The 72089-nt window shown below is 35.9% G+C and overlaps 5 protein-coding genes, 1 non-coding gene and 1 pseudogene across 7 annotated transcripts in view; 4 read left to right on the top strand and 3 right to left on the bottom strand.

The window, feature by feature from the left end:
* The first annotated feature begins 12663 nt into the window (after positions 1-12663).
* On the top strand, positions 12664-17252 carry LOC125221036 (putative wall-associated receptor kinase-like 16). Its single transcript, XM_048123161.2, has 3 exons — positions 12664-13582; positions 13941-14111; positions 15849-17252. The coding sequence occupies exons 1-3, from the start codon at positions 12664-12666 to the stop codon at positions 17111-17113; spliced, it is 2355 nt and encodes a 784-aa protein (XP_047979118.2). The 3' UTR covers positions 17114-17252.
* Positions 17253-20454: 3202 nt separating this feature from the next.
* On the bottom strand, positions 20455-26033 carry LOC148933437 (uncharacterized; annotated as a pseudogene).
* On the top strand, positions 25367-25473 carry LOC148933438 (small nucleolar RNA R71). The gene has a single exon (XR_016134820.1). It is a non-coding gene; the product is annotated as a small nucleolar RNA R71 (small nucleolar RNA).
* Positions 26034-29352: 3319 nt separating the features above from the next.
* On the top strand, positions 29353-32774 carry LOC125219826 (metallopeptidase M24 family protein). 2 transcript variants are annotated; one of them, XM_048121900.2, is made up of 10 exons: positions 29353-29506; positions 29617-29722; positions 29804-29888; positions 29977-30126; positions 30211-30364; positions 31567-31782; positions 31881-32017; positions 32096-32187; positions 32256-32435; positions 32518-32774. In XM_048121900.2, the coding sequence occupies exons 2-10, from the start codon at positions 29632-29634 to the stop codon at positions 32595-32597; spliced, it is 1185 nt and encodes a 394-aa protein (XP_047977857.1). In that variant the 5' UTR covers positions 29353-29506; positions 29617-29631; the 3' UTR covers positions 32598-32774. The 2 variants fall into 2 exon arrangements, with proteins under 2 accessions (XP_047977857.1, XP_088921047.1); XM_089064921.1 differs by lacking the exon at positions 29353-29506 and having other exon boundaries at positions 29587-29722.
* Positions 32775-33795: 1021 nt separating this feature from the next.
* Positions 33796-43448, bottom strand: LOC125219825 (uncharacterized). Its single transcript, XM_048121899.2, has 24 exons — positions 43039-43448; positions 42847-42956; positions 42408-42480; positions 42150-42211; positions 41888-42029; positions 41009-41215; positions 40745-40811; positions 40108-40507; positions 39635-39782; positions 39389-39549; positions 38086-38185; positions 37316-37390; positions 37105-37239; positions 36651-36740; positions 36177-36353; positions 35978-36082; positions 35735-35893; positions 35607-35651; positions 35298-35519; positions 34945-35051; positions 34803-34859; positions 34644-34704; positions 34327-34572; positions 33796-34224 (listed from the first exon to the last, which is right to left on the bottom strand). Exons 1-23 carry the CDS (start codon positions 43177-43179, stop codon positions 34411-34413), a joined length of 3006 nt encoding a protein of 1001 aa, XP_047977856.1. The 5' UTR covers positions 43180-43448; the 3' UTR covers positions 33796-34224; positions 34327-34410.
* Positions 43449-45690: 2242 nt separating this feature from the next.
* On the top strand, positions 45691-61593 carry LOC148933436 (uncharacterized). The gene is made up of 9 exons (XM_089060075.1): positions 45691-45790; positions 46797-47542; positions 47716-48306; positions 48382-48862; positions 48949-49136; positions 49267-49452; positions 49633-49746; positions 60216-60272; positions 61429-61593. Exons 1-9 carry the CDS (start codon positions 45691-45693, stop codon positions 61591-61593), a joined length of 2628 nt encoding a protein of 875 aa, XP_088916201.1.
* A 10143-nt stretch (positions 61594-71736) lies between these two features.
* LOC148933435 (uncharacterized) overlaps positions 71737-72089 on the bottom strand; it is a 1421-nt gene continuing 1068 nt past the window's right edge. The window contains exons 1-2 of the mRNA XM_089060070.1: positions 72011-72089; positions 71737-71750 (exon numbers count right to left, since the gene is read on the bottom strand). The exon at positions 72011-72089 is cut by the window's right edge and continues 1068 nt beyond it. Coding sequence (XP_088916196.1) covers positions 71737-71750; positions 72011-72089 — 93 coding nt within the window. The remainder of the gene's footprint in view (positions 71751-72010) is intronic.

Genomic DNA, 72089 nt, shown 5'->3' with positions numbered 1-72089 from the left:
ATCGCTTATGATCTTTGTCAACCATAGCATGATTGTGTTCCTCAACGAATTGATGCACAAGGTAATACTTAACACCAAAATCAGAAAAAAAAAAAAAAAAAAAAAAAAAAAACTTATAACTAATCCTCGCTCCACACCCACCCCTTTTGGTGCCACGTCTACGTCTCTTCTTTGAAGATACTTCATCATCATCAGACACATTACCATCCTCAGATATACTTACATCAACATCCAACGAATCTACTGTATGAAATCATTGTCTATTGCAAACAACATACTGAAAAATAACAACACCACCACTAGACCTATTTCCAAATCTTCGACAATCAAAACAAGCATCCTGAGCATACTTTTCATAAAAGGAAATCCCTTCCTCAAGGGAAGAAAATTTTTGACCTTCATAAGGCCTCAACTCAGGCTTGCAAATTGGAATAATATATCCTACAACACAGAATATTTAACAGGTAACATAAATCATGTCAACAGATTTTCAAGTCATGTCAACAGAGCATAAATCACCAACATAACACAACAAAATAATGTTAATGAAACAGAATGTCAACCAAGAGCTCATAACCTATACTTCTCCCTTGAAAGCTCATAACTAATTAAGAAAAAAGGGTTTTACAGTCTGCACCTAAAGTATCCATAGATTCCAAACTCAACTATGTTTCTAAACCTTCTCAGGCTTTATGGTCTTTTGCTTAGCCAATAACTAACCGATTTTTTTATGTCAAGTTAATGACTCTCATTATGGTTATATCATATGAACTTTTACATTCAAGAAAATACAACCAAACATTGATCCACTTAGACTAACGTTTATTTCCTCGGTCAAGAATTATTGAGCTGATTTCTCAAGTAGCTTCACTTAAAGCAGAAAATTACCCTATAGTTATATCTAAAGAGGTGGCTGCACTCTTGTAAAATTCTTAAACAGTTGTTATAAGTTATGTAAGCCAAAATATCAGAACATGCTTCAAATTACCAGGATCAAAATGTCCAGTTTAATTAAAATACACTAATTCAAACACATGATGTCAACAGAATATTTAACAGGTAACATAAATCATGTCAACAGATTTTCAAGTCATGTCAACAGAGCATAAATCACCAACATAACACAACAAAATAATGTTAATGAAACAGAATGTCAACAAAGAGCTCATAACCCATACTTCTCCCTTAAAAGCTCATAACTGATTAAGAAAAAAGGGTTTAATAGTCGTAACCTAAAGTATCCATAGATTCCAAACTCAACCATGTTTCTCAACCTTCTCAGGCTTTATGGTCTTTTGCTTAGCCAATAACTAACCAATTTTTTTTATGTCAAGTTAAGGACTCTCATTATGGTTATATCATATGGACTTTTACATTCAAGAAAATCCAACCAAACATTGATCCACTTAGACTAACGTTTATTTCCTCGGTCAAGAATTATTGAGCTGATTTCTCAAGTAACTTCACTTAAAGCAGAAACTTACCCCTATAGTTATATCTAAAGAGGTGGTTGCACTCTTGTAAAACTCTTAGACAATTGTTATAAGTTATGTAAGCCAAATTATCAGAACATGCTTCAAATTACCAGGATCAAAATGTCCAGTTTAATTAGAATACACCAATTCAAACACACGATGTCAACAGAATATTTAACAAGTAACATAAATCATGTCAACAGAGCATAATTCACCAACATAACACAACAAAATAATGTTAATGAAACAAAATGTCAACAAAGAGCATAACAACAACACAGAATATTTACCAAGTAACATAAATCATGTCAACAGATTTTCAAGTCATGTCAACAGAGCATAAATCACCAACATAACACAAAAAAATCATGTTAATGAAAATCAAACCAAACTACCTCCACCATTCGACGACGTAGACTCGGAATAAGATGAAGAATCCATCAAATAACACTTAGCTGTTGATTACGAACTGAAATCGAACCTAAAGATGAGAAAATAAAAAAAAAATTGATTAGGAACAAATTTGACTGGAGATAAACAAATAAAACATATAAACAGAATCAAAGTCGGTAAAATCGACCGAAAAACTTCAAAATCAACACAGAAATCCGTCGAACTGGTCGTCTGTTGTTTGAAAATTGAATCGCAAATCAGATATCATTGAAATCGTCTGAGTCTAAATTTTGTGAATCAATTGAATCATAAATCGTTATAATAGATTCAATCAGTGATATGATTGAATAGTTAAATTATCACCAGAATCGCCAATATCAATGGAATATGATGAAGAACCCTATATTAAAATGCGCGAAAAGACAGTTTTACCCTTTCATATTAAATTAATCTAATAATATTTATTGTGTGGCAAAATCTGGACCACTCATTTAATAAAAATGAGTAGATGATATTGCATCTCATTTCTCAATTATCCTAAATAATCTCAATTAATCATGATCATATATATATATATATAACATAACATAATTTAATATATTAAATTAATAGAATATATAGTATTATATTTAAAATAAAATTCTGTTTTTCGGTTTTTTTGCCTGAACCGAACCAAACTGGAAAACCGAAAATTTTATATTTTCAAAACCGAACAGAACCGAAAATTTGAAAAAACCGAACCGAATTTCAACATTTTGGTTTAGTTCAGTTCGAATATTCGGTTTTTGGTTTTTTTTCTCACCCCTATTACGGGGAGATTACAATTTACAAATACTCCCTCCGTTCCACAGTAGTTGAGTCATTTTGCTGTTTTGGTACGTTCCATAGTAGTAGAGACATTTCTCCGTTTAGTAGTAAAAGTCAACACATTTCTTCTTACTTACTTTTTCTCTCTTATTTTATTCTCTCTATTTTTCTTCTCTCTTACTTTATTATCTTTTTATTTCATTATACATCATTTTCTTAATCTCTGTGACGGGAAAAAATGCTTCCACTATTATGGAACAGAGGGAGTATTAGTTAGATACTTTCTTTTCGGAGGAAGATTGTTTACGAGGTGGGCCATTAATTAATTAGAATTAGTTATTTAAGTAAAACACAATTGTAGAGTTTATTTTGTTCTTGAACCAGATGAAATGACAACTTCGTACTCAATTAATTTGGTTGGTGATTTACTCTGTTAGATAATTAATGCAGTTATTAAATATGCCCTGAGAGCATCTTCAATGGGGACGGATGTCCCATAGCCTTCCCGACGGACTTCCCAAAACCACCTCCTGCCACGTCATAAGGACCTCCCACAGCATTGCAACGTCATAAGGACTTCCCACTGCACGGCGGACATCCCACCGCCTTCCCGCGCGGACTTACCGCAATAAAAAAAATTCACAAATTCACCAAATTAAACAATTTACGGAATTGAACAATGTATGGAATTAAAATTTCGACACGAATATGGAGAAAATGTAACCACTTTATTTTTTTAAAAAAAGTACATAATTATTTTAAAAAAATTAACCAACAAAAAAAACAAGTGGAAGCTTCGACAAGTGGCGCCCCCCGTCTCATTCCCCGTCGTCAGAGTCGTCGTCCTCATCGCCGGTGGCGGCGTCAACATCGGGCAGGGGTGGCAGCCTCAACTGTCTCCCATCCTTCAACATCCGCTTGTATAAGGGATCCGTCGCTGCATGTCACTTTTCCGTTGTTTCGATCATGAACTGCGTCATCTACAGTTCGGCGAGATTGCTGAGCTCGGGTGTGATCAGAGGAGCTTCCGATTGGACCTCTTAAGACCTGCTGGCACTTCCCCTAGCCATCCGCATCGCGGCCTTTTGCCCAATCGGGCGACGGCGGCGGGAAGACGATTGAGGTGTCGGGATCTCTGCCTCGGCTTCGGGGAGTTCGTGGGAACCGGCACTGCTGTTGTACTCGCCGGAGGCGTTGATCTTCGTCCGCTTCGGCCACCCAGATTCAACCCCCGCCATAAACTTGGGGGAATTCTCCACCTCAAGATAAACCTCCCAATATTTGAACTCCCTGAACCCCTTTTCACTGTCGGGGAATTGCTGGTGAGACAGAAGCTTCACATCCTCGGGGTCATGCCGCTGGTTGCCGAGCGGATATTTTTTTGGTGGAGGCCGGCAAATCGGCTGAGTTGTCTCCTCAGCCGCTCCCACTGTTTCCGACATTGCTCTGCATCGTGAGGCTTCCCGCCGGCCGGTTTCCATTCGAGGTAGTTTTGGCTAATGCGCCACCACATTCTCTCGATGTGCTGGTTGGCCAAGACGTATGGATCCTCGACTACACTAATCCATGCCTTTGCCAGGGCGACGCATTCCTGAACGCTCCAAACGGTCCTCTTTCTCTTGCTGCCTTCCTCCTCCCCCGCCCCACCATCGGTCGCCGCACGCGAGCTAGTGGCCTTGCTCTTACCCGCCCTCCGCGTCGTCGTCGGTGGCTCTGCTGGCTGCGTGGCTGGCGACGTCCGCGGAATTATCCCCAACTCCTCAAAAGAGAACATCTCGACGCCAGGGAACTGAGTCTCCAGGGCAGTACGAGTCTCCAGCGAAGTACGCTAGGGAGAATCACTGCACAATAAATCTATATACGGACGATAGACATTGTCCACAGGTGATTGGGAGACACCTTGCCTGCTCCCTCCCGCAGCGGTAGTGGATCCATGTTGCATCTGGGGCATCATCATCCCCAATTGCATTTGGGGAATCATCCTTGGCATTTGTTGCATTTGGGACATCGATCCCGGCATCGCGGCAGACATCCCCGGCATCTGTTGCATCCCCGACATCTGTTGCATCTGGGGCATCATCATCCCATGCATATTGTAGTACCCGGGCATCATCCCGGACATATTGTAGTACCCAGGCATCATCCCCGTCATTTGGGGTTGCTGCATCATCGTCGTCATTCCGGGAATCATCCCGGACATCGGTGCACTTCCGCCGGTATTTCCCCCGACTTGAGAGGGAATATACGACGAGGGAATATTATGCGTTTGTGACTCGCTCGTGGCGGGGGAATCACTATCGTAGTGCTCCATTTATCGTCAAAAGAAATGAATGTAGAGAGAGAAACTCGTTAAAACAAGTGGTGCGAATGAAATGAAATTCAAGGAGCCGTATATATAGAGTTTGTAAAAATAAAATAAAATAAAATAAAAAATAAAAATCGCATCGGACGTCCGCCCGCCATCGCGACGGACGTCCCGGCAACACCGCGGGGCGCGGATCTCCCGTGTCCGCACCGGACGTCCGTGTCCGCCTCCCTCCCGCGTAATGGCGGACGTACGCGACGGACGTCGGGCACGCTGGTCCGATGCCCGCCGGGACATCCGCAGCTGGAGATGCTCTGAAGGTAGCTATTTATGGGAGTGGATCCCCTGTTGAAAACACAGGGGCAGCTGTGCTGCAATACGACAGACAGCGTTTTGTATCAAACTCTACAAATTTTATTGAAACACTTAGTTAGGAGTATTCAAATATTCCACCGTCCACACCCGCCGCCGCCGCCGCCGTTGAAATAAAACAATTCTATAAAGTAATTTGCTATAAATTGTTTTTCCATCTTACGTGTAATAATTCATGGAATGTTTATTTTACTAATTAGATTTCAATGTTTTTTAATACAGTTGCATCAGCATCATTTAAATTCTAGTACTATTTAACTGTTAATATTAATTATTATTTAAAATTACAGTTACAGCTAATCAGTTGTAGAGTTATTAATTTCTAGTTATAATTCATTTTAACTAAAAAATCAACAAATTGAAAAGTCATTTTGAATTTAAATTTAAATTTACTAACTCTCAATTATAATATAATCATATTACACTAAAAATAATTTTAAAGAATAACTGAAACTCCCTTTGTAAAATTTTATGGTAAAATTTTTTGTAGTAGTGTAAATTGTAAGTACTCTTACAATGGAGAGTTAATAAATTAAAGGAATAATGATTATAGTATTACTTAAATTATAATTTTTTGTTGACTTTTTATTAATATCATAACTTTTGAAATTGAAATATAATATGATAAAATCTAATATGACAAGAAAATAATTTAATGGGGAGTTTTGATAAAAAAAAAAAAGTACCATTATATTTAGAGTGTTAATTAAAATATGTCGATGTATAGAAAACGGCATTATTTTGTTATTATATCATATTTTTTATTTCACCATATTAGTTTCAATTTTGTCAAATCATGAGATAATTGAAATATTATATTTGAGTTTCAAAATTATGGAATTAGCTAAAATCGATGAAAAGTTATGATTTAATAACAATTATCCCTAAATAAATAAATAAAAAAAAAACTGGGCTTACAAATTTATTATAATTTTTAGTTAAAATAAATTAGAATTGGAATTATTACTCCTGATCGAAACATTAAGCTCTAGTTAATACTTTAAATAATAATTATTGATATTTACATTAGTTTATAATAATAGTTAAAATAATTTTTAAATAAGAAAAAAAAATTAGCAAAATTAATAATGAACAAAATATTATATAAGTAAAATCACTACGATAAATTATTAAATAAGTTTGTATTTTATCAATATGGACGGTGTAGTAGTGCAAACATAAATAAATTGTTTTTAACTTAAACGATTGTTTAAATTAATTTACTAGCCTAGCACTAGCACATCATGATCATGAGTAACCTTAATTGAAAGTGATGGCTGTAGGAGTTGATACAAAACGCTGTCTTATTGTAGCACAGTTGCCCCGGCTTGTTTTCACTATAGCAGGGGACCTCCACAAGAGGGGACCACTCCCAGCTAACTTATAACTACACTTGGTCCAACCTCATAGTTAAGACCATCTCCCATCATTTACACCAAACTCAAACTCATTTTTGAGTATACGTCACGCTAAAAAGTAGTTTTACTCCAACCATTTACACCAAATTCAAAATTTACACTATTTTTGGGGTTTTGTCTCACAAAATTTTTGCAGTAACACCATATTTGGTGTTGTTTCACAAAAAACACCAAAAATAGATTTGAGTTTGGTGTATGGTTGGAGAGAATTTCTACACAAAAATTCATTTATGGAGTATGGTTGGAGATGGTATAAGAATAATATGCTATCCAATACAATTCCCATTTAAGAGAACTACTATTGTCTCGATCTGAATTGGATTCTTAATTTATATTATTTGCGACAATTTAATTTTTGGGACAAAGTATTTTGCAATAATTTAATTTATTGACTTCACAATTCGATAGGTACATTCTACACATGAATGTAAGAGCATCCCCGTCGGTGCTCGTCGCAACGAGTAGCTGTCGTGCCGTCGGCGCGGCGAGTACCGTGCTTGCCCCTGTGCTTTTGCCGACGGCACCGACGTGCTCTTGCCAACGAGCACCGCCGTGCCGAAGAGCATACCGACATGGCACAATGTAATTCGCCAAGGGCAATGCCGTTGGCATTTTTCATTCTTTTTTAAATTGAAAATCTGATTTTTTCGGATTTAAATAAAAAAAATATTTTCTCACTTCCCAATATTAATTTGATTTTTCAGATTAAATAAAAAATCAAAATTTTGTTTTTTTAGTATTTTAATTATGTAATTTTTAATTTTTAGGATTTTAATTATGTAATTTTTAATTTTTTAGTCATTTGTAATAGTATTTCGGAAATTTTGAATGCATTTTAATATTGTGGAAATGTTTTTAGTAATTGAAGTATTTAAATTAAATAACAAAATAGTGGGACTTTTGAATAATGTAAGAGCATGCTCTTGCGGAAGAGTATAGATGTAGGTGTTGTGTTCTTGCGAAAGAGTAGAGAATTAAAAATAAATAATTATGGATTATAATCCGTTCTTAGTCTTCCCTCAAAGTCTTCTACCATACGACAAAAATGGTTCTCAGTCTTCAGCTGGGGGCTAGTCCACTATTGCAACCGGCTAGCGGCAAGGACGAGAGCAAGGCGGACGCCTATAATTGATTTTGTTTTAATATTTCAACTCTATATATATGACTCGTTGCACTTCATTTTATGCACACCACTTGTTTTAACGAGTATCTTTTGCTCCTCTCTCATTCCACCTATATAAAATGGCTCATGATGGTGATGATGATCCAATGCAGCGAATCGACGACAAGTTATGGGAGCGGACATCTGCGGAGATAGATCGGTTGCTGGAACCACACATGCAGCAACAGAGTCAACCGGTGGTCCCTCGCCCGATACAGCATCAACGTACAGTCGCCCGGGACCACGTCAGTGCCCACCAACGGTTGTTTGATGATTACTTTGTTGAGGAGCCGCGGTGGGGAGAGCCGTTTTTCCGTCGACATTTTAGAATGCACCGACCGCTCTTTCTGCATATCGTGTCAGTGCTAGAGGCCTGGTACAAGTATTTCCAATTAAGAGAGGATGCGAGCGGCAGACCCGGGCTATCGCCAAAAGTGCACCGCTACAATTAGGCAGTTGGCTTATGGAGGCGTGACCAATATGTTCGACGAGTACCTTCGCATCGGCGAAACGACTGCCCTCGAATGTCTGATTAATTTTTTTCGGGACATCATGTTGGGGTTTGTATACTAAAAGATGCTTCGAGCGTACATGCCTTTGTACAGTCAGCTTGTGCATGTATACGAGAAATGCCACGTCCTCTTGTTTACCTAATTATGAGAATAAATAATATAATATAATGGTTTATTATTTCTGATTTATTGTTGAAATATGATAAACAAGTCTAAGGCTTTTTACTAAGAAGGTCAAGTAAGGAAATTCGATGAATCTCCTCATGAGTTTTTCAGTAGGGGACTTGGCCAGATCTAGTAAGAAGAAAAACGTATTCACAACCTAGATAGGCTTTGGCTACCTATTGGTATGGTTGCGGTGTTTTTGATAATTTTCTCTTACCTAAGAAGAGATTAATAACACCGGTGTGGTAAAGCACTGAAAGGATCTAATACGAAATGTATTCTTTTGCTATCTACTGTAAGAATATATATTTCAGAAAATTTAGTATTTTCTAGTCTATGAAATTAATATCAATATTGTTTATTTAATCAAACGCCATTTTCACTTATCAATATGGGAGAGAGTTTGTACGTAACTCAAACATGATATCTTGGGTGGTAGTAATTGAATAACATGAAGGTATTGGAATATTATTTCATAGAATTCGCGTGCCCAGTGTGATATGATTAAATTCCTAAAAGGGTGATCCCCAATGAGGTGTTTGAAAAAGAAATTTATTATTCAGAAATCTTCGCAGTTGGAATTTATTCCACGAATAGTAAATAAAGTTTCAAACTAGAAAACTCTTTGGAGAATTAATTTAATTCTAGTCACATAGCAGACAAAAGAATTAAATTGACGGATCAAGATAATCTTAAACGCGGGAAGTATTATAAAATAAAATTGACCCAAGTTATTTGTAATTTGGTGATTTAAGTGGGAGTGCAATATTATTCTTTAGTGGAACAAAATAATATTCCATTGATAATATATTAAATCATGGGTCATTTGATTTAATTAGTAATTTATCTAATGGGTGAGTCCAACACCTAAATCATTCCATGGATCCCCTTACTAGCCCATTAATTCTACACCACACATTACACAACACACTTCTAACCCTAACACTAGGAGGCAAAATCGGCGCCTCCCTCCTTCTCTCTCTTGGTCTCGATTTTCATGCCTAGCACGTGGGAGAATTAGGGTTTTGATTATTGTTCTTGATCTATCCTAATTCATAAGATTAGATCGAGACAATCTCGTATTTTGTGATTGGTATTCCTAGATCTCTTCAAAGCTATTTGTTGATTATCCAAGATCCGCACACACGGATGATTGATCAATGACAAGGGAATAGTACAGAAGATTCATGGTCGATAAACCAAGGATCTCCGGGTGGTGCAGCTAGCAACGTCAATCCAATAATGGATAAAGAGGTAACAAATTAATACATGTCAAATATGCATGGTTATGTAATTATTTGATGTGTAATCTATACATCTATGTTTATTGCATGAAATTGGAATCGAATGCATAATCATCTAAATAGATCCGTTAAGGACCTATTTGTTTTCCGTGTCTTCCACTGCGGTAGTCCCAACACATCATCCACATATTCAGGGATACGTATCTTTAAAAGCCTGCCCCTCTCGACTGCCAAGGTTTGATGAATTTACATGGGAGAGTGCACGACTTTCCTGGAATGTTGGGCATCATAGATTGTATGCATTGTGAGTGCAAGAACTACCTTGTCGCTGAAAGGGATGTACATGACCGGGTTCAAAGGCAAGAATCCCACAATGATCCTCGAAGCTATTGCTGACTATCGGCTGTGGATTTGGCATGCGTATTTAGGGGTTACCGGGTCGAATAACGACATCAATGTCCCACAGTCATCGCCCCTTTTTCAATGAGTGATACGCTCGCATTTTGCAGTATTTTAAGGCCATTATTTGGTCCGTTTTTAATGTCAAAGTTGCATTACATGTCCATTATTTGCATATTTTATCTATTTTGGTATTTTGACATGTTTTGTGAGAAATGTGCATATTTGAGCCTAAAAAGGGAGTTAAAACACGAAGCAGGAAATCTGGAGAACTTCAGGTGGCATCCGGCGACCGCCAGTGCTTAGCGGAGACAAAGACACGCCCGGCGACTGCCGGGAATTGCGTGGCGACCGCCACAAGGAGTCAAAAGCTTCTGGACTGCACGCGGCGACCGCCGGCCAAGGTGCGGCGGCCCGCCACAAAAATGCGGCGCGCTATAGCTGTCTCCAAACTCAATTTGCCGGCGATCCTGAAGTCCGATCAGAGCGTTCTACACACCATTCTCTTCTTCTTGAAAAGAGATTCAAGATGGTACAAGAATCACCTCAATCGGAGTTCTGTGGAGAGAGTTTTGTCCGTTTTACCAAAGTCACGCAAAGCTGCCAGCTGCAGCCTAGGTGGAAATTTAAAGAAGGAAAGAAGATATTACCTTGTGAAGCCAAATCTTTTCCTTCTAGTATGGCGAACGAAATTTACATCTTTCCTCATGCTTGGAGGAAACTTAAATCCAAATTTAAATCCTTCGCAAGCCTATGTATACCCCATAACCCCATTCATAGATTTCAACCCTTCCATAGCCCCCAAAAGGGGAGCCTTCATGCTCCCCCTCCATTCTCCAACCCTAATTCTTTCATCCATCATTGCATCACCATTCTTGGAGATTGAAGCAAGGCAAGAGGAGCATGGAGACTTCAAGATTCATCCTTGGGTTTTGTTTGTTTATTTCATATCTCGTACTTTAATTATTGTTTTAGTTCATCTGTCTATGGATTGCTAAACAATAGAATTTTGAGGTTTGATAGTAATTGACTTTTATGTAGTTCTTTTTATGTTTAATGTTCAGAACTCGTTTCCACTTGATTTTTCTTGAACTTTTGTTCGACTAATTGGCCGACCTTGATTATTGTCAATCTTTGATCGGTGATAGCTTTGATTGGTTTATCTTATATGTTCATACAATAATTGTGACATGAGTATTGATGCATGATAGGGAGAGATCGTGGTAAAACTTGAGTCGGATGAACGTAGAACTAATTAAAATAACTAAAGAGTTAGTGAAATCATTATCCTTGAAATTCCTCTATTTGCCTAATTCTATCTTCTTTGCTTTTATTGTTTTACTTTATCTCTAGTTTTATATATTTTAATCTCAAATCTATGTTTCTCTAGATAGTATTTGACGCTTAGTACATAATAGTCAGTTGCAATTATATTCCCCGTATTCAATATCCTGGTACTGACCTTTAGCTATACTAGATCTACCCTGTATACTTGCAGGTATTTTTAATGCTAATAAAAAGTGCATCAATGAGCAGTGCCTTGGCGTGGGTCAGCCATTAGTTTTGTAGGTAACGACAACCAGCATGATATGGGTTACTATATGGCTGATGGGATATACCCTAGAGGCCCGTATTTGTGAAGACGATCAGATGCCCAACAGATCCAAAGAAGATTTACTTTGCGCAATGACAAGAGGCTGCGTGCAATGATGTGGAGCGGACATTTGGTGTGCTCCACTCGTGATGGGTTGCGATAAAGGGTCATTCACGCCAGTGATATGCTGACTGCATCGCTGATATCATGTACGCATGTATCATCATGCATAACATGATAGTCGACAATGAAGGTCCAAAACCCACTGATTGGGCCAATGAAGATGGTGTCGGACCAAGCCACGGTGTGGCCACTGTCCCTGTACAAATGGGGATTTCCGCGATGACGCTAAAAGGGTCCAAGCATTTGTTTCTATGCACCAGCAAGAAGCCTGTACTCGACTCCAGACGATATTATTGAAAAGTTATGGGCACGTAGGATTGCACATTGATAACGTTTGTATTTTTTTTTTATGTTTGTTTCATCGTTGTATTTTTTTTCCAAAATCGTAATACAATGAAGGTTTTCAAATTAGTTAAACTATGTTTTTTTTCCCCAATTTATATTTTGTTTTGTTGTTTTTTGTGTTATTTAAAGAAAAAAATTATTTTGGCTAGGGCAATGGGTAAGATGTGAAAATGGCATGATAATGTGACATGGGTAGTTTTTAGCTGGGCTAGAGCGATCCTATCATGGATGCTCTTATCGCATGACTCGCACGTTCTACCTACTTGCTCAAAGTCAACTTACGACTTTATATATTATCATTAACTATACTTCAAAATTAACAATTTGAATTTGAAGCATAGTAGCAAAAATGCTCACACTCCTCCTCGTCAGCTGGCTTCTCTTGAGCGGCCTAACCTCAACAACAGCAGCAACACACGCCGCCACCATCGTAGACACACACAACATCACCAATGCCGCGACTATCACGAAACCCGGCTGCTCCAGCAAGTGCGGCAACCTGATCGTCCCCTACCCTTTCCGCATCGGCATGGACTCCGGCTGCGGCCTCAACAGAGACTTCGAGCTCAACTGCACCACCGACTTCGGCGCCCCACAGCTCCTCTACGGCAACATCCGCGTCTTCGACATCTCCGACGACCGCTGGCGCATCTCCAACGTGGTCGCCCGCAAATGCTACGACAAAGCAGGAGCACCAACTCAAGAAAACAGCGCCTCCTCCGACATCAGGGGGACCCCATTGAGCTACTCCCCACTGAACAAGTTCACGGTGATTGGGTGCGACGACTTCGCCCTGGTGGACGGGGAAGGCAGCCGCAGCTTCAACAGCATCACGCTCTGTATGACGCTCTGCTCCAGAGCGGAGGAATTGATCGGAGGCATGTGCTCCGGCATCGGCTGCTGCCAGACTTCGCTGCCGAATGGGCTCCTGTACTATGAGACCAAACTCGCCAGCTTGAACAACCACACTAATATCTCTGATTTCGGGCCGTGCAGCTATGCCTTCTTCGGGGAGGAGAACCACTTCGAGTTTCGCGGCGCAGCGGACCTTTCTGATCCCAATTTCGTGCAGCGGGTCGAGGAGACGGTCCCCATCGTCTTGGATTGGGCCATTGGGAATAGCACGTGCGACCAAGCTGCAGCGGCGGCTGATTACGCTTGCAAGGCTAACAGTGCTTGCGTTGATTCCACCACCGGCTTGGGAGGTTACCGTTGCCTGTGTGATCCCGGCTATGAAGGAAGCCCCTATTTAGATCCAGGCTGTATAGGTATGTCTTTTTTTATTATTATGAAGAAATAGGGTAAATCATAATTTTATTATTTAGATCCAGGCTGTATAGGCTATGAAGAAATAGTACTGATTTGTTCTATATTTTTATAAATCTAAAATGATAAAATCATCAAAGTTTTCCATTTCTTAATTATTCGAGGAGACATTTTTCTGATGAAACCTATGATCATGTGACAAACTGTCACCCATACAAACGATAGATTTACTATTTCAGTTTTGAAAAGTATAGGGTAAATCATAATTTGACTATTCTTAGTGATTTATTTGGAAATTAATATGCCCTTTAAAGTGGGTTAATTATTAAATTTTGTGGTTTGTATTTATTCAATTTGTAGATGTTGATGAATGCGCAATGGGGCTCGACGATTGTGTTAAAAAAGGTTGCTTGAACAAACCAGGGGGTTACGATTGTTTTTGTCCTAAAGGGCATATTGGGGATGGTCGAAAGAATGGTAAAGGTTGCATTGGTAACAACTCATCAAATCGAAGCATCAAAATTGTCTTAGGTAATTCTCACGATTTCACATCTCGTATTTTACTATAATTATTGATGAAGTATCTGTCGATTTTAGAGATGATTGCTAGTGTTTTGTAGATCTCTCTATTTTTTTTTAATTTCAACTTTTTTCTTTCTAATTCAAGAATCATTTTTTTTTTTTGTATTTTTCAGTTGTTATTTCAAATTTATGTCTTTTTTACTTAAGTATTTTGTATTTAAATTATATATTTTCAGCTATATACATTTAAAATTTAAATTATGCATTTTTCGTAATATATTTACATTAGGATATTTTTTATTATGTTGATGAACTATGTGTCGATTTTAGATATGATTGCCAGTGTCTTATAGATCTAGTATTATATTTATACTACTATAACGGTTGAAGAAGTACGTACTAGTTTAGGCATTTGGATCCCGATGATAGGCAAGCACACCGCAAAGTGCTTAGTGCTTAAGTACGGTACTGCGATTACCCTAAGCACGCTTTCGTATGCATTTAGTGCGTGCACAAGCACAAATAAGACAAGCAATGGTTGCATACCAGTTTTAATTTCAACTTTTTTTCCTTTTAATTCTAGAATCAGTTTTTTCTGTCTTTTTTCGATTGTTATTTTAAATTTATGTCTTTTTTACGTAAGTATTTTGTACTATTTAAATAAGTATACATTTTAAATTTAAATTATGTATATTTTGTAATGTGTTTACATTAGTATATTTTTAATTATGTGCTTATTAAATTAAAATCATAATCTCCCTCGTCCCTAAAATTTGTCACTTATTTCTATTTTCGTTCGTCCCTAAAAATTTATCACATTTTATTATTATCATTTTTTTAGTAGACCTCACATTATTTTATTATAAAACTAATGTATAAAAGTATGATACACATTCTACTAACTTTTTCAACTCAATTTCTATTACATATCTTAAAATTCTGCTCGGTCAAAACATGACAAAATTTAAGGGACGGGGGAGTACATTTTTTTCAAAGTATTTAGATTTATATATTTGTATTATGTATTTCATTTGATTTGATTTATGAATTTTACCTAATGTGTATTTTTCTAATTTAATTATGTAATTTTAGTTTTTAGTAACAGAGTCCTAACATTTTTGTAATCTCATATTTAAAATAGAAATTATAAATAATAAAGAAATAAAAATAAATGTGAAAGATTTTAAATGCTTTAAATAAAGGGCAATTTGATAAGGTAGATAACTTCTCCATATTAGATTTATCTTAATTAAAATGATTTAAAATGTATTTTCGTCATGTCTTAACTATCTTCTTCTATGACTATGATGCATAAAATTCAAATTACCACTCTGGATAATTAAGTATATTTACATAAAGGAAATACTCTCTTCGTCCCACAAAAGATGTCACACTTGTGGGATAACACGAGAAGGTTTTGTTTTGTGTGTTAGATGGAGAGAAAAAATATAATTTTTATATTAATATGAGAGAGAACTTTTTTCAAAAATGAAAATGTGATATCTTTTATGGGACAAATTAAAAAGAAAATTGTGACATCTATGGGACGGAGGTAGTAATGATTAAGATATAGTCGACAGAAACATGTTTTTTATAAAATTGAACCATTGCTCAGGCTGCCCAAAATTAAAATTATGTAAGAATTTGCTCGTTATTTGTTATGTTTTGGATGAAAATTATTTTGATGATTACTTGTATTTTTTTTTCATCATATTATGATCTTATTGGAGTTGTTTAATAATGCAGGTTCCGGATTGAGTTTCTTAGCCTTAATTATTGTCGCAACATTGATATATTTCAGCCTCAAAAAAAGAAAATTGATAAAACTAAGAGAGAAATTTTTCCAACAAAACGGCGGTATGCTTCTGAAACAACAATTCTCCTCCACCGAAGAAGGTAACTCCATGGAATCCACAAAGATATTCACGGCGGAGCAGCTCGAGAAAGCCACCAACAACTACGCCGATGACCGAATCCTAGGCCGAGGAGGCTACGGCACGGTCTACAAAGGCATCATGCCCAACAACACCATCGTCGCAATCAAAAAGTCGCGAGTGATGGACGCTAGCCAAATCGAGCAGTTCATCAATGAAGTCGTGATACTGACGCAAATCAATCACAGGAATGTGGTCAAACTGTTGGGATGTTGTCTGGAGGCTGAGGTGCCACTGTTGGTCTATGAGTATGTCTCCCACGGCACGCTCTACGAACACTTCAACAAGGCCGGGGCCGCCTGGCTGTCCTGGGAGAGCCGCCTAAGGATCGCGTCAGAGGCTGCAGGCGCCCTGTCGTACCTCCACTCGGCGGCCAACATCCCGATCATCCATAGGGATGTCAAGTCCGCCAACATCTTGCTTGACGAGCATTTCACTGCCAAGATCTCGGATTTTGGGGCCTCAAGGCTTATTTCCTTGGACCAGACAAAAGTGACAACACTGGTCCAGGGAACTTTAGGCTACCTAGACCCTGAGTATTTCCACTCGAGCCAGCTAACAGAAAAGAGCGATGTTTATAGTTTTGGAGTCGTTCTGGCAGAGCTGATGACGGGGAAGAAGCCCATTGACATGGAGAGGAGCCTCGAGACGCGCAATTTAACAATGTATTTCTGCATGTCGGTGAAGGAGAACAAACTATTTCCGATACTGGAGCCGAGAGTGGTGAGGGAAGGATCGTTGGAGCAGCTGCAGGCTATGGCGCAGCTGGTGAAGCGGTGCCTGAACTTGAACGGCGAAGACAGGCCGACGATGAAGGAGGTGGCGATGGAGCTCGAAGGATTGAGGAAGTTCAACAAACATCCATGGGCGAATCAAGGTGCAGACGAGGAGGAATCGGTCGGGTTGATGAATCAGAACGACGTCGCAGCTGCTGCCGATCTCTATAGTGTTCGGATTGAATCGGGGGAAGATCTCTACACTGCGCCGATCAGCTCTGGGGATTTAACCGGCCAATACAGTTTGAACAGCGATCAGAGTCCCAACATTTTCCCTCACAAGAAGAATAACCCCTATTGATCAAGTGCTTTCGGTTCGTCAATGCACATTCGAACTCCACATTTGTATGATATGTCGATACATCACATTTTCTAATTCCGCAATTTGGGATGATTTGAACCCCAACAGAATCAATGCAATATTGTTGGATAAATTACAATATAAATCACCCAATCTCCAGTTTCCAAGTCCAATCTTAGTTTCAATTTTTTGCATGTGACTGATAAATTCAGTTGTCTAATGCTCTAATTTTTTACTATTGGGGCTTCTCCCATTTTTCTAGTAATCGATAAAATAACATGGACATCCGCATTAATTGAGTAGTATAAATTATTGCGATAGGAGTACTATATAAGAGTAAAGGCCAAAACTGGTCTTGAACATATGTTCATTTTACGATTTTGGTCCTAGACATTATCTTTTGAATTTTTGGATCCCAAACATTTCAAGATCACAATCGGTCCAAAGTTAACTATTCCATCAAATTTTAACGGTCAAAGTTTTTAATCCCAATTTTGACCAAATTAAGTTGCTAAATAACACAACAAAATTTAGCAGCGGAACAAATCCGTCACTGATGCGTATTTTAGAGTATCTGCTTCAGTGCACACAGGATATCAAGTTTAATTAATTAACTCTAATAATACTACGATACTGCAAGATTACAGCGTCGTTAGTAATATTTCAAGTGTCGATCCACAGGGAGGTAGAAGATTGTTTAAAACTTAAAAACTTAAAAAGATGTAGCATAAAGATTTGATTTTTGGTTTTGAAAGATGTTGACGAAATAAAACTACAAGTTAACTAAAGAAAGACTATTCAAATGAGAAAATATGCCACTCCAAGTTACTCACTAGGCTTGTATTGTTCTACACCTATACAACGAAACATATGAAGGGATTAAAACATCAACCTAATCACATGCACTGAACATGTACACGATGAATAGTTCACAATTAGCTGAACACATAACCTATGAACCAATCTTCAATGTTTATAAACTCCTGCGGAAGCGCTAGAGAAATAAACATCTACTATGATCACCTACTTAATCCACTATCAAATTATCCTCTGAACAAATCTAATTCGATAGCATACCAACAATCTAACATTCCTAAACTATGTTAAAGAGACAATAGCGAAGGAAAGAACAACACTACATTATTAGCCAAAAACATAGTGTATAAACATTAAGCACATTGTTGGTAACAAACACATGAGTTCAAAGGTGTAGAAACATCCATACAAAGCCTAGATTACAACTTGGAGCAACATAGAGAGTTTAGCCTAAACACATGGTAGAATTTGCAACAAAAACCATAGGAACCATGCTCTCGTTGAGTGGAATTGGGATTTGGAGATGGATCGTCGGAATGTTGGCCGGAATTTCTTCCTTTTCTTCTTCCTCCTCTCTTACTCTCTTTTCCTCTCCCTTTTCTCGTGTCTGAATATGTCTGAATGTCTTGCTAAACCGCCCCGGAAACCAATTTGAAACCTAAAATTCGGCAGTTTTCGAGAAAAACGCCCGACCGGGCAAAATGATGCCAACCCGGGCGTTTTTTATGCCAACCCGGGCGTTTCCACTGTCCCCGGGCGTTTTTAATGCTGAAAACGCCCGACCCGGGCGTTTTTGCCGGTTTTGACTGTTTCGCGCAACCTTCGTCAAATGGTCATAACTTCTTCATCCGAGCTCCGATTGAGGCGTGCAATATACCCACGCGAAGCTATTTCAAAGACGAAGATAATAGTGGTAAGATAAAAGAATTTGGACACCATCTTAATAGGCAACGAACAGTTTCAATCAGACCCTACTCAACATGTACATCTATCAACTAATATATAATAATCAAACCTTAATGATCAATTGATAGATGATTTAAATATACAAAATAGGAGAAAACTTGGAGTATAATTAGTATCATTTGATTCACATCAAATACCCCCAAACTTATTTACTTGCTCGTCCTCGAGCAAGATCACTCAAAGCATTATATTTCAGAGTTCAACTCACAAAGGTTTTTCATCACAAAGAATCATGTAAGGACATGAATGACAAAATCTAAACCCCCAACATTTCCAATCAAAATCTCCCACTCTCATGAACCATCACTCATCCACCTAAAACTTCAAGTCAAGGTGCACTTCAAAGTAAGTCCAAACATTAGATCCTACAACTCAAACCATCGCCATTGACTCGTCAAGCATTACTTATCACATAGACTCGCGGATTTCAAATCAAAATTCTTTAACTCTACCAAGCTATTTACAAAACATCCACAATGTATCAACAATAAGGTCCAAGGTCTTAAATTATAGGTTGTAATGGGGCTAGGGATTAGGTAGGATAAATATGGATAGTAGCTCAAAAACTACATATTTGAGTGCCAAATTCTTCACTCCTACAACTTCCTGCTAAAGAACCAAACAATATTAAACTTTGATCGAACACCACCCAACACTCACAACACAATCAACAAAGCTCAAACGTGTATTTAGCACCCAAATAGTAGTAAGGTTTATTGATGAGGCTAAAATGAGGCTTATTTTAGTAGCTAAGTAATTGGCTAAGTATTTGTACAAAACAATGGGGATTAAGCTCAAAGTGGCTTCTAGGGGATCATTTGTTGGACTAGGCATGTGAATATTTGGCCATGAAGTTCATCCTAGTGCTTTATCATCCCATATCATTGACACATATGAATGCAAGCACCCAACTCAATAAAGCAAATCAATCCAAGATAATTTCCGCAAGACATATGACTTTCATACTCTCCTCAACTCAAGAAATCAGTTGTAGTCACAAAATGCTCTTTCAAATAAATCAATGCACAGATTCCATCCATCCTAAGCTTCAAAGATCAAGTAAAATCAAACAAGATTTTCCAACCAGAAAGCCGAAGATAAAGCATGCATCCGTCAGTTACATTGATTCAAAACACCTTTAGCATACAATACACCCAAGAAAACATGCATCATGCATAAAATTCATTCAAACTCAAACAACCCCCCCAAACTTGAATGCTTCATTGTCCTCAATGCAAGCAAAGAAGAACATAAAAAGTAAAAGGATAGAAGACTCCCCCAAACTTGGCATGAAATCCGTAGCATATGGGTGGGAGGGTGGGTGTATCTTCCATTGTAGGTGTGCTCTCTCATAAGCTCCAATATGCTCCTACAAAACAAAACAAAACAAAACATAAAGAAACACCCAATTCAAAATAAATGCTAGAGGAAAGAATTGAGCAAACAAAACCTCCAACATATGAAAATAAAAATAAAAATAAAAGAAATAAAAACTTGGGTTGCCTCCCAATCAGCGCTTTTGTTTATAGTCGTTGGCTCGACCTTCTTCATCCTTGGGTCTACACTTGTGAATCTTGTAGTGCGACCGCCTCTCTTTCTTCCTTCAACAGGTCACCGCCTAGATAAACCTTCAACCTCTGACCATTCACCTTCCATACATCATTGGACTTAGGATCACGAATATCCACTGCACCATAAGGATACACCTTGTGCACAACAAACGGACCCCACCATCTTGACTTGAGTTTTCCCGGGAAAAGTTTCAACCGAGAATTGTACAATAGGACCAACTGTCCTTCATGGAATCGACGAGGTTTGATGGCTGCATCATGAATCTTCTTTGCCCGCTCCTTGTAGAGATCAACGCTCTCATAAGCATTCAGCCTAAACTCATAATCCAAATTCAACATTTGCAAGGCCCAAAACGCCTTATGCTCAAGCTCAACCGGCAAATGACATGCCTTTCCAAACACCATCTTGTAAGGGGAAGTTCCAATAGGAGTTTTATAAGTCGTTCGATATGCCCACAAGGCATCATCTAGTTTTTGAGACCAATCTTTTCGGGACGGCTTCACCACCTTTTCAAGAATTCTTTTAATCTCACGATTGGAGACTTCCACTTGGCCACTTGTTTGGGGATGATAAGGGGTAGCAACTTTATGCTGAACACCATACTTTCCAAGGAGGTTTGCAAACAACTTATTGCAAAAATGAGTACCTCCATCACTAATGATGGCTCGAGGTGTTCCAAAGCGGTTGAAGATATTAGACTTGATGAATCTCAACACCACTTTAGCATCATTGGTAGGTAATGCCTCAGCCTCTACCCACTTAGAAACGTAGTCCACTGCAACTAAGATATATTGCTTCCCATTAGGCTTGGGAAAAGGCCCCATGAAATCTAATCCCCAAACATCAAAGAGCTCCACCTCATGGATATTATTCATCGGCATTTCATTCCTCCAAGAGATATTCCCGGTTCTTTGACAACTGTCACATCTCTCTACATAGGCTTTAGCATCCTTGAAGATAGATGGCCAAAAGAATCCGGATTGTAGCACTTTAAATGCAGTTCTACGTGCTCCAAAGTGACCGCCATATTCTGAATCATGACATGCAGATATAATCTGAAGGTGTTCATGTTCTCCCACACACCTTCGAATCAATCCATCACTACCAAGACGGAAGAGAAAAGGGTCTTCCCAAACATACATGCGAGTGTCACTCAAAAACTTCTTCTTTTGGTTAGAAGACAATCCTTCCGGCATCAAACCCTTGACAAGGTAGTTTGCCAAATCGGCAAACCATGGCACATATGTTTCCCGAGCACTCACTTGAAACACTTGCTCATCGGGAAATTTCTCATTGATTTTTCTCCTTTTCTCATCTTCTGTCTCCTCCACGCCATCAAGTCTAGAAAGATGATCAGCAACCAAGTTCTCGGATCCTTTCTTGTCTTTAATTTCAACATCAAATTCTTGCAAAAGTAGGATCCATCTCACCAATCGTGGCTTTGCATCTTTCTTGTTCATTAAATACTTAATAGCGGAATGGTCTGTGAATACGACCACCTTCGTACCTAGTAGATAAGCACGAAACTTCTCAAAAGCAAAGATGACAGCTAGCATTTCCTTCTCTGTTGTAGTGTAATTCAATTGATTCTCATTGAGTACTTTGCTAGCATAGTAGATGGCATGTAGGACCTTCTCTCTTCTTTGACCTAGAACGGCCCCCACGGCATAGTCTGAAGCATCACACATCAACTCAAATGGCTTCGACCAATCAGGTGTGATAATAATAGGAGCTTCAACTAACTTTTTCTTGAGAATCTCAAATGCCTCAAGGCATTTATCATCAAAAACAAACTTGGCATCCTTTTCAAGTAAGTTGCAAAGTGGCTTTGCAATCTTTGAAAAATCTCTTATGAATCTTCGGTAGAATCCCGCATGTCCAAGGAAACTACGGATGCCCTTCACATTTGTTGGAGGTGGCAATTTTGAAATCACATCAATCTTTGCCTTATCCATCTCCAAACCATTTTCTGATACTTTATGACCCAACACAATGCCTTCATTCACCATAAATTGACATTTCTTCCAATTCAAAACAAGATTTGACTCCTCACATCTTTGCAAGACTCGGCCTAAATTGTGTAAGCACCGATCAAAAGAAGATCCAAACACGGAGAAATCATCCATGAATATTTCCATTATATCCTCATTCATATCCGTGAAAATAGCCATCATGCACCGCTGAAAAGTAGCCGGCGCATTACAAAGACCAAAGGGCATCCTACGGAATGCATAGGTGCCAATGGGACAAGTGAAGGTAGTCTTGTGTTGATCTTCTGGGGCAATTGTGATTTGGTTGTACCCCGAGTATCCATCAAGGAAGCAATAATGAGAATAACCCGAAATCCTATCCAACAGTTGATCCATAAAGGGTAATGGAAAATGGTCCTTCCTTGTGGCCTTATTCAATTTTCGGTAATCCATGCAAACTCGCCATGAATTTACTAACCTCGTCGCCATGACCTCATTCTTCTCATTTATCTTCACAGTTATCCCCCCTTTCTTTGGTACACATTGAACAGGACTCACCCATTGACTGTCAGAAATTGCATAGATCATACCAAAATCTAACAACTTCTTCACCTCCTTCTCAACAACCTCTTGCATAATAGGGTTTAGCCTCCTTTGCTTGTCTCTCACCGGTGTAGCTTCATCTTCCATGAGAATTTTGTGCATACAAACTGCAGGGCTAATTCCTTTGATGTCGGCAATTGACCATCCTAGAGCTTGCTTATGAAGCTTCAAAAGCTCTATCAATTTTGACTCTCCTTCATTATTCAACAAAGCCGACACGATAACCGGGAGTGTCTCATTCTCACCTAAAAATGCATACTTGAGATTTGATGGGAGAGCTTTCAATTCAAGCTTAGGTGGGACTTCAATAGAAGGTCTCAAATCTGCCACACAAGCATCAACTACCTTGCTTATTTCCTGTTCATAATTCTCCTCTTCATTGAAGTCAACTTTCATTGGGAAACCAAAATCTTGTTCCAAACTCCCTTCATCAAACACACTATCTTCCTTTTGCACCGAACAACAACTCTTCTTGAAAATACATCGATCAAGAACATCAACTCAAAAGCATGCCTTAGCATCACTTGGATGCTTCATCACTTTATCTACATTGATAGTCACTTGTTCACCATTGATTCTAAAAGTGACGGAGTTATCTTTTGTGCCAAGAAGCACATCTCCAGTGGCTAGAAAAGGCCGCCCAAAGAGAATAGGCACTTCCTTATCTTCTGGCATGTCTAAGACAATAAAGTCAACGGGAATGATGAACTTGTCCACTTTCACTAGCACATCCTCTACAATCCCAGTTGGCTTCACAATTGAGTGATCAGCCAATTGAAGAGCAATATCTATAGGTTCAATTCTCTTCTCCAATCCTATGGCTCGAGCAGTTTTCAAAGCCATGAGAGATATTCCCGATCCTTGATCTAAAAGGCATTTTGTGAATATGGTATCCCCAATCTCACAAGGAATCACACATCCCCCCGGATCACTCTTCTTTCTTGGCATCATTCCCGAAATTAATTGTGAGCAATTCATGCTCAACGGGACAATTCCCTCATCTTGAAGCTTCTCCTTGTTTGCCATCATGTCTTTGAAGAACTTGGAGAATTTAGGGAAATTGGTGAAGAGATCAACTAAAGAGACATCCACATTTACCTTTCTGATCACATTCATCATCCATTCGAAGCTCTTCTCTTTAGGGACTCTTTTCCTCCTCTTTGATGGATATGGTGGAGGTGGAATATGATCGGGAAAATTGAACATGCTCTTGGGATCTTGTGCTGGGCTTAAAGTAACCTTCTTCTCTGAACTCATGTCTGCTTCTTCTATCTTCTTTCCTTTTTCTTCAACCGATAGTCTTCCATGAGATTCAGATTCCATACCAATTATCTTGCCGCCGGATGCAGCCCCATCTTGACCATGTTGTGCCTTCTGCACTAACTCGGGACTTCCCTTACACACCTCGTCCGCCCCTGCGTGCGAGGAGTGCAAGCCTAACACCTCATCCGCCCCTGCGTGTGAGATGCCGGAAGACCCTTGGCCGTCCATTATTGGCATAGAATCTAAATTCTTTCCACTTCTAAGAGTAACCGCTTTACATTGTTCATTAACATTCGGGTTTGTGACTGTGGTGCTCGGCATAGATCCTTGAGTCCTTGTTTGCGCAGCTGAAGCAATTTGGCCTATCATTCTCTCTAAATTCTTCATTGTAGCATCAATATGGCCAAACTTCTCATTCACTTTTTCCTTGAATTGATCATTCTCCTTTTGATTCTTGGTCATAAAGGAGTAGATCTGCGCAACTTGATCATCATTGGATGGCTTCTTCTCAAATCCCGGAGGTTGGATATTGCTCCTCCATTGATTTCCTGCAGTGTTGCTATAACCAGCTTGATTCCAGTTTCCTTGTTGAGGCCTCCAGTTTTGTTGATTGGTATATTGAGCTCCTTGGTTGAAACCTTGACGATTGTTGCCAATGTAGTTCACATCCTCCACTGGTGCTCCTTGCAAACTTGGACATTGATCTGTATAATGTCCTCCTTGGCACACTCCACACTTCATCATAGGCGCAGCTTGGGGTTGAGGAGTCAACTGCATAGATTTGACAGCATTCGTCATCGACGAAATTTGAGTACTAAAGTCAGCCATTTGAGCTTCTATAGCTGACACTCTTTCCGACTCCTTAGTAGCACCAAATGTATCTCCCGCGGCCATCTTCCTTGGATTATGCCAATTCCTCTGATTGTTCGCTAATCTTTGAAATAGCGCTCTCACCTCATCATGGGTCAAATCGTCCAAGTTCCCACTCGAACCTGCAGTAACCAACCCTGTGCCTTCATGATTAAGTCCCTTGTAGAACTTCAAAAGATCATGCCCCGGAGCTAGTCCGTGACTTGGGCATTTCCTTAGCAAGTCTGTAAATCTCTTCCAAGCTTCGGCAAATGACTCATCATACTTTTGCCGGAATGAAGTGATCTCCTCTCTCAACTTCTCTATCTTCATTGGAGAATTGTACTCTAAGAGAAACTTCGACTTCAACTCCTCAAATGTTGCTATGTTGTAGCCCGGTAATGAGTCATACCATTCCCTTGCTTTCTCTCTCAATGAGAAAGGGAATAAAGCTCTCTTGATCCGGTGATGCTCCACATTTGGCGGTCGGTGAGAATTTGTCAACTCATAGAAGGCATTCAAATGACTCATCGGATCTTCTTCATCTCGACCATGGAAAAGATTTCCACCATTCACCAAACTAATGTAGTGAGGTGGGATGTTGACATTGTCATGTGCATAGGCAAACTCCCCCGGGTAATCAACTCCCGATCTAAGGATGTCGCCAAACCTTCCATGGGTGGAGCATTGTTATCGTCTTCAGCCATTTCGGTGCCTGACTCTGTCCCACAATTACTTTCTGAACTGGACTCGAAGAGTGGGTTACTTCTAACTGGACTCTGATAGTCCGGATAAATCTCAATCTCTGAACCTCTCGGCCCTCTCTTTCTTTGATAACAGAGTAATCCAAACGGTGGTGTACCCTGTGATCTTGTGTGCATCCACAACTTTCTTTTTTTTTTTTTTTAATTACCTAAACCTGCACAACAGAAAAGAAACCAAGCACATACACAAAATATATTTCACTACTACCGAAAGCGAGACCTTTCGACAACTTCGGGGTAAGTTCCTATAAAACGTGTGTGCTTTAGTGAAAACTAAATAATCATAATCACTAAACTAAGAATTAAAAAGATATCACCTAATATAAACACTCCTTCGTCTTCAAGTCCCGACGTGGTAGATGGCTATCACCCCCAAGAACACGAAGTGTTTGCCTAAACAAAACAAAACAAAAGATCAAATAAAATAAAACAAAAATAAAACTACTAAGTATTAAACAACCTATTGCCTCCCCGGCAACGGCGCCAAAACTTGATGCGTATTTTAGAGTATCTGCTTCAGTGCACACAGGATATCAAGTTTAATTAATTAACTCTAATAATACTACGATACTGCAAGATTACAGCGTCGTTAGTAATATTTCAAGTGTCGATCCATAGGGAGGTAGAAGATTGTTTAAAACTTAAAAACTTAAAAAGATGTAGCATAAAGATTTGATTTTTGGTTTTGAAAGATGTTGACGAAATAAAACTACAAGTTAACTAAAGAAAGACTATTCAAATGAGAAAATATGCCACTCCAAGTTACTCACTAGGCTTGTATTGTTCTACACCTATACAACGAAACATATGAAGGGATTAAAACATCAACCTAATCACATACACTGAACATGTACACGATGAATAGTTCACAATTAGCTGAACACATAACCTATGAACCAATCTTCAATGTTTATAAACTCCTGCGGAAGCGCTAGAGAAGTAAACATCTACTATGATCACCTACTTAATCCACTATCAAATTATCCTCTGAACAAATCTAATTCGATAGCATACCAACAATCTAACATTCCTAAACTATGTTAAAGAGACAATAGCGAAGGAAAGAACAACACTACATTATTAGCCAAAAACATAGTGTATAAACATTAAGCACATTGTTGGTAACAAACATATGAGTTCAAAGGTGTAGAAACATCCATACAAAGCCTAGATTACAACTTGGAGCAACATAGAGAGTTTAGCCTAAACACATGGTAGAATTTGCAACAAAAACCATAGGAACCATGCTCTCGTTGAGTGGAATTGGGATTTGGAGACGGATCGTCGGAATGTTGGCCGGAATTTCTTCCTTTTCTTCTTCCTCCTCTCTTACTCTCTTTTCCTCTCCCTTTTCTCGTGTCTGAATATGTCTGAATGTCTTGCTAAACCGCCCCGGAAACCAATTTGAAACCTAAAATTCGGCAGTTTTCGAGAAAAACGCCCGACCGGGCAAAATGGTGCCAACCCGGGCGTTTTTTATGCCAACCCGGGCGTTTCCACTGTCCCCGGGCGTTTTTAATGCTGAAAACGCCCGACCCGGGCGTTTTTGCCGGTTTTGACTGCTTCGCGCAACCTTCGTCAAATGGTCATAACTTCTTCATCCGAGCTCCGATTGAGGCGTGCAATATACCCACGCGAAGCTATTTCAAAGACGAAGATAATGGTGGTAAGATAAAAGAATTTGGACACCATCTTGATAGGCAACGAACAGTTTCAATCAGACCCTACTCAACATGTACATCTATCAACTAATATATAATAATCAAACCTTAATGATCAATTGATAGATGATTTAAATATACAAAATAGGAGAAAACTTGGAGTATAATTAGTATCATTTGATTCACATCAGTCACTAATTAAGTTGTTCAACCTTTTTTTTTGCATTTTTATTTCAGATGTAGTCCTTAAACGAAGGCCGATGAGCAGAAGGCCAATTAGACAAGAAGCTGAACCCGAGATCTGGAAAAACCACATGTAGGCAGAAATCGGTGACGCTGCTGCCGGGTGAACGGACGGTAGCGGCGGCAGAAGCATCAACGGCTGCTAGACGCCGCTAATTGTAACTGGAACATTTTTGAAAGATGTGGTAAGGGAGAGAATTTTGCTGAATGCTAAAGGGTTGAGACATATGGTGACGGTGGGTATAAGGTAGTCGGTTGTGGAGGATTTATTCAATTTTACAGCTGATATTAACCGGTTTAGTTAGCTTTTGACAATTGTCGAATTTGGAGAATGACGACATGTATATCATTGCAAGGAAGATATCTGATGTTATCGTTGTTGGAAAATTTTTGCAAGTATGATGTAGATAATGCAGAGATTTCTCAATGTTCTTATTGTTAGCCAATTCGAACCAATATTTGGCTGTGTTTTTTTGTTAGGTTTTGAAGGGGATGTCGATTGTGTAATGGTACCCATTAATACTTATGCGTTTAGGTCAACATGTTTTGGAATATTGGTATTAAGTCTCGATTCCAAGAATGTCTTTAAAACTCTCTAATCAAAGATTGTCATTCAATTTTCAATAGCGCAATTATCATAAACAAAAGTGAAAATCTATCGCTTACTCGTATTGGATTATTTTTAAAATACTTACCTTCGTCCACATACAATTAAATGTTTATGTATCGAGAATCAAGAGTAACAATTTTTTTTTGAAGATTTAGTTTATAATAATAATATTGATAGCGCTTGTGATTTTAGTGTTATTATTTATAAGGGTATTTTTCAAACTTATGAATTATTATTTTGTTGTTATCATGTGAAGTTGTATTCTTATTCATGTGTATTTTGTTCTTTTGTTTTTCATTTATGAACTTTTATTTTGTTGAATATTATAAGTTGTGTACTATTTAATTTGAATTGATTGTGTTTTGGTATGCCATTGAAGTATGATTATTCTGTTTGTATCATATACGTTAAAGTGTTTTTAATCAATAGTGTGTTTAATAAATATTTATTTTTATTTATTGAATTTACATTAATTAATTGAAATATGTTTTATTAATCTAATAAAATATTATTGTACATTTTCAAATTTCTAAACTTTACGCAACGATATCCGTTCTTATTTTCATTGACTTTACAATGATATAGTAGTTGCATATTAGATGCAAAAGGGAGAAAATTTAAAATCGTGGGATTAAAATTAAAAATATTCAAAAAATATTATTTCAAAATTAAAAAATGTGTGAATAACTTTTAAAAAAATGGCTATATAAAAGATTATGGCAATTAAGAATAAAAAACGAAGTTCTCTTTTATCAATTCTTACTAGAATTATTTACATTTCGCTTAATGTGTCTGGTGTAAATATTGATAATTAATTACTAGGAGTCTAGGACTACACTTTTTCTACTGAAAAAAGAAAAAGAAAAGAGAAGGTAATGTTTCACCTTCAAAGAGCAAAATGAATAAAACAAAAAGTTGTACAGTTCAATTGTAACGCCGAAATCGATTTCATATAAATTAGATAATTTCACAAAGCTCAGTGCCGCCTTCAAACCCTACCCCTCTCCTCTCCCCTCCCACTCTCACTAATTAAACCCTAATTCTCTACCTTTATAGCTTCCGAGAAATCTCAATTGGTAAACTTTCTATTTCAAATTTTGTCAAATTGCTCGACGATTGTATCTTTTTCATCGCGTTTTTCCTTGAAACCGTTCCATTATTATGTTGTTGCATGTTGTCTTTGAAGCGGAAGTGCGAAACAATGTCGGATGAAGAAAGAGAGGAGCAGGAGTTGGATCTCACCAATTCTGAAGTAGTCACAAAATACAAAGCCGCTGCTGAAATTGTTAACAGTAATTCATCTCTCTCATTTCACTGTTGTGTTTAATTTAATTTCGCGATGAATGAGTGGAATGTCGATTGAATAAATGCAGAGGCGTTGCAGCTTGTGTTGCCTGAATGCAAGCCCAAGGCTAAGATTGTTGACCTTTGTGAAAAAGCAGACTCGTTCATCAGAGAGTGAGTAATTTATGGTTTTTTTCTTCGATTAGAATAGAAGGATTTCAGCTGTGCTGTGAATTTTGTCTAAAATTGTATGGTGGGATAGGCAAACAGGGAACATGTACAAGAAAGTGAAGAAGAAGATTGAAAGGGGAGTTGCATTCCCAACGTGCATTTCTGTGAACAATACAGTTTGCCATTTTTCTCCATTGAATGGAGACGAGACTGTATTGGAAGATGGGGATATTGTGAAAATGTAATGCTTTTTCTAGCTTTATGAAATGGATTTTATTGGCATCATCTTGGATACTTTGAGTAATGTGTTTTTCATTATCTACAGTGATATGGGGTGTCACATAGATGGCTTTATTGCTGTAGTTGCACACACCCATGTACTTCAGCAGGGGCCGGTCACTGGGAGGGCAGCTGATGTTATTGCTGCTGCGAATACGGCTGCTGAGGTTGCGCTGAGGCTTGTGAGGCCTGGTAAAAAGGTAGTAATTCTTCTCCTGGGATTTTCTTTGTGCCTTTTATGTACTCTCTTTGTCAATTTTGGTTGTTGGGGGACCGGATTAGGGGAACGAATCCTCTGCTTTGATTAAAACACAAGGGAGGCTACTGTGATACGCTGTCGATCACTCTCCAAATCTTCCTTTAATAAATTTCTATCTTTTTACAAATATTTCTTTTCCCTCCTATTTCTCTTCACGTGATAAGGGAATCTTAATAATCTCTTCACCTAATTATGGTTTTTTATTATAGCAGCAAATTTTCAATTTTCTGTCTCAATCCCAAATAAATCTCCTCTCTTATTCTTTTCATCGAGCAAGTGATAGGTGTTCTTTGCCAGGAATTCTGGAAGTAATTTTTTTGATTATGAAGTCTATCCTTGTTTTATGAAGAAACATAGATAGGGAATGCAATAATATATGCGTACAGTTTCTATGTCCATAAGGAGAAAGAAGGAATGATAGGGATAAGGAACAAAAAGATAGGGAATGGAAAAAATGTATCTGCGATTTTTATTTGGCAGAAGATTTGGAGAGTGATCAAAACAGCTGTTGTATCCACCACAGCAGCCTATGCTGAGTTTTAATCACAGCAGAGGATCCGACCCCCCGAATTAGTGCTTGTGAATGCTATATTTCTTGAATGTATTTAAAGGGTTTTAATTGCAGTCAAAATGCTTCCACTTGCTCATCTAATTGAGATATGATAATAAATGCTTCTTTCCCTGTCATCCATATTGAAAATTGGTTCTTACTTCCCGCCCATTCTAATCAGTTAGCGATGCGCTTGGTAACATGATGGATTGAGTTCCCAATAACCATTTCTTTTGTTGTGCATTTATTTTTGTCAACCCATTTAAGTTGTGTGGCTTTTGTTACTGACCTCCCTGCTCCCCCAAAATAAAACAAAAGAGGTGTCTATAGCTTTAGTATTAGTTATTGTAAAAGGGTAAACATGATTCTCTACATGATGATCAAAACCATGAGTGATGGATCTTTGCATCCAGTGAAGTTCTTTATAGTCATAGTTACACTGATAGAGACATCATGTTTCCCTTTCTCTACAGAGTAAAATAGCATGTTGTAATTAGGATTATCAATAATTTCAAAAGTTTTAGGCCACCATTTGTATAGCTGTGATGGGTAAAGGTTCTGAGATTTAACTCTTCACCTCTTTCTGTTTGTAGAATAAAGATGTCAGCGAGGCCATTCAAAAAGTTGCTGCTGCTTATGACTGCAAGATTGTTGAAGGAGTACTAAGTCATCAAATGAAACAATTCGTGATTGATGGTAATAAGGTTGTACTAAGTGCCACCGGCCCTGATACCAGAGTTGATGATGCTGAATTCGAGGAAAATGAGGTGTATGCCATTGACATTGTTACAAGTACTGGTGAAGGCAAGGTATACATGTTGCTATTTGTTTGTTTCACATATCATTTCACCTTTATTCTTTCTTTTCGAGTTGAAGCTTATCATGCAATCTTGTTTTAAACTTAAAGCCTAAATTGCTGGATGAGAAACAAACAACTATATATAAAAGGGCTGTTGACAAGAACTATCTCCTAAAGATGAAAGCATCTAGGTTCATATTCAGTGAAATAAGCCAGAAGTTCCCGATCATGCCATTCTCTGCAAGGTTTGTTGTTTAGTGTAAATTGTTGCAAGTCTTGAGGTTCCTAAGTGAGGATAATGAGTGGGATGAATTGTCACACAGGGCCTTGGAAGAGAAGCGTGTTCGATTGGGTATAGTAGAATGTGTCAACCATGATCTGTTACAACCATATCCTGTACTTCACGAGAAGCCTGGTACGAACTAATTTACTCGATGTTGCCATAATTTATCTTATGTGCTCATATCATAATGTGTATTACAGGTGACCTGGTTGCACACATCAAGTTCACTGTTTTGCTTCTGCCAAATGGGTCAGATCGAGTCACCTCACATGCTCTACAGGAGCTGCAACCCACAAAAACAGTCGATGATCCTGAGATCAAAGCCTGGTTAGCATTGGGCACAAAATCAAAAAAGAAAGGTGGAGGGAAAAAGAAGAAAGGTTAGTTTGCATTCACTTGGCTTCTGTAAATTCAAATTCTTCACTGAAGATTCATTTCTTCATACAAACAATATTCTTGCAGGTAAGAAAGGTGATACAGCAGAGAACACCGAAGCTGAGCCAATGGACGAGGCTCCAAGTAGCGCAACCAGTCAAGAATGAGGAAACCCCCGCTTGTGCTATGTACTTTGTCAATGAAATTTTGCCCCTTGCGTTGTAATGGTTGTTTTTTTGGTGAAATGTTGCTCGTTGTTACTGAGACTTGCGGTTGTCCATTTTTCTATTTTTGGACTAGTTGATACTGCAATAATTTATTTAAAAAAGAAAAACTTTGCGCAATTTCTTACCGTTATAGAATCTAATTAGCTCGTCATATTTTATTGTTCTCAAGTGGCAGGTGTTGTTTGATTGGGTTTGGATATTTCTAGTATTTTAGATATATACTAAGTGAAAAATGGCAAAGTATACTACTACAGTTTAGGTTTCCGTTTAATTGTGGTTCCTCTTTTTCATAAAAATAAGCATATTTTAAGTTGCCATGAGTTTGTAATGCACTATTTGTAAAGTAGAAAAATTTGCAAAATACATATATAGAGTTCTTTGTACTTGTATAATTTGTTTAGTTAGGTCTATACTAATATATTTTGATTTAAGATGTTTTTATATTTTTATATTAATTTAGTTACTCCCTTATTTAATGGTCTTCAAAATTTAATACACTTTTCCTGTGTTAGAATTTACTCTCTTTTTTCTCTCGTATTAATTTTAGAATTAATTCAATTGTAATATTGACTCCAAAATTACTGGGAAATGAAAAATTTATGTTATTAATTTATAAATTTATTATTTTTCCAATAATTATTGAATCGGTATTGAAATTAAATTAGTTTCACTATAAATAAAAGAAAAAAAAATCTAACATACATAAGAAATTTTAATTAAATTATGAAATCTATTAAATAAATATTCAACCAAAGAACCTCTTAAATTAAAATGTATTAGTATAATGAGCTAATGAAACAAAAAACTATACAATGAGCTAATGAAACAAAATACATTAATATAAGAATCTAATGAAGCTAAAACTTTGTAGGACTGAATAAAATAAAATGTACAAAGACTACTAGATTGTTTTGCCTAGAAAAAAAAGATAGTAATAAAGTGATTGAAATATTCTTAGTTGAGAATGAATATTTCATTACATAGAAAAAAGTTACCAAAAATAAAATGAGACTAAACCATAATAACAAAAGTAGTCTATTTTTATATAGGAGTTATGAAGTATTTTGGTAAAAATTAATGATTGACATTCAACACTTGAGATCATATTACGATAGTGACTTATTGTTCACTCTAATACTGAAAATATTCCATAAATATGGCATCGATGATGAGACACAGCGTTGAGTAAAATAAGCGTGTTGAAAGAATTACACAAGCCAAGCCTCTCAAAATTTCATATATCGTCACAAATATGTTAGGCCACCAAACAAACCCTGGAAATGGGGACAGTTTGGAGTAAAAATTGCACACAAATGCTCAGTTTCGGAAGCATGGAAGAAACCTGACCTCAAACTCTCACCCTTATGTCCCCAAAAACCATGACATGAAGGGATCACACTATTTACAGTGTGCTTGTATATGATTAACCGCCATTTACTTCCAACTTGCGGAGATGAAACAAATTGGAACAAGATCAAGACCGAAACCGAAACCGAAACCGAAACCGAAACCGAAATCAGAAGAATTCGTCAGCACCCCTTCACAAACCCAAAGCATTCAATTTTACCTGTCAAAAGAGAGACTTATTTCAGTAATTGAGTGAGATTTGTATATAAGAATGGTGATTTCCGATGCAAGTTTATCTTATGGTTGACTGGATGTATGTTACCTTTCAAAGATTTCCACGAATATAATGGAACCATAAAGATCACAAAATTGCATCTGCACTGCATCTTGGAAAGCCACGCCTAGTTTATGGCATATTTAATGCGCGTTTCAGTTGAGCGAATGAGGAAGGATGGATTTTCGACATAGCTGCATTAAACAATTCTCCATGGAGGGCTGAGCATGTCTGGAGATTGTCCTTGAGCGAATTCTCCAGCAGAATTTGGTTAATGGGGTTCGAGAACTTGATCTGGAAATGGGAATACTAGGTTATTTATATGTGCATGATTCTAGAGCTTCCGTTAAAATTCTAAAAAGTACCTGTCTCCTCCGTAATTCTTTGCTTGGGACCTCGATCTTGCTAGAATGCATATTGTCGCTACTATTATGGCACAATGATATCATCGCCAAAACAACAAAGTCATTATATGAAGACATTTCAAGCAAATCAACCAAGGAGAATGAGTAGAGATAACCTACCTTGACTCCTCTTCTGTAAACTCCTCGGTACCACCCAATATAACGCTCGTGCATACACTATTTATGAACAAAATACAACAGAAAATGGGATGAAAACAGATATTGGGAGAGATAAATCAAACATCGAGTGGATGAAAATTACCTAAGGATCTGCTCAAGTTTATCCAGAACTTGAGACATTCTCAACGTTAGAATTATAGAAAGGGCTAGGGCAAATGTCTTTCTTTGTGTGGAAATCACATTGTCGACCTATGACACCAGATAAAGAACAAGCTTTAATCACACATGGCTAAAATTAAGACAAAAGGTTGAGCCATGGCCGAAACAGACTTCGATTAGTCGGAGTAGCATGATTGAGAGACCATGCTACCCAGGCTTGACAAGAGACCGACAAGGAGAGACTGATAATACACTTAAACTTTAGTGAAAACATTGATAGTTTTCTCAGGTGCAGACAAGAAAAGATCAAACTTATTATATAAACCTCTTGCTGACCTTGTCAAGCCATACATCAACCAGGCAAAGAAGTATGCTTTCTTCATTTGAGAACCCTGCTTTTTGAAGATGTGCTAACAATGACGGATCTGATGTGAGTTGCGCAAGATAATTAGTATTCATGACCAAAATCATTGCAAGTATGGCAGCCGATGACGTTTTCACTGCTGTCTTTGAAGGATCATGATCATCTCCCCCACTCAGGCATATGACAATTAGTTTCTAGAAAATACAGCAGTAAATCATATAAAAACACATAAATAAACCTTAAATGAAACTGTACAGTGCTGTAACGGTAGAGAGAAATACCTGCACACTGGTGCTCAGTAATTGAGGCACTTCAGCAGGAAAACACTGCATTAAAAGTAGTCAAGTGAAAATCATATTGCTTTCTCAAATGAAGCTCTGCTGTTGCAGCATCAAAGCAGGAGACATACCTGAACTAAAACATCCACGAGGGGAAGAATTGAAAGCAGCCCTCTATCATTGACATTGCCAATGACCAGATCAAGCAATTTTGCTAGTGTCTGTGCATGCATATTGAGGAACTCTAGACCACCAAGAACTATGTAGCCTTCAATTATGCTGGCAGACACCTATATGTAAAGTTTGAAATAAAACCACTGTATTTTGGCAATGCAAGAGAATACACAGCCACCAAAAAGCGATTTTATCTGTACCTTTAAATAGTCAAAACTCCTATCCAAGATTTCTACCAAACATGGGAAGAAACTCAAAAGATGAGGCACCATTGTGGTGGCATGGGTAAGAGTAGCCTCCCATAACTGTACGACAGGAATTAAGGATACATAAGAAATAATGATTTTGAATGTTACAGGGTTAATTTGAAGCTTGATTCGTGCTTATTGAACTACTGACCAGCATGCTGTCTTCCAGAAGTTCATCTGGGCTATTAGCATTAAGCACACTCTGTAATATGGGCATCAACAAGTTGTAACAGATGGATGACTGAGAACCTAGTGAAGCAACAAAGTTCTTTAGGGCTGTGAGAAGCTGAATCTGCAGAAGGCTTTCACCAGAAGATTCTTCCCAAGCCTAAGAAGATAATCAATATAAAGAATATAACTTATTAGGCAAATCAGGAATATGTACAGAGCTCTCTTCTAATGTCTAACATCATATATTTCAAGTTAATGATTTATATAATACACTCACTTTAGAACCCTTATGATATGCATATAAGATAGGAAGCCCTAACTTAACCCAAAACCATGGTCAAAGGTAAAGGGTTGACTCCCTCTTATATGCTATTCCACACTTTTGTGTGCAACTGACGTGGGATCGTATTATTTACTGATTATGCCTACAGGAAAAAATAAACAAGTAATGTACCTTCTGGAAAAACTGCACCAACTTGTTTGCATAAGGACTAATTTCAGTGATGCGTCCAATGAGAGAAGAAATTGTATTTAATACTTGAACCTGGACATAAGATTTAAATTAGAATTTAATAAACAACTATTGCATTCAACCAACAATGAGCAAATTCTTTTTATATATATTAAGAAAGGAAAAAAGTACTGATGAATTCCTCCTGCTTATATTAAAACTTCCCAAGGATGACAAAAGAGTTGAAACTGAACAGGGTGATATAGAGATACTTAAAAAGGAAAGCAATTGATAGACAAAATCAGATGATAATAACTGCAAATAAAGAACAGAAAGGATAGGACTTAATAAAGAAATTATTGGTGAGGTTTTTATAGTTTGACAACACAAGAGGAAGCCCAATCAAGGATTTCATATCACAGGGTAGAAAAATGGTAAATAAGAGCCCATCACTTACTTTTGAGTCAAACTCGTGTACATCTTCCACCAGTTTAAAACATGAATCCCAACATACTGGAAGAAGATCTGAAAAGTCCTGCTCTGAGAAATTTGCATCTTCAATATGGAAATACAGAGATCGTGATGCAGACAGCTGATACAACAGGTTAAATGTTAATAAAAAAAAGGGTAATTCACTCACAAGCTAGTTACATATATACGCATCATACCCTGACACACAAGTCATCCTCCTGGAGCAATTTTATTAAAGCACAATATACTGGTCGTCTGGTATCATCCTTAATCTGTACAGGAAAAGAAACAAGGGACAAATGTCAAGAAACTAGCTACACTGAAAGGAGTGCATCACAAAATGATACAAACAAAACTTCACTCAGTAAGATACAAAAATATTCCTGCCCAACCAATCCCTCAACACTTCAGTCAGTTAGCTCACCAATCATGAAAGTTCCAGCCTAAGCAGACTCCTGCCAGCAGTGCCTTAACATGGGAGCTTTATCACATATCCCTCTTCCCACCAATCTAAATTAAACATTGTTCAAGCTAAGTTCTTTAATAAAAAGCAACACTTATGGAGTTGCATTTCAATATCCATTCTTTATATCACATGAACTCTGATATAGATATATGATTTGAGCTTTGACAGTTTGACTGAGATCACAGTCACTCTTAGAAGGCACTAACTCCCAATGCCATCATATACCAAATTTGACATATGTTACAGAAAATTGCTCAATATTAGCTATATTCATAAGGAACCAAGACAGCAAGCTGAAAAGAAATAGATAAAATAGAATATCAGATCTGCAATCATTTGTCTTCAGATATCACTACCTTGTACCTATGAATACTTAGGATCGGGCATGTTGTGGTTAGATGAACCATAAGAGATCATAAAAATACAGTAATACAGATACAAATTGTAAGAATATAAAATAATGTAACAATGGTTATGCAATGTAGCTTGGGAGTAATTTACCTCGGAGACCCACTGCCCTAGGATCAATGCAACTTTCCTATGGGTGATCCGCATGTTTGGATTATCATTTGTGAGTTCAAAAGAGAGAGCGCCATTGAACCTGCATAAGAGCGTCAGAGAATATCCAAGATGAACTCACCACAAAGTAAAATAGAAGGTATACGAATAAAGATTATGATACAGATCCCACATCGATTCGAGATGAAGTGTGGAATAACATATAAGAGGGAGTAAACCCTTCACCACTGACTATGGTTTTGAATTAAGTTAGGGCTCGCTAGCTTTTATGCTTATCATATGAATCCCACATTGGTTACAGGTGAAAGTGTGGAATGACATACTAGTGGGAGTCAATCCTTTACCTTTGAGTCTTTGACCATGGTTTTGGTAAATTAGGGTATAAAGCTTATATGCTTATCAATTTGGTGCGGTGAGCATACATCGGGACAGCCTAAGGAAAGGGGCTAGCTAGATTATATGCTTATCAATTTGCTTTGCTTTGCCGAGCCGGGTGGTCTTGCAGCTCTCCGACAGACATAACTATACCAGTGGGGTACCACCGAAGATCTGGACCCAATAGGCAAAAAATGGATGGTGAGCCTTGTATTTGGGTTTTCCACCCAGCGTGTGCCGTCCGTAGACGTCCGGTTTGAAGGGGGTGGATTGATACCGATCACACATCATATAAGTGGGAGTTAACCCTTTACCTTTGACCATGGTTTTAGGTTAAGTTAGGTTCCCTAGCTTATATGCTTATTAGATTATGTTCTGAATATCCAAGAGACACACTAAGCAAAGAAACAAAGATGAATATGAAGAGGTAGTAATAACAGACCCTGCATCATACAGGTAGGCAACTAGAACAACATGCTTTGTCAACTAGGTCTAGGCACACTAACAAATTACACACATGAATAAGACAGGCTGTGTCAAAAACCAAAGTAGACCGTGCTCCACTCATATCAATATTGAGAAATAGTAAAACAGAAACCAATTTCAACTGAGTTCAGCTAGCACACTGTCATCTCTTAATAGCAATTAAAAATGACAAAAATCTCCGTTAAGTTTCTCTTAAGAGCTTGCCTGGACCTACACTTTATTTTTGCAATTGGGATCAAATCAAATAAGCACTGAGGTTTCCATTGTCAAGAAATAACAGAACAAAGAACAGGAAGACTAGTCTTTCAATTTTATTTTTTGCAATTGGGATCATATCAAATCACCAGGTTTCAATTGGATTATAATTATCATTTTAAATGACAAAGGGCTCACATTCTTGCTGACAAAGAGAGAAAGGGCTTACCAGTCTTTAAAGCTCAGATAATTTGAGAGTTCATAATAGACATATGCCGCTGCACCATAAGCAGCATCTTTGAGAAGCAACTGTGGATTTATTTCACCAACAGAAGAAGGACATCCATTCATTGCCTCCTGAAGAATTGAAACCACAACTGGACCTAGCAACTTCAACAACAGATATCAACCAGACACAGTCAATTACAGACAATGCTATCAGAGATAAGTCAAGATTTACATCCAAAAGACCTACTTGGCTGTTATTCTCAAATAAGACTATGTACAATGCTTCAGCACATGGCCTTAATCTCTCTGACCACAAAATAGAGTCCTGCTCATGATAAAAGGACTCTGGATTATGGTACCATTCTTCCACATCCGAAGCTGTTAAAACAAAATACCTGCTTAAAAGAAATAGCAGTGATCAGAGGAATACAAAAAAAAGTGTCAATAGGTAAAGGTAGAAAAAGTAGGAGACAAGGACAGAGAAATCTGTTCCCTACTCGCGTACTAAAACATAGCAATGCCATTAGGCCTATGACAACCAGAGTGATAATTTATTTTTGTGAAAATATTAAAATTGAAAACGTAGATTTCAAATGCACTTGAGAATGCAATTTTTATGTACCTCATTACTGCCTTTTTATTCCTGGAGATACACTTAAATCTCATCTACATCAATATAGTCAGGATAAACCAAACAGAGTCCAGATAATCAAGACTTACCTCCGTATCAATATGTTACAAAGTAGCACCACTCGCTCACTAGGCAGCATAGAAGCTAAGAAGCCAGCAACTACACTTGATACATTTTTCTTCACATCCTGAAGTGAGACCCGGTTGTCATCCTTAACACGACCAGTCAAGAATGGCTTGTATTCTTTACATTCTAGGACAGACTTCATCATCGCCATACACTGGATCAAGAATCCTTCAAATAACAGTACATCTGGCTCGGGATTTGTTATCTTATTCAAGCAGAAATCAACAACAGGCCCAATGACATTTTGGTCACCAAATGAGTAAGGATGCCGTTGCTGAAATGCTATTAAAATCTTCATCAATTTGGTACATGATTTCTTCAGGAAATCTAAGAATTTAGGATGTTTATCTTGAAAAGAAGAATCTGCAAAAATTTCATATCAAAAGTAAGTTTACAAACCAGATAACTTTGTAGCAGTAACAAGGTCAAAGCCCAAAATTAATTCCCTTCAAGGTGAAATAGACAAAAAAAAAACATGTGTGGCCGCAGTCGAAGATAACAAGATCAGTTCATATGCAAGAGGTAAAGCACATGAGGAAAAAAAAAGATGTTAGGGTAAACTACAAAACAAAAAACTAAAGGAGATGAGAGAAAACTTACAGTATGGCAAGAATGACTGGATGGCATTCAGCATAATCGGGCAGACCTTCTTGACAGGTTGTACCTCCTAAAGGAAATACAATTAAGTCTATACCCACAAATTCATGACAAACATCAGAGTGAAAAGGAAAGGGATGCAGAAATGCAGATGATCAAGGCGTGAAATGCAACAACATATGCTCAAGGAAAAGACAACTCAAGGAAAAGACAACGTAAAAGACAGGACAGGAGAGGGGATTAAATAAAAAGAAGCAGCAGCTTTACCTGTAAAGACTTTGCATCACTTTGGAAACCAGAAACTATAAGTTGGCGTATGATCTTTGAACATAGAAACCATCTTTCACAGATCAAGTACAGATCATCCTGATGCAACTCAGGATTATTTTGAGCTAGCACCAAAAAACCAGGCAATATTTTCTGCATGTCAGTCTGCCAAAGGTTCCAGCTGTAATCAAAGAATTGAGATGCTATCTGCCAAATGAGCAAGCATAAAAAGTCTAGTGAAAAAACAATATATTCTATTATAGTATTATAAAAGATGGAGCCAAAAGCACAACAGGGACATGAAATCAACCCAATGCAAGAGAAGCTCAGTAAATCTACTAAGTGAAAAATCAACATTCTGGTCGCAATGGTGACAAAGAATAAACAATACTACAATCTAGTTATAGAAAAATGAATCCGTTACCGAAATAGTGGTTTTGATTTGACTCACAAATTTTAGCTAAATACCCAGACCATATATACTTCTCCCATAACAATAATAATTATGTACTTGACTGGGATGCAGGTAAGGGATTGATTAGCTAATCATAAGTCGTAGACTCATTAGAACCAACAGCAACATTCGAGCACCCCAAATCTTGATGACAAAATTATAATACTAAAAATGAGAATAACAAATCAGACAAACATAAATAAATTTAACAGCTTATTTCGATCACATGGAATAAATACATAAATGACTCGTTAGCATTCTTCAATCACGAACAGGTAAGACCATTTCTGACAATGTTATGTTTATGTTTTCAACATGAGACTTCAATGCGAGATCGGACATTAAAGCTTAGTGAAACGGATCACAAACTACAAACATACAGGAGGAAGTTTCAAAGAAAAATAAACAAAAATGATAACATGCACCTCAGAGAAGGTCCTCTGGTCGGAAGTAAGACGTTTGGTTGACAACTCCTTCAAAATCCGGAAAAGAATCAAGAATATTCTATGTGAAGTTAATGTATCATCTGACCGAAGCTGTTGTGCTAACACAGAAAGCAAGTCTGGCCTGTAAGTAGGAAAAAGGAAAAAAGTAAAACCACTGACAAATGGAAATGTGTAAGATGCCACAGATAATCTTGACTAGATTTAGTAGCTTCTTCCACATAGATGAAGCAGAGAGGCACACCATTCTTTTGGGTAGTCTATGCGAGCAATTTTTGAGATCAATACAGCCAAAGTATGAGCTATCTGCAAAACAATCACATTTTATAGCCATGATAATCAAGATAAAACTAAAAATAAAGGAAAGTTATAGATGGCAATGGATATAGAAACAACACAAGTAAAATGCAGCAGTACAGCTCAGCAGGGATGAATTATAAATAGTTCATGTAGACTATAAGGCAACAGGGAGACTACTAATAGATGTACATGCAAGCATTACCTGGTGATTTTCTTCTCTCAAGTGTGACAATAACTTTTGCCGTAAATGCAATTTCTCTTCATTGCCCAGTCCCCTGCAAAGGCATTTCTACAATCAGATTCTAGAAGAGAACACCGGTACCAAACAACCAGCTAAAAGGTAGCTGCTAAGCTATATTATTCATATGAATGTGAAGGTAAATGCTCTCAAAATCTTTCTCCACTTAAAGAATGTTAAACACACATTCTAGTTACACAACACATCTATCTCCACTTAAAGAATGACTCTATTAGAAGCTCAGGGTCGCGAGGCATATTTCACATCGACAAAATCCTGGCCACACTTATGATGCTGAATATTAATGGCAAGAGAAATGCTGATAATCACACTTAATTACTCACAAATTACTGGCAGTTCCTAATGTACGAGAACGAAACAAAAACAGCATGAAATCACTTACGTTGAGTCCCGCCTGCTCCTCCAATACCGATTGACGCTGTTCTTAAAATAAACTGATGCCATCAATCTCACGTCAGTCTGTGACGCTAAATCCGTCGCCGCTATCACCTCCTGCGCACGATAAAAACCCTCGTCAAACAAATCCAACAGCTTCACACTCATAAATAAACACAAGAAAAATCACTTCAAATACCATTAAACAAGAGCAGAAGCCAGGCCTACTCTCCAATTGCGCGAGAGCATCTTCCGCCGGCTTCAGCACATTTATGTCGCTGCTCACTGAATTCGCGAGCAGTCCGTATATCATCGGCAAGTCCGAGACGGTTAGCGCCATTTCCGCTTCTAGTAGAATCTAGAGCAAACGTATTCGGAAACGGAGCTCTTTTCGCGTCAGGCGTATAAATGGATCGAGCGGTTGACTGGAGAATGTGAAACCGGCGAAACAGGAGAATCGAGCGCGTAAGAATTTGAAATTCGGAGGCAGCGGATGACGGCGGAGCGAAGGGTTAGAATTTTCCGGCGGTGGTGGGGGCGGAGGAAGGGCTAAATGAAACTGCTGCTGAAGTTTACGAGCTGGAAGGAGGTGAGCTGTAATCATTGTCAGCGCTTTCTCTTCGCCCTTTTTATACTTACCGTCACGTTTTGAAATGTCTTCAGTGGTTTTTAGTTAGCCTGCTTTATAAAATCGCCCCCTAAAACCTTGATATTTGACAATGCCCCCTAACTGTCCATGGGCTTTGATTTGAGTAAAATAAATCAAATACTGTATCCGTTTATTAAAAGGAAGAACTTTTGAAATTTAGACATATATCTAGAATAGAAAAATACTGAAATACTGGAATATTCTCTTCGTCCCACTTTAAATGATTGACCGGTTTTTGGCACATGTTTTGAGAAAAATGATACTCTTTCCGTTCATGAATAGGAGTCTCATTATTTTTTCGATACGAATTTTAAGAGATGTTAATAAAAGTTTGTGGAATATGAGTCGTTTGTATATATTTTAAATGAAATGTGAGTGGATTGAGTTAGTGGAATGTGGGGTCTATTTACAATTTATAATACTCAATCCGTCTCCAAAGAGTGTGAACATTTGGTTCAACACAGGTTTTAATGCATAATTGGAAATGTAAGGGGGAGATAGAACGGAAAGGTTTTTAAGTAATGGCAATGGAGAATGGGTCTCACCTTATTAGAGAGAAAAGACTTTCCAAATTAGAAAGTTCATATTTTTCAGGGCTGGACTAAAAATGAAATTTACTTTTCAGGGACGAAGGAAGTAATTATGGACAGGGACTCCTATTCGCGAACGAACCAAAATGGAAAAACGAGACTCCTATTTGCGGACTGAGGGAGTAATAAATAGTCAAAGTAGGGAGAAAATAAAATAAGAGAGAGATTTATATAGAGGAAATCATCTTCTACATTACTATTTCTCTTACTTTACTTTATATTCACTTTAACTATTTATTAGTATCATTTTTCCAAAACAACGGCCAAAAAGAAATCAATCACTTAAGCTGGGACAGAGGGAGTATCAGTTTCTCGTATTAAAAAAATAATGAAAACATATATCGTAATGTTCAGTACGATTTAATACCTTACCAAATGTTTTGAGTAAGATAACGATATAAATTTCATATACTGAAGTAGGGTTGTGATCAAATGAAAAATCTAAATATTGTACAAACTCAAAACTATGATCTGAACCATTGAAAAATGTCAACAGATCAAAAAAAAACATCAACAGGAAAATGTCAACAGAATTTCAACGGTAGTAAATTATTGATGTTGTGTTGATATTATGTTGATACTATACTGTGTTGACATTAAAATCTTAAAATTTACATTGTGTTGATATTGTATTGAAACTGTGTTGAGGAGTTTTGAGTTTGTACAATATAAAAGTTTGCATTTTATCACTACCCTACTGAAATATATATCTCAACATAGTGAAACTCATAAAATATCAAAACATAGAGAAACTCATAAAATATCAAAAGTTACTGTATATACCGAAAATATAGATATATCACAATACAGTAATGTATAAATATAATTATAGAGGGGTGCATTAAGGTTCTAATAGCTCCTTAGTGTTAAGCATCAAACAGATCAAAACCCTTGGATACTTGGATTGAATGGTTGTGATAAGCTACATTATTAGACTAAGATGTTACATTATTAACCAAGTTATATTATTAGACTAATAATCTACATTATTAGCCAAACTACATTATTAGATTGATAATCTACATTATTATTTTACTAAAATAGTATATTAACTAAGTTACATTATTAGATAACACGTGACATTAATTTAACCGTTTGATCAAAAGATCTAATGGACTATTGAACAATATTTACATGTTGAAAATGAATATGTCCATATATGGGGCATAAAGTATCCTCCATATATTTTTAAGTTATAAATCTACTGTGAAATAGTATAAAAACTTTAGCTTCTAGATCATTATAAATAAAAATGATTGTACGGTGCATGCTCAAACGTATTTTGGACAATCATCAATATTTACTTATAGAGTACTTGGGTCTTGTTAGGTTGAGATTATTTAGCTAAATTGAGAAATGAGATGCAATATGGGCCACTAATCCACAAGCTAAACAAAATGTCAACAAATACAACATTATGTCAACAAGGGGGTAAAATTGTAATTTCATAAATAGAAAAAGCATGAAACATCCAAACTGATTTCAAACTCTAAAATCTCTCGTCAAAAATCTCTCTCGCTGATCTTCATCCACTTCGAATCCTTTAAAATCTGCAACAACTCGGTGATTTTCAAAATTCAAACCAAAAACATTGAAAATCTCGCTGATCTAAATGACGAACGAAGAGGAAAATCGGAAAGAATCGATTGAAAAATCGATTGAAGCTGAGGAACAGCAGTCAAAATCGGCGACGCATGAAGCTACTTCTTCAGGTTAAGAAATTGATTCATATTTTAAGTATATTGCTTTGATTTTGGTATTTTAATAAACATCTCGATTTCGTTTTTTATGAATTCGATACTTGCTGAATTTTTTTGTTGATTTGCGATTGTAGAATCAGAAAAAATGCCAACGAAAATTGCTGCTGTAGAAAAAGGAAGAGAAGAATCTTCATCTTCCAGTTAAGGATTTGTTTAAATTTTTAAGATTATTGACATTTTATATACTAGCTATTGACATAGCTATAATAATATACTGTTCACAGTAATGAAAGTAGTGTATGCTTGTTTGAATAGGTATTGACATAATAATATTGACATATTGTATGCTTGTTATAGTGGTTGTAGAAAACTTACAAATGTATGGCTGTAGTAGTATGTCAACAACTATTGACATAGGGTATGCTTGTTTCAATGGCTGTTAGGATGGCTGTTAGTAGTATGTCAACAACTATTGACATAGGGTATGCTTGTTTCAATGGCTGTTAGGATGGCTGTTAGTAGTATGTCAACAACTATTGACATAGGGTATGCTTGTTTCAATGGCTGTTAGGATGGCTGTTAGTAGTATGTCAACAACTATTGACATAGGGTATGCTTGTTTCAATGGCTGTTAGGATGGCTGTAGAAAACATATGTATGGTTGTAGTAGTATGTCAATAGCTATTGACATATTCTAAGCTTGTTTAAATAATAGTTGACATAGTCATATTTATATAAACAGAGTATAATTGCCATAAACTTTATAAGATAATCAACAGGTTATGTCAACTTTAATTGTTGACATAATAGTAATAATATAATTGTTCTAACTATATATGGAAAATACCTTTTAATGATAGAGCATACTTAATGCCTGAAATTCTGTTAATTGTGATTGGTATATCTAATGAAATAATTTTAGTAATATACACACACTTGATGTCAACAGAGTACACTTGTTATTGTCATGATACTTTGTATAATTGATATAGATTTATTATGTTTGATTTTAAAACAGAAAACAGAAGAACATCCAAGCGAAAAAGGAGTACCTCAGTATCTCAGAAAGAGTTAATTATTGTTAAGAAAAAGCAAAAGAAAAGTGTAGAAGATGGAAAACAGATTGTTATTGCTGAAAATCTATCTCAAAGGCTTCTAGTGAAAAGGAAGCCAATGTATTTTGTTGATGCAATAAGCAGACTGAATGAGGAACAGATTAATTCTGTGAAGGAGTTGGGTTTCGAGAGTGTCCTACATTTCAAGATTAATTACATTCCTAGCAGATTAGCATTAGTATTATTAAAATTTTTTGAAGAGAATAAGTGCAAGATAAATCTTAACAATGGTAAACAAATTCATATCACTGAAGAGGATGTGGAGCTTGTATATGGGTTCCCAAGAGGTGACATTACTTATTCTAGAGATAAGTGTAAAAGTAATGCAGCTTTCATGAGGAAGATAGCAAAGAAATGTGGTACGAAAAAAGAAAGTGTGAACCATAACGATGTTTTAAAAGTTATGTTGAATGATCTTCAAGGAGGAAGGCAGTTTAAGACAATGTTTTTGTTATTGCTAGAATCAACATTGATTGAGCAATCAACATGTGGAATGGTAAAATCTAAGATCGGAGAGATAATTGATGATCTGGATAACGTGAGAAATGTAAATTGGTGTTCGTATGTAATATCTGTTCTCAAATTTGCAAAACAAAATTGGTCAATCACAGAGAAGAATGCATTTGCTGGACCTCTTCCCTTCCTTATGGTATGTTTTACATTTTGCATTGTTGATTATTAACATAATTACATTATGTTGTGTGTGTTGTTGATATAGCTCGTACTATAATTAACATAAGTTGTATTAGTTATTTTAAGTGGCTTTTGTATTTAGTTGACACGACACAATAGTAATTGACATGCATTTTTTAACATATGCAGCTCTGCTACTTAGACAGAGTTATACAAGACAAGCGTCCTGTTCCTCGGACATTTCCATTAATGAAAGGATGGAATAGTGAGCATCTTCAGGCTAGAGAAGATAGAGAGATTAGTGCAGGAGTTTTTGGTTTAGGAAATGTAAAGAAGAGATACATTCGAAATGAAGAGCAGCAGCAAGAGAATGAAGAACAAAGAGTTGATGTAGATGACAGTGGAGTGGGGTCTTCTTCTCAGAACATACTCCCATCAGATATGGTGAAAAATGTTTTAAAATACATCAATCAGATAAATGATGGAAGGACCAATCTTGTTAGAGTCCTCAAAGAAGCTTCTTCACAGATCAAGAATAATGATTTATTTGGATTTGTTTGTGACATTGCTAGAAGCGCAATTGGAAGCCAGAAATCTCTGGTTGTATCTGAGAGAGACACTTTTCTGCATTTGTCCCAGTCATTTCATATAGACGACAATGTTGCTGTTGATAACTGGAAAGCGATATTTGACTCAATACGGAATGCTGAAAAAGAAAACGAAACACTTGAAGATTTGAATGAATTTCCAACTTTCAGATTGGGAGATTTCTTCGATAAAGTAAGCACATAATCAACCTATATTTAAATTAATACATAATTTTATAGATACATTGTTGAAATAATTTTTGAACAGGCTGTAGAAGAAAGAAATAGAGAAAATTTACCTACATCACCAGTTGATAATCCTGAAGAGGTCAGACAAACTGTTGAAGGAGATGAACAAAGCAAGGAGAACATGATGTGTGATGGTGATAATGAATCAAACTCTCCTATCTTGACAGCCGTATTAGGATCTCCACACACAGCATACCCATCTCTCCAACAACAAGAAGCCAATACTTCAGAGCATTTCAACAAGCAAGCATCAGTTTTAGCATCTGAGAACAGAGGAAGTGAGATGGAAATTCAAGTACAAGTTCAAGCTGATAGGTCATCACCAAATACTGAATATGGTGGACATGTCAATACTCAAGAATCAATTATGGAATCTGAGAACAGTGAAACTAAGTTGGAAATGCAAGAAGAAGTTGAAGCTGATAGGGCATCACCAACAACTAAATCTCCTGGACAAGTCAATAATCAATCATCACTTATAGAATTTGAAAACAGGAGTAGTGAGTTGGAAATTCAAGCAGAAGAGAAGATGAAGCTGATAGGACATCACCAACAAATGAATCTCCTGCACATGTCAATATTGAAGCATCAATTGTAGGATTTGAGAATAGGAAAAGTGAGTTTGAAATTCAAGCAGAAGATGAAGCTGATATAGACTTAAGAACACAAAATGCCTTGCATCTATTATCAAAAGCATGTATTGACTTTGAAATCAGCAACAATGAAGAAGCAATCAAGGCAACAAATGTTATTGTTGATATCATAAATGAACAGGTACAGTTTATAATAATTGTATTAAACTCTTGAATATTTTTATATGATTTTATATTAGTTATTGACATTGTGGATATCATAGTTGACATAGATTAAAATATAATTGACATTTTATAGCATGGAGTTTCAGGAAGACAGGGAGGATGCAGCTGCATGCTCAATTGTTGAGTATATGATGAGAGAGGGTATTGAAACACTGGATGACACTCCTCCTGAATCCAACATACAAATACAAGAACATAAAGGGAAAGATAAGATGCGTGAGGAAAAAGAAAAAACTCCTGAAAACACGGAAAGAATAATGATTGTTTACAAGGTAAAAAAATGAATGAATTATTGTTTACATTGCTTGTAATAGTTGTTAAAATGTAATTGACACAGTTATTGACATGATATGTAGTGTAGTTGACATAATCATATTAGTTGTTGAAACAGTTAGTGTAATATAGTTGACATGATTTGTAATTGCAACTAATATTAAATTCAATGACAACAGCATCTGAACCCTGTTCCGATCTCTGAGATTCCACTGGCTGAAGCTAGAGAGAAACGGACTCGTGCTGAAATACGTCCTAGCCCAGTGCTACGCTCACCATTTGAAATACGAGCTGTACATATGAAAACAACCCTGAACCCAGACGAAAGAGATATGTACTACTACATAGTAGAAACTGAAGGAACAAAAGAGTATGCATAATTTAATTCTTTGAATAATCTCTACAATCCTTTTATATTTACATACAGTTGACATAATTTATGAATGATATTTAAATGTTCTCTACACGCTTTCATTTCAGTGATTTATGTGTCTACACTAATGGCTTTGTTTGGGCAAGCAAAGGAGTGTTTTCATCTCTGAAACCCCATTCAGAAATCAGTACAGGTGTAATTGATGTATGGGCAGCACACCTGAACTACAAGGAAAGAGAAAGGGCAAAATCATCACCTCCGCGCCTGTTTCTGACAACATCCCCATGCGTGAGTAATCTAAATTTCTGTGTCAACTATTTGGATGACAAATTTCACTAACAAAAAAATGTTAAATGCAGTATTTGAATATAACAAATCGGCAGCCTCATTGGGATCCATTACAATCCCAGAATAACTTTGTGTCGCGAATTGAACAGGAGATTAGAACAATAGAAGATTTCGACTGGAGAAAGATTGATTTGGTAACAAATTTATTTTTGTTCAAAGATCTCACAGTTTCACCTACATAGTTTTCTACAAGAGTTGTCAAATTCTTTTCTTTAATTTTATCTAACATACAATACAGGTATTCTTCCCTGTTTTTAAAAGTGGCTATTACTTCTTGTGGTATTCTGGATGAGGATGAACAAAATTGAGATAATTGATAGTGCCAAACCACCTAGAGACAAGAATCCCTTGGAAAAGTATAGCTTTGATGTTGCAATACTGGTATGCTTTTTTAAATATAGCTAACATTATGTTTATATTTTTGTTGACATAATTTATGTATCTTGCTAAAATGCTTTGTATGCAAATTTTAATTTAGTTGTTTATATATTTGCAGAAAGATATGTTTGAGGCATACTTTGTAGAGAATAACATGACAGATCTATCACAGAATATAAAGAAGTCTCCTTACAAGGTTATTCCTTTAGATTGGGCCACAAGCAACAATAAAGAAGACAGTGGTGTTTATACGATGAGACATATGGAGACATACTTTGGCAGGAAGGGAAGGGATTGAGATATTGGCTTTACTCCACGCGGCTTGAAAATTCTACAGGTACTCAGAGGAAGATATTGCGAAGCAATGCTTACATCAGAGAGCAACAAGAAGTGTATGGATATGAATATGCCATGCTAACATCTGGATGAATGCAAACAGGCAAAGATTATCTGCGTTACAGAACAAGTACAAGGAATGGTTTAGCCGTAGAACCAATAAGTAAACAGCTGTTTTATTTTGATTTGAACAAAGACTCGTTTGAATATTTGATATTATCATGTTTTTTAGATGGATGTGTAAAACAATTATTATATATCGATTTGAACTACGCAGCCTATAATAATATATCAACTATGAAATGAGTTAAGCAACTTGAATTTTATGTCAACAGCTCAAAAACAATTGTTTTAACTAAAAAAAATGTACAGCTATTTTTCTTCATTTTTTAATTTTAAATATGTATTGGCATCATTATCATAAAAAACATGTTAATAGTTTCCATATAAAAACTAAATAAATGTGAACAGTTTTTCAATAGGCTTCATATAAAATTTTAGATAACTCAATATTTTGAAGATATTGATGAATTATGGTCATACAATACATTTCAGTATAAAGCAAATTAAACGTGAAAAATAAAAAAGAAAATATAAATAAACTCTATGTAATGCCAATAACTAAATAATTGTCATGTCAATTGCCTTTTTTTCAAATATTAACAATGTCAACTGCCTTTTTTTCTAATAAAACGGATGAAAAGAAACCATGTACTCTACGAACTATTCCGCTAAGGCATAAAAAAGCAGAATAATAAATATTTCTCTAACACCTACTCTCTCACACATAGATTACCGCTCAAAGAAATTTCTGCTTCTCTCTAGTATTCAAACCCTTCGTTTAACAGATTTCATCTCTTGTCTAGGTTTCTAAATCGATTTAGAGTATTAGGAATGTCAACAGAAGAAAGAAACACAAGTGATTCAGTGTCTTCGACTGTTGCTGGTAAAACGATATCAGAAATGGAGGTTAACAGCAAATCAACAGATATTACTGAAACGACTCATTCAGGTTAAACATTTCTTTGGTTTATTAATTGAATGACTTCAATTTCACTTTTGAAAAACACAGTATGATTATTCAAAAGATTTTATTTTTAGGTTTCATTATTTAATTATCTGATGAGTTCGAGTTTTGCTTTTTTAAAACAGCAGCAGAATATTTCTGAGGTTAAGTAGTATGTATTTAAATTTTTATGATTATTGACATTAAAAGATGTCTGTAGACATAGTAGTATTGACATTTTATAAAATAAATATTAACATAATGTATGCTTGTTTGAATTGCTGTTGACATAGTCATATGGTTCCATAAAATAGATATGAAAAACAAACGTGAATTCATATGTGAAGGGTCAGAGGATTACAAAGTATATCAATAGGGTATGATGGCAATTGTCATATGTATGATTGTAGTTGCTATAAATTTTGAAATGATAATACTGTATTGTTGACATTTTTATGAAATAGTGATATTGGCATTTTATACAATAATTATTGACATAATGTGAGCTTGTTTGAATGGTTGTCAAGATAGTTATATGGTTAACATTATATTACTGTATTTTTAACATTTTTATTGTACTTGCTTTTAAACCAGAAAAAAAGAACACAACAAAAAGAAAAAGAAGTACATCAATTGATGGGGATGAGTTGACTAGATCTGAGATTAGAAGTAAAAGAAAAAATGACAAGAGACCATTAATTGCTTCTGAGATTAGAAGTAAAAAACAGAATGAAATGTATACAGAGAATAAGGAACAGAAAAAGAAAAGTAATTTCTTTTCTAAAAGGCTTCTAGTCAAAAGGAAGACGTGGTATTTTATTGAAACACTGAGAAAATTGAATGAGGCCCAGATTAATGCTGTCAAGGACATGGGTTTTGGGAATGTTTTTCATTTCAAAATCGATTACATTCCTACCTATTTGGCTTTTGAATTGGTGAAATGTTTTGATGAAAAAGAGTGCAAGATAAAGCTAAATAATAGCAGGAGTGTTAGTATAACAGAGGACGATGTGGAGCTGGTATACGGATTTCCGAGAGGTAGGATAAATTACTCCAGAGATAACTGTAAAAGTAATGCGTCTTTCATGAGAGATATAGCCAAACATTGTGAAATAAAAGAAGGAGGAAATGTTAGCCATAAAGCTGTGGAAGAGCTTATGTTAGAAGATAGTGAAGGAGGGTCATGGTTCAAAAGATTGTTCTTGTTACTTTTAGAATCAGGATTGATTGAGCCATCAACATGTGGAACAATAAAGTCTAAGATTGGGGAAATAGTTGACGATCTGGACAATATTGGAAATGTCAACTGGTGTTCGTATACGTTGTCTGTTCTGAAGTTTGCAAAGGAAAATTGGTCAAGGAAAAAGATGAAAGCTTTTGCAGGACCACTTCCTCTGCTCATGGTATGTTTTACGTTTCACATTAAAGTATTAATAGTGAATATAATGCTGACATAATGTTTTATAAGTAGTTGATATAGCTTATAATTGTTATTGATATGTATTTTATATGCAGCTCTGCTATATGGATAGAGTTTTACAAGCCAAACGTTCAGTTCCTCGCACATTCCCATTAATGAAAGGCTGGACAAGCACACATCTCCAGGCTAGGGAAGATAAGGAGATAGATGTGGGAATATTTGGTAATGGACTTATCTTCAGAAGATATGTCCGTAATCTGGAGCAGGAGCAGGAGCAGGAGCCTCAACAACAGATTCCACACGTAGTTGACAGTGGGGTTGGGTCTTCCCAAAACGTTGTCCCAAAAGATATGATGCAGAATGTAATGAAATACATTCAACTCATAAATTATGGGAAGACAAATCTAGTAAAAACCCTTGAAGAAGTTCCTACACAAGTCCAAACTAATCATCTATTTGGATTAGTATGTGATATTGCTAGATCTGCAATTGGAAGCCCAACAACTTCTGTTCAATCTGTGGAAGACAAGTGTGTAAAATTGGCAGAGTCATTTCTTCAAGACAAAAATGAGGCATTTGACAACTGTAAAACAATCTGTGAAGCACTAGTTACTGTTGAAAAGAAAAAGGAAGAACTTGAAGATTTGACTAAATTTCCAACTTTCAAATGGAGAGATTGCTATAACAAAGTAAGTACATTATTTTGTTTACATACCTTTTCTCTAAGTTGAAATTAATTTAATATTAATTATAAATAACCTTTTCAATAGACTGCTGAAGAAGAAGTATGTGAAAAACAACAAAGTGAAGGACAAGAAGAACAAGAAGGATCAAAAGAGGACAACATATGTGGCACCAATAATGAATCAACGTCTCCTATATCACCTCCTGTACTAGAGTCTGATAACAAGGAGAGTGAGAAAGAAAACCATAAAGATCTTGAACATGTACAATTTACAATTACTATCTTAAACTATAAAGATATTCTGCATTTTATAGAAAAAAATATAATTAACATAACATAATGTGTTTCAATTGAAATAACAGGAAGATAAGAAGAACCAAGATGACACACATGGTGAACCGGACAGAGAAAATCCACTGTATAAAGAAAATAATATTGTTGAGGTAACTAAAACTAAGATTAAACTGTATATAATTTTTATAAAATAAGGGAAGTGTTGTTGACATGAGTTGATAGTGTAGTTGATATAAGATATAATAATTATTGACATGAGTTGATAGTGTAGTTGATATAAGATATAATAATTATTGACATGACTTCTACGTGTAGTTGACATGGACCATTTTGTTTACATATATTTCTCAAAGTTAAAATTAATTTAATATTAATTATAAATGACTATTTCAATAGACTGCTAATGAAGAAGTACATGAAGAACAAGATAATGAAGAACAAGAAGAAGGAGAAGCATCAAAAGAGAAAACAACATGTGGTGTCAATAATGAATCAGTGTCTCCTATGTCAACACTTGTTCTAGAATCTGGTAATAAGAGGAGAGAGATAGAAAATCAGAAAGATCTTGTACAGGTACAATTTACAATAATTATCTTAAACTCTAAATATATTCTGCATATTATAGATAAAAATATAATTGACATAACGTAATATATTTCAGTTAAAATGGATAAAGAAAATAATATTGTTGAGGTAAGTATAACTAAAATCCATTATATTATTTTTATAAAATGAAAGAAATGTTGTTGACATGACTTGATAGTGTAGTTCATATGATTTATAATAATTATTGACATGGCTTTTACTTGTAGTTGACATAACTTATAAGTGTTGTTGACATAGCCTCTATGAGTAGTTAACATATTATGTACTGTAGTTGACAAGAGAAAGAAACAGAATCCATATCTCTACATTGTCATTTTCTGATCCTAAAGGGAAGAGCCAAATCTCGTCTTTTGTTATTTAGAATTAATTATAAATTACTAATTTAATAGGCTGTTGAAGAAAAAGAAGAAGAAGGAACAAAAGAAGACATAGTAGGTGATAACAATAGTGAATCAGCCTCTACTATTTCACCTCCCGCTGCAAGTTCAATGGATGACGCACATGTTGAAATGAACAAAGCAAAGCAACAGGAGAAAGGAAAAGAGAAAGAAGAGAATATTGTTAAAGTGAAGTAACTGAAACTAAAATTAGATATTGTATTGTTTTTATAAAATGGCTTGAAAGTGTGGTTGACAGTTGGTTATAATTGTTATTGACATTATTTGTATGTGTAGTTGACATGTCTTATAATTGTTGTTGATGTGAATTTTATTTGCTGTTAATATGTATCTGTGTGTAGCAGAGATGGTATGTACTGTAATTTATATAACTCGTATGTGCCGTTGACATAATATGCACCATACTTGACATAATTATAATAGTTGTTGACATGATTTTTAATTGAAACTAACATGAATTTTATTTGAACTGACAGAAGAATGTTGTTCCATGCTCTGAGATTCCACTGACAGAATGTAGTGTGAAAGAGTCTGATGATAAAATGCATTCCGTCCCATTCCTAGGCTCTCCAGTTGACATCAGAGCTGTAGATACAAAAACATATCTGGAATCTTATGAAAGAACTGTGTACTACTACATACTAGAAACAGAAGGAACAGATGAGTATGCATTATTTAATTATTTCATTGAGCTAAAATTTTTTTTAGTTTTCTATGAAGTAAACATAATTTATAAATATTGTTCATATGTCATTTGTATAACTTCATTTCAGAAATGCATGCATTTATGAAGATGATTTTACTTGAGCGACCAAGGAATTGTTTTTATCACTGAAGCCCCATGTTGAAATTAATGTGGGTGTAATAAATGCTTGGGCTTCACACCTGAACAACAGAGAAAATGAAAGGCCAACAACATCACTTTCACACTTTTTTATGAGTACATCTCCATGTGTAAGTAATCTTAAATTATATGTAAACTATTTGAGTCAGATGTCTCCCTAACCAAATATGTTAATTGCAGAATTTCAATGTAACAAATCGGCAGGAAAATTGGGATGCTTTGACAGCAAAGACAAATTTTATTTCTCAGATAAATAATGAGGTTGAAAGAAGACCAAATTTCAACTGGAGAAAAATTGATTTGGTAATAACATCTAAAAATGATATCTATGTTATAATATGAACAAGTATTCTATGTATATAATTATATATTTCATGTCATACAGGTCTTCTTCCCAGTTTGTGCAGATAATCATTACTACCTTGTAGTATATTGGATGAAGAAAAACATCATTGACATCATAGATAATATAAAGCCAGTTAAAGATACAGATCCGTTGAAGAATTATGACATTGATATTGGCTTACTGGTATGCTTTTATATATGTTATAGACATATTCTCTACATTGTGTTGAAATGCTTTATACATGTAGTTTAAATTAATTATTTATATATTTTGCAGAAAGATATGTTTGAAGGATACTTCATAGAGAAGAAATTGCTAGATCTTTCAGAAAATATAAACAAGTCTTCATTCAACTTTGTGAATTTAGAATGGGCAACAACCACAAACATAAAGGATTGTGGTGTCTATTTGATGAGGCACATGGAGACCTATGTTGGGAAAAAGGGCAGTGATTGGGATATCGGCTTCTCTGCGCGTAGTCTGACGATTATCCAAATACTCAGGGGAAGATATTGCTGCACGATGATTGCATCAATTTATAATAACCAGAGATCAACAATATTACAACTAGCTCGTGATTGGATGGAAGCAAACATGGACAAATTGCATAAGCTAGACAACAAATACAAGAAGTTGTTTAGTTGTAGAAAGAGGAAGTGAACAAAAACAGATTTTAATGTATGATGTTAACTTATTTTCTGGATTGGTTTTAAAATAATTATTATGCACTCTGACTTTTGTTGACATGGCTAGTATTTGTAGTTGACATGACTTAAAGTTGTTATCAAGATGTTTTCTATGTATTATTCACATGGATAAGTAAAACAGTTATCACAATATATTATTTTTATAAAATGAGTGAAGTGTTGTTGACATGACTTTATAGTGTAGTTGATATGAGTTATAATAATTATTGATATGGCTTCTACGTGTAGTTGACATAAGTTATAAGTGTAGTTGACATGGCCTCTATGAGTAGTTGACATAATTTATAAGTGTAGTTGACATGGCCTCTATGAGTAGTTGACATATTATGTACCGTAGTTGACATTACTTTTATGACAACAAATGAACCGTAGTTGACATGGCAAGAATTTGTAGTTGACATAAATTTTATGTCCATTAAAAAAGAAAAGCCAACAACTTCAACATTTGAACAACATTGAAAAAAAACCTATGCAATCTTTAATAATATGTCAACTATGAAATCAGTACAGCAACTTATATAGAAATGTCAACAACTTGAATTGAATGTCAATAGCTCAAAAACAATTCTTGTAACTAAAAAATATTTACACCTATTTTTCTTAATTTTTAAATTTTAAATATGTACTGGTAAGATTATCATAAAAAACATGTTAATAGTTTCAATATAAAAATTCAACATTTTGTCCATACCTTAATTATCAAATCTCAATAACTTATAGGAAAAATTTGAACATCTTATCAATAGGCTTCATATAAAATTTCAGAAAACTCAATATTTGGAATAAATTTATAAATTATGGTAATATAACACATGTCAATATAAAGCAAATTAAATGTCAAAAACAAAAAAGAAAATATAAATCATGTAAACTGCCTTTTTTTAATTCAAAAGTTAACGATGCCATTGTCTTATTTTCTAATAAACTGCCGGAAAAAAATTTAATTTATAGTAATAAATGCCAACAAGAGAAAGATGAGCTACACTCTATTCTATCTTCTTCTCTCTCAAAAATACATTACCGCTCAGAAAATTTCGACTACTATCTCATATACAAACCCTACATCTACTCGACTTCATCTCTTTTCTAGATTCCTAAATCGATTAAGAGTACTAGGAATGTCAACCGGACAAAAAAACACAAGTGATTCAACTGGATCGTCGGGGTTTCCTGTAGAAACGACATCAGAAACGGAGGTCAACACCAAATCAACAAATAGTACTGAAACGACTCATTCAGGTTAAAGATTTCTTTCGTTTATTAATTGTATGACTTCAATTTCAGTTTTTTAAAACAAAGTTTTATTATCTAAAAGATTTTATTTTTAGGTTTCATTATTTAATAATCTGATGAGTTCGACTTTTGCTTTTTGAAACACCAGAAGAATAATTTTGAGGTTAAGTATTATGTATTTAAATTTTTATGATTATTGACATTAGAAGATGTCTGTTGACATAGTAGTATTGGCATTTTATAAAATGAATCTTAACATAATGTATATCTCTTCAAATAGATATGTTCTGTAGAAACAAACGTGAATTTATATGTGAAGTGTCAATAATTATTGTATGATTGTAGTTGCTACAAATTTTGAAATGATAATACTGTATTGTTGACATTTTATACAATAATTATTGACATAATGTGAGCTTGTTTAAATGGCTGTGAACATAGTTATGTGGTTGATATAAACTAGATTTGTTGTATTTATAAAGAATTGTTTATGTTAAACAACATATGACTGCACTTGTCATATATAGGGTTGTAGTTTCTATTAATTTTGATATTATATTACTGTATTGTTGACATCATTATTTTAATTGCTTTTAAAACCAGAAAAAAAGAACACAACAAAAAGAAAAAGAAGTACATCAATTGATGAGGATGAGTTGATTACATCAGAGATTAGAAGTAAAAGAAAAAATGACAAGAGAAAATTAATTGCTTTTGAGACTAGAAGCAAAAAACAGAAAGAAATGTATACAGAAGCTAAGGAACAGAAAAAGAAAAGTAATTTCTTTTCTAAAAGGCTTCTAGTCAAAAGGAAGACGTGGTATTTTATTGAAACACTGAGAAAATTGAATGAGGCCCAGATTAATGCTGTCAAGGATATGGGTTTTGGGAATGTTTTTCATTTCAACATCGATTACATTCCTACCTATTTGGCATTTGAATTGGTTAAATGTTTTGATGAAAAAGAGTGCAAGATAAAGCTAAATAATAGCATGAGTGTTAGTATAACAGAGGACGATGTGGAGCTGGTGTATGGATTTCCGAGAGGTAGGATAAATTACTCCAGAGATAACTGTAAAAGTAATGCATCTTTCATGAGAAAGATAGCCAAACATTGTGAAATAAAAGAAGGAGGAAATGTTAGCCATAAAGCTGTGGAAGATCTTATGTTAGAAGATAGTGAAGGAGGGCCATGGTTCAAAAGATTGTTCTTGTTACTATTAGAATCAGGATTGATTGAGCCATCAACATGTGGAACAATAAAGTCTAAGATTGGGGAAATAGTTGACGATCTGGACAATATTCGAAATGTCAACTGGTGTTCATATACATTGTCTGTTCTGAAGTTTGCAAAGGAAAATTGGTCAAAGAAAAAGATGAAAGCTTTTGCAGGACCACTTCCTTTGCTCATGGTATGTTTTATGTTTCACATTAAAAATTATTAATAGTGAATATAATGTAAACATATATCAACATATGTCGTGACATATGTCACTGATTTAGCATTTGTTGATATATTTTTCTCTTAATTGACACTGGATTACTCACACAGTTTACAAAGTAAGCACATAATGTTGTATATGTAGCTGATATAGCTTATAATTGTATGTATTTTATATGCAGCTCTGTTACATGGATAGAGTTTTACAAGCCAAACGTTCAGTTCCTCGCACATTCCCATTAATGAAAGGCTGGACAAGCACACATCTCCAGGCTAGGGAAGATCAGGAGATAGATGTGGGAATATTTGGTAATGGAGTAATGTTCAGAAGATATATCCATGAACAGGAGCAGGAGCCGGAGCAGGAGCCTCAACAACAGATTCCCCATGTAGTTGACAGTGAGGTTGGGTCTTCCCAAAGTGTTGTCCCAAAAGATATCATGCAGAATGTAATGAAATACATTCAAATGATGAACTATGGGAAGACCAATCTAGTAAAAACCCTTGAAGAAGTTCCTACACATGTCAAAACTAATCATCTATTTGGATTAGTATGTGATATTGCTAGATCTGCAATTGGAAGCCCAACAACTTCTGTTCAATCTGTGGAAGACAAGTTTGTAAAATTGGCAAAGTCATTTGTTCAAGAAAAAGATGAGGCATTCGACAACTGTAAAACGATATGTGAATCACTAGTTGCTGTCGAAATGAAAAAGGAAGCACTTGAAGATTTGACAGAATTTCCAACTTTCAAATGGAGAGATTGCTATAACAAAGTAAGTACATTATTTTGTTTACATATATTTTCTCTAAGTTGAAATTAATTTAATATTAATTATAAATTACTATTTCAATAGACTACTGAAGAAGTACATGAAGAACAACAAAGTGAAGAACAAGAAAATGAAGAACAACAAGGATCAAAAGAGTACAACACATGTGGCGTCAACAATGAATCAGCGTCTCCTATATCACCACCTGTAATAGAATCTGATAACAAAGGGAGTGAGACAGAAAATCAGAAAGATCTTAAACAGGTACAATTTACAATAACTATATTAAACTATAAAGATATTCTGCATATTGTAGGAAAAAATATAATTGACATAACGTAATATGTTTTAATTGAAACAATAGGAAGATAAGGAGAATCAAGATGGCACAAACGTTGAAACAGAGAGAGAAATCCCACTGGATAAAGAAGATAATACTGCTGAGGTAACTAAAACTAAAATTAAACAGTATGTTATTTTTATAAAATGAGTGAAGTGTTGTTGACATGACTTGATAGTGTAGTTGATATGAGTTAAAATAATTATTGATATGGCTTCTACATGTAGTTGACATAACTTATAAATGTAGTTGACATGGCCTCTATGAGTAGTTGACATATTATGTACCGTAGTTGACATAACTTATAAGTGTAGTTAACATGGCCTTTATTAGAAGTTGACATATTATGTACCGTAGTTGACATTACTTTTATGACAAGATATGAACCGTAGTTGACATGGCAAGAATTTATAGTTGACATGAATTTTTTATGTTCACCGAAAACAGAATATTGCTTCATTATCTGAGAGTGCACTTCCAGAAGATAAAAACAGATCAGAACTCAACAAAGCAGAAGTAAATGATGTTGATATACTGCCATACCTTGAAGTTCATGAAAGAGATCTCTACTACTACATAGTAGAAACTGGAAGAATAGATAAGTATGTATAATTTAGTTTTCTAAACAGTTGACAAGATTTATGATTGTTGTTCATATATAATTTTTATAACTTCATTTCAGGAATACATGTGTATATGATGATGATTTTACTTGGGCATCCAAGGAATTGTTCAACTCACTGAAGCCCCATGAAGAAATTAAATCTGGTGTTATTGACTCATGGGCTTCACATTTGAACAACATTGAAAAAGAAAAGCCAACAACTTCACCTGCACGCTTTTTCATGACAACATCTCCAACAGTGAGTAATCTAAAAATTTATATAAAATATTTGAATTACAAATCTTCTTAACCAAATATGTTAATTGCAGAATTTCAATGTTACAAATCGGCCAGAAAGTTGGAATACTATGATTGCTACGAACAAATTCATTGATGAAATAGAGAATGAGATTCAAAAAAGACTGGAATTTGATTGGAGAAACATTGATTTGGTAATTAGATCTAACAATTAAATTTTTGAGAAAATATTAGGATGTGTTCTTTGAATGTAATTTTATCTTCAATGTCATATAGGTCTTCTTTCCAATCTGGGAACACCGACGTTACTACCTGGTAGTATTTTGGCTGAAAGAAAGTAAGATTGAGATCATAGACAACAAAAAAGTTAATGGCATGGAAGCATTAGAGGAGTATGGACATGAAATTGGTTTACTGGTATGATTTTTTTTTATATTATTGAAACAGTCTCTACATTCTGTTGATATAATTTATGCACAATGTTAAAATGTATTTTATTTGTAGTTTTATTTATTTATTAATATATTTGCAGAAAGATATGTTGGAGGCATACTACAAAAATAAGAACTTGTTAGACATACTCGAAAATATTAACAAGTCTTACATCGATATTCTTTCCTTGAAGTGGGCCAGAAGCAGTAACATAAAGGACTGTGGTGTCTATTTAATGAGACACATGGAAACTTATGTTGGAAAAAAAGATAGTGAATGGAATGTTGGCTTCTCTGCACATAACATAAAGATACTCCAGGTATTGCGTGGAAGATATTGCTACAACTTGATTGCATCAAGTTACAACAACCAGAGAGTGTCCATTTTAGAAGTAGCTAATGCATGGATGGAAGAAAACAAGCACAGATTGAATAGTTTAAACAACAAATACAAAAAGTGGTTTGTTAATAGAAAGTAGTGAAACAAAATTTGGGATGTATTTAACATTTAATGTTATTAGCTTACTTGTTTTTGGATGGATTTAAAAACAGCTACTACTGTTATTTTAACTTTTGAACTTATGAAAATGTATATTTTCTGTTAATTTTGTTATGATTCACATGACTTATTATTATTGTTGATATGGCTTATAATTCTTATTGACATGACTCATAATTGTTGGTGACATAATTCTATAGATACTTAAGATAGTAAATAATATAGTTGACACAGCTTTAACGTGTAATTGACATAACATTTATGTATCTTTGATACTATATGCACCATAGTTGATATAATTGTTATTAACATGACTTATAATTGGTGTTGACATGACTTATAATTATTATTGATACAGTTCTGTGCATAGTTGACATGATTTATATTTGTTGTTAAAATGATTCTGTGCGTAATTGACATAGTATTTAACGTAATTGAAATGGGTCTATACGTAGTTGACATGACTGAGATGATTCAATTTGTAGTTAAAATACTATGTAATATACTTATATGTGCAGTTGACACGGCTCTAACGTGTAGTTGACATGAATTTTATGGACTGTTGAAACGATATGCACAAAAGTTAATATAATTGTAAAACTAATATAGTTGACATGGATTGTACATGTAGTTGAAATGGCTTAAAACATAGTTGACATGAATAGTATATGTCGTTAACACGAAGTTCACCATAGTTGACATAATTATATTAGTTGTTGATATGGCTAGTACGTATAGTTAACATGGTTTATAACATAATTAACATAACTTGTACGTGTAGTTGACAAGATATGTACCGTAGTTGACATGACTGGTATGTACCCTTGACACGATGTGAACCATAATTGACATAATTATATTAGTTGTTGACATGGCCAGTATATATAATTGACATGATTTTTAATTGTTGACATGTGCAACTTAAAAACATGATAGAGCACGAAGGAAAGGCAGAGTCCAAGTTGTACTAAAAAGTCAACTACTTATAACCAAATGTCAACACCTTTTATAAAGGTGTACAAGTCAGAAAACAAAACTTAAAATTAAAAAACAGAATCATAAAATAGATGCCAACAAAGAGTAAAATCAGATATTAATAACTAACAAGAAAATGTCAATAATTTGTAGTCTATGTCAACAACTAAAAAACAATCATATGTCCTTTCTGCCACAGCTTCTAGCATTATGATCAGTAATTTTATGACACTTTCCACAACGCCTATGAGGTTTATTTGCTTTTTCAATTGCTTTCTCTATGCTTGACTTAATCCTGCTCTTCTTGTCACTTGCACCTCCTTTTGTACTAACCACATCTGGAGCATGGGCAGTTATTTCTTCAGGAACAGCAATACCATATATGTTCATGACTGAATCATTTTTATCAAGAGAAGATGATACAGCACAGTCATCTTTAAAGATTTGAGGACCAATACCCGCAAGCAAATTATCCAAAGCAATCAAATGATCTTTATTTCTAAAAGCACGCTGATATAGACCAAAGTAACGACCATGACATCTGTTAGCAATCTTTAGTTTGTCATCTTTGTTAGAACCTGCGCACATATAAAATGTCAACAGAATATATAAGATGTCAACTGTCTATATAAGATATGTCAACAGCTTAAACAACACATGCTAAAACTTAAACTGAAATATGTATAGAAAACAGTTTGCATACCTCTGTCAGATGCACTTGTAAGACCATGAACTGCCTTTAGTAAGTCACTTTTAAGCCAACGGTTACCAACATATTTCTCTGGAATATTGTTGACATCTTTGTTTCTAAGAATGAAAAAAAGATGGCTGCATAGATAACCACACCTTAAAAATAGTTTACACTCACATTCATATGACTCAGTCTCTATCTCATATCTAACTGTAAAGATCTTCTTTCTAGCATCAGAAACTTTGAAGACCTCGATGTTCTCCAATGTGGACATGCTAATCATCCGACAACTCTTATCAGCCTCAACAATCAAATCTTGTACCACTCTAAACATCCTATCTGTGTAAACAGATCCCAATTGCTTCTCAAATGCTAAATCAGTGACATATTTTGGAGTGATTACAGAATCATAATAGTCAAGCCTTTCAGTTTGATTCCTTTGAGCATCAATGGCATTGTTATACTGAAGAGTGAAGTCAGCAAAATTGAACAACGGTTTCGAGTACCTCTTAAAAAAACTGTTTTCAGATTCTGAAAAAGATGTTGTTCTCATTAAAGAACCCATAGGAACATCTCTAAAGAAGGCTAGGATCCACATCTGTCTGATCAAAAACATATCCTTAAACCACTTATGATCTTCTACACTATATTTTTCAACAATACTAGTCCATAATATATCAAACTCATCTGGATCTAACAACTCTGACCAAACACAAGACTTAAACTCCTTACTAAACTTTTCTCTATCAGAAATTGATTTAGGTATCTTCTCAAATAACTTGCTCATAATATGCCACATACACAAACGATGCCTTGTACCAGGTAATACTTTCTCAATAGCAAGCCTCATTCCCCAATCTTGGTCAGTAATTATGATTCTTGGAGCAACACCCATGCATTCAACAAATACAGTGAAAAGCCATGAAAATGCATCACAATTCTCACCGGATACATAACCAGCTCCAAACGCAATAGGACACCCATGATTGTCTTTCCCAGTAAATGGACCAAACACCATACGATACCTATTGAACAAATACATTAACACAAAACATCAATAATGTCAATTATAGATATATGCTATGTCAACTATTAAATCAGAAATGATGCAAAGTACAAATGTATCATATGTCAACTACCATCTATGTCAACTAATAAGTATAATAAATAAACTACCTGTTTGTTGAATATGTTGTATCAAATGCTACAACATCTCCAAACATGTGGTAATGCTTCCGAGACTCAGCATCAGACCAGAATAAGCTCACTAACTTATTATCTTCATATGATAATTGATATTTGTAAAAAAAGCCTTCACAAATTCTCTTCTTCTCTTGCATATGATTTAGAATCATTTGCACATCCACTTCTTTTAATTTCTCTTTAATATCACGTGAACAATTCCTAACATCAGTCAACGTACACCCAACAACATCATAACCACCGAAAAACTCTTTTAATAAGTTAAAAGTAGAGGTAGGACCGATGTTAGCTTTGGTGCAATCTTCAACAAACTTGTGATGAACATCATTCAAACTCCGATTACCTTTCAAAAATCTCTTATGATCTTTATCAACCATAGTATGATTATGTTCCTCAACAAACTGATGCACTAGGTAATACTTATCACCAAAATCAGAAAAAAACTTAAAACTAATTCTCGCTCCACATCCACATCTTTTCGTTCCACGTCTACGTCTCTTCTTTGAAGATACTTCTTCATCATCAGACACATTACCATCCTCAGATACATTAACATCAACATCCAATGAATCTACCGTATGAAATCCTTGTCTATTGCAAACAATATACTGAAAAATAATAACACCACCACTAGACCTATTCCCAAATCTTCGACAATCAAAATGACACTCCTGAGCATACATTTCATAAAATGAAATTCCTTCCTCAAGAGAAGAAAATTTTTGACCTTCATAAGGCCTCAACTCAGGCTTGCAAATTGGAATAACAGACCCTACAACATAGAATATTCCCAAGAACATAAATCATGTCAACAGATTTTCAAGTCATGTCAACAGAGAATAAATCAACAACATAACAGCTTTAGTTATCTCTAAAGAGGTGGCTGCACTCTTGTAAAATTCTTAGACAATTATTATAAGTTATGTAAGCCAAAATATCATAATAGACTTCAAATTACAAGGATCAAAATGTCCAGATTAATGAAACAGAAAGTGAACAAAGAGCATGACAACAACACAGAATATTTACCAAGGAACATAAATCATGTCAACAGATTTTCAAGTCATGTCAACAGAGCATAAATCAGCAACATAACACAAAAAAATCATCTTAATGAAAATCAAACCAAACTACCTTCACCATTCATAAATCATGTCATCAGATTTTCAAGTTACATCAATGCAAATCAAAAGACTTACATAAATTACCCCTATAGTTATCTCTAAAGAGGTGGATGCACTATTATAAATTCTTAGACAATTGTTATAAGTTATGTAAGCCAAAATATCAGAACAAGCTTCAAATTACAAGGATCAAAATGTACAGTTTAATTAGAATACACTGATGGAAACACACGATGTCAACAGAATAATTAACAAATACACATAAATCATGTCAACAGAGCATAAATCACCAACATAACACAACAAAATAATGTTAATGAAACAGAAAGTGAACAAAGAGCTAGCAACAACACAGAATATTTACCAAGGAACATAAATCATGTCAACAGATTTTCAAGTCATGTCAACAGAGCATAAATCACCAACATAACACAACAAAATAATGTTAATGAAACAGAATGTCCACAAAGAGCATAACAACAACACAGAATATTTAACAAGTAACATAAATCATGTCAACAGATTTTCAAATCATGTCAACAGAGCATAAATCACCAACATAACACAAAAAATTCATGTTAATGAAAATCAAACAAAACTACCTCCACCATTCGTCGACGTAGACTCAGAATAAGATGAAGAATCCATCAAATAACACTTAACTGTTGATTATGAACTGAAATCGGACCTGAAGATGAGAAAAAAAAAACTAATTAGGAACAAATTTAACTGGGCATCAACAAATAAAGGATAAAAACAGAATAAAAGTGGGTATAATCGACCGAAAAACGTCAAAATCAACAGAGAAATCCGTCGAAAATCCGTCGAACTGTTCGTCTGTTTTTCGAAAATTGAAGCACAAATCAGATATCGTTGAAATCGTTGAAATCGTCTGAGTCTAATTTCGTGAATCAATAGAATCATAAATCCTTAGAATAGATTCAATCAGTGATAGTATTGAATTGTTAAATTCTCAGCAGAATCGCCGATGCAACATGAATATGATGAAGAACCCTAAATTAAAACGCGAAAAGACCATTATACCCTTTCATATTAAACTAATCTAATAATATTTATTGTGTGGCAAAATCTGGACCACTCATTTAATAAAAATGAGTGGCTGATATTGCATCTCATTTCTCAATTAGCCTAAATAATCTCAATTGATCACAATCCTAGAGTACTTAATAAATATCAGAAAAAACTTTAATCTATATACAAATCATATTGAAGTCACACATAAAATACGATTGAGTAAATATCCCATTAGATTTTATTCTGATTTCGAAAACTCAAGAGTAGCAATTCAATTTTAATTTTTAATTATAAAGGCTCATGATTAATCGAACTTAATCCAAACTCATTGTGTTAATATGGATTTTAATTGTTCACGGCCGATTGTCTTCCGCCATACTAACAAATTAAAGCACATAACAAGTACTTAACACAGATGATCCCGAATAGCGAGAATTTACCGTGTGGCTCGGGATCATGTTAAAGGTGGGAAACCATACGTGGTGGCGGTCTAACCTTAGCATTGGTTGTGTTAGAGATCAATGGGAAAATTATTCTTCTTATTCAGTATATGATGAATACAGAGATTACAATCTTATATAGGCCAGAAAAACTCTAAGTATGGTAAACCTAATTTACAATTATTACTATGCTATATATGGCACAATATATTCTAAATCAATTGCATATATTCTTCCTGATCTTATGTGATATTATTCTGACACTCCCCCTCAAGCTAGGTAATGGGATTCCCGATACTTAGCTTGCACAGTACCTCTTGAAACGACTTCGAGTTCACTGCCTTTGTCAAAATATCCGCCAGTTGATCTTCAGACTTGACATAAGGCATTTCTACTACCTTAGCTTCAATATTCTCCTTGATAAAATGTCTGTCCACCTCCACATGTTTGGTTCTATCATGTTGCACTGGGTTTTCGGAGATACTAATAGCCGCCTTGTTGTCACAAAAAAGTCTGCAAGGAAGGGCCGGTTGGAGGCTCAATTCCGTCATCAGTCTGCGCAGCCACAATATCTCCGTTAGTCCACTTTTGATTCCTCTGAACTCTGCTTCTGCACTGGAAAGCGCCACTACCTTCTGCTTCTTGCTTCTCCACGTTACCAGGTTCCCTCCTACAAAGGTGAAATACCCGGCAGTTGACTTTCTGTCATTAGGGTTCCCCGCCCAGTCAGCGTCAGTGAATCCATGTATTTCCATGTGTCCGTGCTTTTCAAACATAAGCCCGTGATCCGCCGTTCCCTTCAAGTATCGGACAATTCTCAAAACTGCTTCCCAATGTTCTTCTTGAGGTGCATGCATGAATTGGCTCACCACTCCTACTGCGTATGCGATATCTGGTCTTGTGTGAGATAGATAAATAAGTTTTCCAACCAATCTCTGGTATCTCCCCCTGTCGGTCTGTCTTGCCCCTTCTTTTATATGTAGTCCGTGATTTTGCACCATCGGGGTGTCCACGGGTTTGCAGTCGATCATCCCAACTTCTGCCAATAGATCAAGAACATATTTTTTCTGATTTATGAAAATCCCCCTTTTTGACCTTAGCACTTCGATTCCCAAGAAATACTTGAGAAGACCGAGATCCTTCATTTCAAACTCATGAAACAGATTCTTCCTCAGTTCGGTTATCTCTTCCTCATCATCTCCGGTAATGATCATGTCGTCCACGTATATAATTAAACACGTGATCTTGCCCCCCTTTTTCTTGATGAATAAAGTATGATCTGAGTTACTCTGCTTGTACTCGTATTTCTTCATCACTTCCGTGAATCTTCCAAACCATGCCTTTGGGGATTGTTTTAGCCCATACAATGTCTTCTTGAGTTGGCATACTTCCCCATCTATGAAATCTCCAGAGAATCCCGGTGGAGGTTCCATGTACACCGGCTTTGGCAACTCTCCGTGTAGGAATGCGTTGGTCACATCAAACTGTTGAAGTGGCCACTCCTTATTGGCGGCAATTGAGAACAACACCCTGACAGTGTTAATTTTCGCCACTGGTGAGAAAGTCTCGTCATAATCTACACCATAAGTCTGGGTGTACCCTTTCGCCACAAGACGAGCCTTGTATCTATCTATCGTACCATCCGGTCTCCTTTTTATTGTGAATACCCATCTGCAGCCAACTGTTTTCACCCCTTCGGGTAACTTGCCTCGTACCCACGTGTTGTTTATCATCAATGCCTTCATCTCAACAAACATTGCTTCCCTCCATTCTTTATGCTTCATTGCTTCTTCGGCTGACTGTGGGATCTCCTCTTCTTCATATAGCGCAGCTTCAAACGCTCGAGCCATTTTGGTCAGGTTTCCTTGCACAAAATTCGCCACCCCATATCGACTCTTCTTCCCAATCTTCTCTGGGGAGTATCTTTTTGGCGGTATTCCCCTCGTACTCCGAAAAGGGAGTCTCCCTGTGTCTCCATCAATTGTATTGTCTTCCTCAATAGGTACTGTTACAACGGGGTCAGTGGTAACTGGAATCTCAACTACACTTGGTTCAGAGATTACCTCGGATATCATAGGAGAAGGATTGCAAGGACTTGGGTGAGATGGCTCTTGTGGTGAGACCTGCTCGGCAGAAGTGACAACTGGATCTGTTGGTTCCTCAATCGAGGAGCTTGGAACTGGCACAACCCAACTTAGATAGTCCGTGGGACTATCCGAATCACTCTCCCCCTGACTACTAAGGTGGGTGTGGTAGAAAAATTCAGTTTCTAAAAAATTACAGTTCATAGTGGTAGTGATCTTTTTGGTGTTGGGATCATAACATCTGTACCCCTTTTGGTTCACCCCATACCCCACAAAAACACATTTGATCGCACAAGGTGAGAGTTTTGTTCTTTCATGTTTAGGTATATGGGTGTAAACGGTACATCCAAAGACTTTCGGATGGAGGTTAAGGTATTCAGGAATTTTGGCTTGTTTGGATAAAATATCGAGAGGGGTTTTCATGTTCAGGATTTTAGTTGGAAGACGATTGATGAGATAGATAGATGTAGCAACAGCTTCAGGCCAAAAATGTTTGGGAACCTTAGATTCGATCATAAGGGCCCGGGTCATCTCTAAAATAACCCTATTCTTTCTTTCGGCTACCCCATTTTGTTCAGGTGTATAAGCACAAGAAGTTTGATGAATTACTCCATTATTTTTACAAAACTGGGCCATAACACTGTTAACGAATTCCCTCCCATTATCTGACCTAAGGGTTTGGATAGTGGTATGAAATTGGGTCTGGATTAGTTTAAAAAAGGATGTGAATCTATCGAAGACTTCTGACTTGTGTTTCAAAAAATAAATCCATGTCATCCTAGTACAATCGTCAACAAAGATCACAAAATATCGAAAGCCATTTCCACTAATAAAAGGCGCAGGGCCCCAAACATCAGAGTGTACTAAAGAAAACATAGATTGCATACGAGTATTTGTTGGTTTAAAAGTCTGTCTGTGGCTCTTGGCCAAAACACAAGTCTCACAAGAAAAATCAGATGAAATAGAAAGGTTCGGATAAAGCAATTTAAAGTAACCAGGAGAGGAGTGTCCTAGTCTTTGGTGCCAGAGCCAAGTTTCCTGTTTCGTGGATCCGTGAGCCAGCATCGCACTTCCATGTTGAGCTATCTCATCCACGTAGTAGAGCCCTTGTTTCTCAGTGCCACGCCCAAGAATCCTCCTCGTCTGAATATCCTGCAGAATACAAAAGTCAGGATGCATTAGAAGTGTGCAATTCAACTCCTTCGTCACATGACTTATAGACATCAATCTTTGAGACAAAGTTGGCACATATAGACAATTCTTAAGCCGGAGTGTAGGTGAAATTTCAATAGTGCCGGATCCCACAACAGTAATCAGTTCCCCATTTGCAGTACGAATATATGATCTAGTAACTTCACTATAATCAAGAAAATCAGTTTTATCCGGAGTCATGGTATCAGTTGCCCCACAATCAAATATCCAGCCCTTCGAATTTTTATCAGTAACATTACAAACATGAAATGCAGCGGAAAATTTTTGTAGGGGTGCAAATCTATTTTCTGACTCAAAGTTGGGGAAATTTTCGGATTTTTGGATAAGTGGGGGCCTTTTGCGAATTTTCAGGAAGTCTGGGGGGTCAGGTGTAAGGAGATGGGGTCTCTTTTTGTATTTTACATAATTCTGGGGGGAAAAACAGAAAGGCAAAAAACTTAATTTAGGGTTTGGATTAAATCCAAACCCTTTACCTCCTTTAGACGTAGCGCCGCCTCCTCTTCCGATTTCCGTCCATTCTGCAAAATTACCGGCGCCCCTCACGTTGCCGCC

Source organism: Salvia hispanica, chromosome 1 (assembly GCF_029641045.1).
Source record: "Salvia hispanica isolate PSC_SH4W2 chromosome 1, Shi_PSC_v1, whole genome shotgun sequence".
Taxonomy (NCBI): Eukaryota; Viridiplantae; Streptophyta; class Magnoliopsida; order Lamiales; family Lamiaceae; genus Salvia; species Salvia hispanica.
Note: the sequence above shows the minus strand (reverse complement) of the source record. Positions and strands in the feature narration are given on the sequence as shown.

Coding starts and splice junctions, on each gene's coding strand:
- LOC125221036 (XM_048123161.2), top strand. CDS start 12,664: ATGCTCACACTCCTCCTCGTCAGCTGGCTTCTCTTGAGCGGCCTAACC. Junction 13,583..13,940: donor TTTAGATCCAGGCTGTATAG/GTATGTCTTTTT, acceptor TTCAATTTGTAG/ATGTTGATGAATGCGCAATG. Junction 14,112..15,848: donor AAGCATCAAAATTGTCTTAG/GTAATTCTCACG, acceptor TTAATAATGCAG/GTTCCGGATTGAGTTTCTTA.
- LOC125219826 (XM_089064921.1), top strand. CDS start 29,602: ATGTTGTCTTTGAAGCGGAAGTGCGAAACAATGTCGGATGAAGAAAGA. Junction 30,365..31,566: donor TTGTGAGGCCTGGTAAAAAG/GTAGTAATTCTT, acceptor TTCTGTTTGTAG/AATAAAGATGTCAGCGAGGC. Junction 31,783..31,880: donor CAAGTACTGGTGAAGGCAAG/GTATACATGTTG, acceptor TTAAACTTAAAG/CCTAAATTGCTGGATGAGAA.
- LOC125219825 (XM_048121899.2), bottom strand. CDS start 43,179: ATGGCGCTAACCGTCTCGGACTTGCCGATGATATACGGACTGCTCGCG. Junction 40,812..41,008: donor GTGATGCAAAGTCTTTACAG/GTAAAGCTGCTG, acceptor TATTTCCTTTAG/GAGGTACAACCTGTCAAGAA. Junction 37,240..37,315: donor AGGATGACTTGTGTGTCAGG/GTATGATGCGTA, acceptor CTGTTGTATCAG/CTGTCTGCATCACGATCTCT.
- LOC148933436 (XM_089060075.1), top strand. CDS start 45,691: ATGACGAACGAAGAGGAAAATCGGAAAGAATCGATTGAAAAATCGATT. Junction 45,791..46,796: donor GCATGAAGCTACTTCTTCAG/GTTAAGAAATTG, acceptor ATTTTAAAACAG/AAAACAGAAGAACATCCAAG. Junction 49,747..60,215: donor CACCATTTGAAATACGAGCT/GTACATATGAAA, acceptor ATCCATGAACAG/GAGCAGGAGCCGGAGCAGGA.